The sequence below is a fragment of the Melanotaenia boesemani genome, chromosome 11 (genome assembly GCF_017639745.1).
Source record: "Melanotaenia boesemani isolate fMelBoe1 chromosome 11, fMelBoe1.pri, whole genome shotgun sequence".
Classification (NCBI taxonomy): domain Eukaryota; kingdom Metazoa; phylum Chordata; class Actinopteri; order Atheriniformes; family Melanotaeniidae; genus Melanotaenia; species Melanotaenia boesemani.
The window spans coordinates 23,851,866-23,923,954 of record NC_055692.1 but is presented as its reverse complement, the minus strand read 5'-3'; the positions used below and the strand labels follow the sequence as shown (position 1 = coordinate 23,923,954).

The following is a 72,089-nucleotide window of genomic DNA, read 5'->3' as shown; positions in this document are numbered from 1 at the left end:
AGGAAGCAAGCTAATGTTATCAGTAACTTTTTTCAGTTATCGCAGGTCTTTTTGCTATTAAGCTGTATCTATTTGTTTAAGGTTGCTGGTTTAGCTAACAGCAACAAGATAACTGGTATCATTTGGAAGCATTTGTATTTGCAGAGAGCACACAATCGAATGCTGATGCAGGTCAAAGAAGTAAACACAGTTCTCAGTTAACTTCAAGTTAACCAACTAACTATGGTATAGAGTTCGGGCAACTATGTCATCCCACGGTGCATTGTAGGACACGGCTGCCACACTTGCAGACACGCATTCTGAAACTTAAGATAAAATTAATAAAATAAATGGATGGAGAGAAATGTTAGAGAGCTGTTCGTTCCAGAGAAAGACTGAACAAAGTTATCTAGACAAACTCCAGACAATCCAGACTCATGCTAGCATGGGGAACGGTCCCAAAACTGGATGTGTGTAGCTCAGTAAGGCACCTGCATCCAGTGAGCCGTGATCCTGTACTATATGTAAGCAGGATTTAGAGACAGAATTGTGAATGCCACTTGTCTCAATTGTAGCTTTGGTATCCACACTTTGTTTTATGTTCCACTGTCCTGCAGTCCCAGTTCTCTTCAAAAGATTTATATTGTCCCTGTCAATCAGTTTGAAAAAAATACAATTCTAATATAAGGAAATAATCCCAGTATTTCAATAATCAGTGTTATGTATAATATATGTCTACAGCGCTTTTTTGTTGTTGTTTAATTAAAAAAAAGCTGGAAATTGCACCTTAAGGTAAAAGAGAATGAGGTAAAACTCTGATAGAAGTATGCCCTGCCCAAGACAGGTAGGATTTGATAAAGCTCCAGGTTTTGCTCTTATGTAGTGGAAACAGAGGTTGCCACAACAAGCAAGTTTTTTACCAGTGCCAGACCTTGGGGAAATCTAGAATGGCAGCTAGCAGCACACAGGCTAGAGAGCACTATGTAGCTAGTACACTGAACAATCTGGATCACAGAGAGGAGATAGGTTTTAACGTGTTGCCCAGGTTAGAGCTCATTTATTCTGAATTATATTCTTAATAAACACATGCATTCAGACAATGTCAAAGTTACTCACAACAAAAGAAATAAAAGAACACAGACCAAAGTTAACCACAAAACAAACGGTTTGAATCACAAATCTCAAGTCTTTTTTAACACTACAAAACTAATAATAATGCATTTACATTATGGTTTTAATCAGTTTTAGCAGAAATCCAGAAACACGTAACCACAGACTGACCAATCACAAGGGAGTACTTTTGTGTAACCCTGTTACATGTCAGATCTGGAAGAGGTGCTTGTCAAGCCTCCGCGGAGCTTACAGCGGTGACGCCGTAACTGACCTTACGCATGAGTATAAATCCAGCATGAATCATTTCAATGTAAGCAGTTATCTCTTGGAAGTTTTCCTTCTCTTAGAAAATGTTGAGCTTCAGCTGAAGGCCTCTTCCAGAGTCATGTTTCTAAATATTTAGAGGCCCCCCGGACACTGGTTAGCATTTTATGATGGTTTTAGTGAACTGCTGGCTAATATCTGTGTAGATTTTTATTGTGTAATTACTGTTGGTGATTTTAACATCCATGTAGACAGCCCTCAGGACAAAGGGACAACACACCTTAGTAACAGTCTGGACAACTTTGGGCTGACTCAGCATATAACAGAGCCCATACACATTTACTGATTTACTGATTTTGAAATGTCTGAACTTTCCCAAGGTTACTGTGTGTGTTTTGGGCCTGTCTGATCATTATTGTGTTTTCTTTGAGAGTACAATTCCTGTTTACACAAATGTCTCAATGGAGGTGATCACAAAATGGTGTGTAACTTAAGACATGAGTGGGATGTTTAACCAGGTCTTCTCTTTAACACCTGCCCTGTCAGGGGGTTCAGCCAATGAGCTTGTCACTAGTTTTAAGGCTAAAATGTTAAATATTATGTATGTTTTGCTCCTGTTAAGGTGAAGTTTGTCTCTGGAAAGAAAAAGTCTCCATGGAGAAATTCCACACTGGTGAAAAATAAAAAAGAGAGAGTTGGAAAACCGAGCACAGATGGAGAAAAACAAATCCACAGGTTTATGATAACATGTATAAAGACAAACTTCATTCTTATAGTTTATAACTGAGGAATGCAAGGAAGTTCTATTTATCTGACATTATTAGCAAAAACTGTGATAATGCTTGTGCCTTATTTGCTACTGTCAACACGTTAACAAGCCTTCCTGTGTCAGTAGCACCTGAACTTGTTCAACCAAAGCCTGCAATGAGTTTGCCAAATTCTTTACGGACAAAATCCAGATTATCAGGCAAGCAGTTGATTAATCAACAGCAGGTTCAAGAGACATACTGTGTCCATTGAAAAACAGTTTAAAGTCCATGGAACAGTTTAATCCCATTAAAGAGCCGGGCGACATCTTACATCAGCTAAACGCATCCTCTTGCTGTTTGGACATCCTCACTACAGGTTTTTTTAAAAAGGTCTCAAAGACTCTGGAGCTAGATCCGTTACAGATTGTGAACTTCCAGCATCTTTCAAGAGTTTCTAAAAACAGCTGTAATCAAGCCTCTGCTAAAAAGGGACAATCTAAACTGGACACAAATGAACAACTACAGGCCAATCACAAATCTTCCATTTCTAAGTACGATCATCAAAAAAGCAATTTTTCATCAGCTAAATTATTTTTTAACACAAAACAGCTGCTATGATGTCTTCCAGTCAGGTTTTAGACAGGACCACAGCACTGAGACTGCTCTGACCAAGGTCATTAATGACAAATGTTTGAATACAGACAGTGAAAAAATGTGAGTCTTAGTCTTATTGGAGCTCAGGGTTGCATTTGATACAGTTGACCACAATATATTACTCAAATGACTGGGGAACTGGGTGGGCCTCTCTGGCACTGTGCTACACTGGTTTAAAACATTTTTAGAGAACAAAAAGTACCTTTTGTCAATAGGTAACTTTACATCTGAGCAGACAAGAATTACATGTGGAGTTCCCCAAGGTTCCATCCTGGGGCCTCCTTTGTTTAGCATATGCCATGGGCCATGCTCCCACTGGCACAGGTCATAAAGAAAAACAAAATTAGTTACCATAGCTAAGCAGAAGATAACACAGATATATATTACAATGTCACCAGGAGAACGAGACCCTGTACAGGCTCTTGGTAAATGCATAGAGTAGATTAATGACTGGATGTGCCTGACCTTTCTTCAGTTAAACAAAAACAAAACTGAGGTGATGGTCTTTGGAGCCAAATAGAAACAATTAAAGGTCACCACAGAGCTTCAGTCAATACAACTAAAAACCACCAACCAGACCAGAAATGCTATTCTGTTCTATTCTATTCTATTCTATTCTATTCTATTCTATTCTATTCTATTCTATTCTACAGTCATTTAGCAGACGCTGTTATCCAAACTTACATCTGGAAGTAAGAACAACACAAGTAAGAATTCAAACAAGATGGGACATCATAATTAGGTGGTAGTCAGACTGCTGTGAGTCCAGTTGGACCCAGGTACTGTCATGTAGTGCTAGAGGCAGTGCATATATATATATATATAAATATATATATATATATATATATATATATATATATATATATATATATATATATTGCGTTTTGTTTTTTGTAAGTCCTTTTTTTAAATACAAGGTCACGATTTCATCACACAATATGATTTAGAACTAATTTAGAGCATCTAAATAAGGCTGCATAGCACCATCAGGTTGCAGGTTACCGATCTCTACTCAGAAGCAAAACCCTGTGAAAGATGTATGTTTGATGGTGAATGTGTAAATTTGATTGTTGTCCTGCACTTCATGAATGCAGCTGGGGTAAAAGCCCAAGATGAATTTCCCCTAGCGGGACAATAAAGTTAATCTTGAATCTTGAAGAGAGCTAGGAATAATGGATTTTTTTGTTTTAATTGGGTACATTTTTATTATTCTTTTATGTAAGTAAGTATACAGTGTGCTGCATTTCTTATTTAGAAAAAGAAGCAACTGTTTTTTCTTGTCATAAGTTCCTATTTATGTTATTTCAGAACGTGTGTTTCAATCCCTCTGTCAACTCCTTGCTATTTATTTATTTATTTATTTTACCATTTCCATGTACATTTCCAAATGCATATAAAAAATGTTGATTGGAACACGACTCCAAAAAATAACTCTGAATATAAAGTCATGCATGCCATGAAAGTGTACAAAAGAAAAGACAAATGACATCATTTTTTCTTTAAGAAGAAAAAAAACAACTTAGTGACATCCTCTCAGTGTGTGATTTTTGCTTCGCTTATACCCCTCACTCATCATTTAATGAACCAAGTCCTCCCACTAATTTGGCTTGGGAAGGGCGTGGGGTTCAAGTTTTCTGGAATGTACTCACACACGCAAAACACACACACACACACATACACACAGACAATCTCCATTTAAAGTGGCTTGTGAAGCATCCAGCAAAAGGAAAGGGGAAAAAAGAGGAAGAAAAAAACTGCTGGAAAATATAAAAGCTCTTTCTAAATTAGGAAGGACAGGTCAGAGTATCATCATTAGGTGGAAGTTTGCTCACCATCAATGACAGTAGATGTAGAGCAGCCTCTTTTATGTCATGTTATTGAGGGAAGTCTAATGTTTATGACCCCAAAAGATTCCATCTGCTGTTTAAGCACTGCCAACAGTTAAACTTTGTTATATATTGTTAAGAATAATCAGAGAGTAGCTCAAACAAATTGGACACTTAAAGTAAATTCAGAAAAAGCATGATTAATTTAAACATATTGATGTGTTTGTTATTTTGTATTAAACTCCTGAAACTCATTTAGACCTTGGCCTCTGGTAGTTTTTAGTTTGTTTTATAAGTCTGCATGCTTTGCAGCATCAGTGGAAATTAATATGAAGGTGTGCTGCATTTAAGACATTCAGACTTTCGGTGAAAAATGTGCTGGTAATTTTGATAAAGATTACTCTGAATTTAAAGCAAATAGTCATAGGTTTAAGATAGGAATCCTGTACATGTACATTTAAAAGCATCCATACATCTAAAGGCAAATTGTGATTGTGTAGAGGCATACAAGAAAATAATACCTGCGCGCACACACACACACACACACATACAAAATCAGAATCTCTATCTCTGCAGGTGCTGTCATGGGCCCACTCTTCAGCCTCCCATCTTTCCTCCAGCTCTTCTCTCTTTCCTTTGTTCCCAGACTGCACACCGTCATGTCCAGGTCTTGCCTCTGGGGAGTTCAGCCTGGCAGGAGGCTTGTTTTCAGTAGCTTTACTTTTTTTTTTTTCCTCCCCTCATACTCTTCTCCTCTCTCCTTCCTGGGTTTTTTCGTTTGTACTGGTGCTGGCTAATTACCGGCGCATTCTACCCCTGCCAACAGCGTGCTGCTGTCGAGCTCCTTCTCGACTCCCACCCTCCCCACCACCGTCACCTACACCCCACCTCGTCTGTTTCTCCCTTCTTCCTCACTAGGAGTGAGTGGAGGAAAGAGGTGGAGGGGAGGGCCGGGGTACAGATGTGTATTAATGAAGCAGTGAAGGGCAGGGGGTGACTCAGAGAGAGGGAGATGAGGAGGAGAGGGAAGGAAAGAGGAGCAAAAGGCTATTTGCATGCAGAGACAATGAGTTTCACCTCTGCTACAATCCTCCATTTCTGTCTGTTTCTCTCCCTCCAAATCCTCCCCCCATCATCTTGCATTCTCTCACTTTTTCAGCTCTCCTTCCTTCTCCTCTACCTCCTTGCCTCTCTCCTTTGCTCTCCGGCTTGCTGCCACTGCTGATTTGAATAATTCAGCACAAGCCGGTATTCTCCAGGGCCCCATTGTCTGTGCGTGGCAGGAGAATGAGAAGGAGAGAGATAAAGAAAGAAAGGGAGAAAAGGAGGATTGCAGGGCAGTGAGTGCATGTGTATGTGTAAATGGCATGGGTGGGGGTGGGGGGAGGTCCATCCTGCCTTCTTTCACCTAGCTGTGGTGTAAATCAGTGCTAATGAGGTAGAGGAGGAATACCTCGGCCTCGTAACAGACTAAAGAAGCTTTTGCTATGCAAGCACACTAATGCACACAGGTAAACTTGCATTTAGCATTCTGCATGCACACAACACCTCTATAACCTTCACTGCTCTGCTGTGTTTTGGTTATTGACTTGTTGCTAACCCTCACTCCCTTGTGTGCACGACTCGGCATCTGTTCAATGTCATCATGCAGGAGGAAGAACATTAGCAGAGGGAGGAATAGTGTCCACAAACACAAGTAAAACAATCAGAGGAACTGTTCCATTGCATTCATCATATTGAATCTTGAAGGTGTTCAATACTAAAGTTGTAAAATTAGGAAATATGTAGGGTACACAGTGGCTCTATGATTTATCTTAACAATCTAAAACTTCTCTGCTGGAATATCCTTCTCCTCTCTGGTGATTTTCTGATGTAATATACTTGCCATAACACCAATCCTAGTCATTTAAAACTGAGCATCTGCCACTATCATTTCTCAAGGAAATTCTTGCCTCTTCCTTCATGTGCACAACAAACTAGAGATACATTGTTACATCAGCTAATTAACAGATACTGATTATAATCATACTTACATTATCATGCATAAGTACATTTGTGCACTTATAGGCATATTCCATGTCTATAGTTCTGTGGTAAATGCTTGAAGTGATCAACTTACTACCTGGTCTTAGCCACATTGTATGTGATGCTGCACTAGAGTACTATCCCTCTTCCATAGCCAGCTGTAATTTGTGTGCGACACAGCCCATGGTTGAAACCTCTATACCAGCCATTTTTCATGATTCTTGCATCACAAGGCAGAATGATTGGACTTGCTGTATCTCTTCAATTGCCTGTTTTAGATGCTCTGCTGTGCACTTTTGATAAAGTCAGGAGTTGGTCAACAACATCAAGCAAACATTTAAACTCATAGTGCGTACGCCAATAACTGTCATAATAGATTAAATTACTCAGTTACTTAGTTGGTGGCAAACTTCTTTTTTATTTTATTTATTTATTTTATTTTTTTACAGCTCAGTTGAGGGCTGGACTGGGACAAATGATCAGACTGGAAGTCATACCAGGTCATCCCAACTCAAATACTGGACACATATGTAGCAATTTAGCGTCATTAAACATGAAAGATGTATAATAAAATTAATAATTTTAATCATTTTTTATAAAATTATGAATTATTGGTCCAAATATTGATTATACCTCGAGGAGCACCACCACAAATATAGCTTTATACTAATCTAACGGCTGTGTGGACACCATTAGAGTACTTAATTAATTAATTTAATTAATTAATTAATTCAAGCTAGTGAAATCAATCAGTTATCAATTAATCAGTCTCGGGACGCTAATAAATGCTTTGCTTTGTACTCAAAGGAGGAGTTCACAATAACCAGACCAGTTTAGGATAAATATGAAATATTTATTACTAAACTAATCATGCAGAAATGAAAAGGAAATATTTACAAAGGACTTTGCATGGGAAAATGAATCAAACATTGTAAAATGCAGAATATGGTGTTCAAACCAGAATCTTATTTCAAAATCATGTAATGTGTCAGAATGAATGAAATGTATTCAAGAAATTAAACAAAAGTTAATTAACCTGTGGTGTTAATTCAACTAATGTTTAAGACTGAAAAAAAAAGATCTCTGAATCCTAAAAGAGAAAGAGGGAAAACTGAATGTCATTTGTTTAAAGCTGGAAGTTTAACTAAGATGTAGAACTACTTCACCAAGGCCAAATCTGGAGAGCACACCAACCATTCCTCGAGCAGACGAGCAGAGAATTGATCCGAGCAGGACTCGTCCAGTTCTGTTTGGATCGAGCCGACTTACGACCGTTGTGGTGACTCTCCCAGGCAAATTAGGAAGTTGGCACAAGTGGTTTAGATCCCGAACGAATCCCAAGAAGACCAGAAGATTTGGCATGTGGTGGTCCGAAGGTTTGGATCAGGCAGCTCTGCTGATGTGGACTCTCCCGCGGCTTGGCTGGTGGTGAGGATGGACAGTGAATGGCTTGTGGTTGTATGGCATAAGATAAAAAGTCCAACTTTAGATCGGTCCAAAAAGAGACTCTGTAGAACTGGTTCTGAAGCATTTGTCCACCTGCGTTAACCAGTTATCCAAATTAAAGATCCAAATTTAAGATCAATATTAAAAATTCAAAAGGAAAAAAATTGCATAACTAAAAGTAGAAGTATCAGCTGAAAAAAGAATGAACTTAAACGTATGTTCACATGCAAGTGCACACACTCACACACTGACACAGACACACACACACACAAGTACACACACACACACACAGGATATGTAATCACCAAAGCTCATTGTTCTATATAGACAGACGTTCACATACAAATATAAGTTACTAGTCTCTCTCCTACTCTCATCAGAAGACTCAATACAACAGTCACAGCAGGATCCCTGTATTCATAACGTAATATAATGTTCATTTAAACAAAATGATTGTGTCATTTTGTCAGCTAATAATTTAGATGCCAGTTTACTATAAATATAATATAATATAATATAATATAATATAATATAATATAATATAATATAATATAATATAATATAATATAATATAATATAATATAATATGTTAAAATTAATATTTGCTGCAACAATAAAAACAAGAAGTGGTCAACAGCAATTTTACCTCAGAAAAGTTCTCTCATCAGCCTTAAATCCTTTAATGCAGTATGTATTATATTTGATACATACAATTTCTGAGTCTGAGACCTTTTGCATTCCTTTATGGTAAAAACTTGACTAAAAACTATGTTGCCCACAATCTGATACTTGTCTTCTGCCCCCTGGTGGATACAATATTAATGCAATAATGCACTACCATAAGTTTGACATATCACACAGTAACATAAATATACAAAAATGATTTTTGTTAATTATTCTTTTACATTTTGTTAAGGAGCCAAATAAAGACTTCAAATTTTTAAAAAAAATTTAAATTTCTCCCCATTTTTTCTTAGGTCAGGCTTTAAAGAGTTAACATGATTAAATGCTCATCATTCATTGGTGCAGTTTACTGTTGTTTTTCTGACAGTGGACAGTATATCCCATCATCAATGCAAGATCTTGGTGAAAAGTTAATGCAACACTGGATGGAAATAAGTTTGATGACACTGCAGAAGCTAATCAAAACAATGCCACAGTGAATGTATGCTGTAATCAAATCTAAAGGTGGTCCAACGAAATATTTGATATATAACTGATGTCAGAGCTTGGAGGTGAACTGCTCTCTGGTGGATGTATTGGCTAATAACCATGCAGGCGTAAGGGACACATGAGGAGTGACATTTGAAATGGACATACCCATTTACGCACGTCAGGGGAGCATAACTGGGCCTTAAGACTGTCTGCAATGGATGAATACCCAAAATCCTTGACTTTGCATTTGGTGAGAATGATGCAGACACTTTGCAAGACTCTGTGCAAGCCTAAACAAGCTCTAAAGGCCCATTTATGCGCAATGCAGAAGACGGATACACAGACGGACGGACACTTTCATCCATCTCCTGAGTTGTTTCACATGTAATTTGGTCCATTTTGGGGGGCCTTGGGGATCCATCGCTTGACGCAGCAAACGGAGCAATTCCACCAGAAACCGCAGGGACAGTGTCAAGCAGAATAGCTGACATGTGACCAGCAAAACAAACAAACCAGAGAAGAAGAGGAACAGGAAGAAGTAGATGAAGATGAGGACAACAACTGTAGAGATGGCAGGAGCTTTGGAAGAAAGGTTGTGTGTCAGTGTGTCAGACATGTTGGGCAGTTGGAAGCAGCTTTATAGCGATGAATTACAGCTAACAATTGGTGTCTGAAGCTGACGTCAGAACGCAGACGTGAACTCTGAACTTAGTACTGCTCCTTATGGATGAGCTGACTTAATAACCATGGCAACGTAAAAGACACGTGGAAGTAAGAGGGAGGCGATGTATGACAACCCAGCAGCAACCTCTGGCAGTGAAATGTGAAGCCTATGCAGAAGTGCAAAAAAATTGCAGTTCACTTCATTTTAGGATTAATAGGTCAAGTTTACCTTCATGACAACTGTGAGGGAGGTGAATTTTTTTCTAACTCATCTGTTTGGATGTTACTTAATCTTGAAATTCAGCATAATTAGGGGTGTGTCCTTTTGATTGACAGGTATCCAGTATCCAGCTCACGTTAGATCCGAGTTGGCTCAGTTAGCGCTTAGCTACAGGTAGCTCGGTGTTTGATAGATGTCAATCATCCACCCCCACGTTCACGGTCCCCCCTCTCAGCTTCGCCACGTTGCCCATTTTTTTATTTTCCGGTAGCAACAGCAGGCATGACACTGCCAAGATGGCGATGGTGGGAAACGCCCAAAAAGCTTCACGTTTGCTCTTCAGAAACCTACAAGTGACGTCAGGGAGGCTCCATCCATCCTTTTTATAGTCTATGATGACAACATTTGAAGCAGACCTTCATATTTACGTATGTAAGGGAGCTTGAATGAGCCATAAAACAACAGACATCAAGGTGTACACAGGACCCCAGCACTGATCAAAAACTACCTTGATCTGGACCCAAATGTGATACCTGAGTCTAAGCATGGCAGTTTGTATAACACTGTGAACTAGAGGAGGAACTATATGCATAATCTGGTACAAAGTGTGGGTTTATCTGCTTATTTCAGGCCATAAATTCATTCAAAGTATCTTGGCAAGGGGGAATGTCCAGATCACATGGGCTGACAACAGGGGTGCCTCAGGGCTCGGTGCTTGGCCCTCTTCTCTTTTTCACTATACACCTCCTCACTCGGTGCAGTCATTAGCTCTCATGGTTTCTCCTACCACTGCTATGCAGATGACACTCAGCTTTTCCTTTCCCACCTGACGACACAACCGTCTCAATGCGAATATCAGCATGCCTTGCTGATATCTCCGCATGGATGAAGGATCGCCACCTTCAGCTAAATCTGTCCATGACTGAGCTTATTGTCTTTCCAGCCAATCCTTCTTTACCTCCACAGATAAGTGTGCAGCTTGACTCAATCACACTAGTGCCTACGTCTTCTGCCAGGAATCTTGGTGTCATGGTAGACAACCAGCTGACCTTTAAGAACCATGTTGCCTCGTTTTCCCGGTCTTGCCGATTTTCTCTCTACAACATCAGGAGGATCAGACCCTACCTGACTGAACACACGACCCAGCTCCTGGTCCATCCAGGCTCTGGTCATTTCACGCATTGACTACTGCAACTCCTTACTGGCTGGCCTGCCTGCATGCTCAGTTAAACCTCTGCAGATGATCCAGGACGCAGCAGCATGTCTGGTCTTCAACCAGCCCAAAAGAGCTCATGTCACTCCGCTGCTAATCGCTCTCCACTGGCTTCCAGTTGCAGCACGCATCAAATTCAAAGCTCTGCTTCTGGCTTACAAGACAATAACCCAAACGGCTCCGGTCTACCTTCACTCCTTAATCCAGAGCTACACTCCCTCTCGACAGTTACGCTCTGCCAGCAAAAGACGCCTAGTGCTCCCACCACAACGTGGCGCAAAATCAGTAGCTAGACTCTCCTCCTCTGTTGTTCCCCAGTGGTGGAACGATCTACCAAACTCCGTCCGATCCGCAGAGTCCTTATCCACTTTTAAGAGCAAGCTAAAGACTCAGTTGTTTAAGGAGCATTTCCACACTTAGTTTAACTAAATGAATTAGAAAGATTTGTCCAGCTCTTTGGCTCAACCAAGTACTGAAGAAGCTGTGTGCACTTATGCCCAAGATGATATTGTGTGATGAAATCGTGATCTTGTATTTAAACAAAATGACTTAAAAAAATATACATACATATATATATATATATATATATATATATATATATATTATATATATATATATATATATAATATATATATATATATATATATATATATATGCACTGCCTCTAGCACTACATGACAGCAACCTGGGTCCCAACTGGACTCAAAGCAGTCTGACTATCACTTAATTATGACATCCCATCTTGTTTGAATTCATGCTTGTGTTGTTCTTAATCTGAAATGTAAGTCACTTTGGATAAAAGCGTCTGCTAAATGACTGTAGAATAGAATAGAATAGAATAGAATAGAATAGAATAGAATAGAATAGAATAAATGGACTTTTGCACGTTTTTACCAATAGATCATCAGCTTTTTGAACTCAGGAAGCACTGAGAACAAATGCAAAGTGTAAACATGTCATAACAGATGCTTTCTCATGTGTCATACTCTGTTTGTTTCTTTATTTTTTTTTCAAATAACTTTCTTTCAAACTCTTTTTCTTTATAACTTCTTCACCACACATCTTATTCCCTGCCAACCAGCCAGCTCTCCTTCATATGTTACCATCCACCCAGTGGCTCTCATAAAGGGAGGGGCCAGAAATTGTATAATCTATAAGAACATATCCAAACAACAGACACAACACAGTGACTGGACTAAGATCAGCTGAATGTGACAAAGCTCCAGAGACTTAAGGCTATACTGCAGCATCCCACTGGTGATTTGTTCCCATAAGAAAATATGTCAGTAATAGCTACACCTTCATGAATATGGACCAATGTGAAGGCTTTGTACTGTCTACACAGTGACTTCAGTCAAGTACCTCTCTCTTAGGAGATGACACGCTACCCCGTCAGATGTAGAGTTTTTAGAAAGACATATAATGTCTCGACATCAAAGGAATGACGCAAATGTTGTGAAAGGGCTTTCTTTTGTGAGGCTTGTGAACTTGCTGTCAGACATGGATAAAATGTGCATTTTAAAATGTTTGGGAGTGTAGATATAAAAACAAAGTATTGCACATTATTTCTATCACAGTAAAAGCTCTATATTTGGCTTCTGTGGGTGAAGAACTCAATTAAAAAAAAAAACAACAATGGGCATAGAAGAGGCACAATCACAAGTTTTTGTTTTTTTGTTTTTTTTTTCCGTGCTCACATTTTACAACTGCAGTAATGTAATCTGGGGAGCATTTATTGGGTTATTTATCTGAAACAACAAGCCAACAACTTGTTAGATAGGCTCAATTAAGCAGCAAATCACAAAAACAATGTAATGTGGGTACATTCTCTTCAGTTCCTCTAATCTCAATATACTGATTTTCTGTTCTCCGCCTCCAGCTGGTTAAGAAGTCTTAACCATGGGGTGTTTGTTAGTCTAGGAAAAAGGAGAATTTTACCTCAAATGATCACATTTGAATGAATCAATCCATATGCACACATGGTCATATAATTATCTTTAGGAATGTGTTTGATGAATCAAACTTTGTCCCTGGAATTTTACTCAATGAGAGGAAGACGACTAACTTTTCAGAATTTGTAATGTTTACACTTTCACTGTTGGACCTTTCCAGTGTCCCTGTGGTCCACCGCCAATTGCCAAAAGCCTCAACTTGACAAGGGTGGAATTCCTCGAGACTTGCTGCAAATTAGTAGGATGATTGAGTGAAATAAAACGGAGTTGTTTTAAATGTAAATGATATTACAGCTTGTATGGTCATCATGGTTAAGCTGGTGTCTCACGTTGGCTCTGTCGACAGAATTATGAATTTAGTCACCAAAGTTGCCATCAGTGAAAGAAAGAAAGAAAGAAAGACAGAAAGAAAGAAAGAAAGAAAGAAAGAAAGAAAGAAAGAAAGAAAGAAAGAAAGAAAGAAAGAAAGAAAAAGAAAGAAAGGTATTTAACATCTGTTATGCAGCTGGGAGTATTTGTAAGGAAAGCCAGGAGAAAAAGGAATTAAACACAAGGAGGAGGGAAAGATGGGGTGCTCCGAGAAGTTTGGAAGAAAAGACAAACACGGGATCCAACATGGCTGGACTGGATTAAGATCGCTGGAGTGAAAGAACACCTTTCTGTTTACACAGTCATAATGGCCTATTTGAACTCTGATGTCAAACAGGACTGATTTCTCCGCCATGATTAACTTTGGTCTAGTTGTCAACCAGACCTGCAGGGTGACCTTTACAGTTAAACGACTTTTTATGATAATAGTGAGTTAATTTGCGCCTTGAGTAAAGTTTCAGGGAATAAGTGCTAAATTTACAGCATGTCAGGGTTCATGTAACAGCAATATATAGTTGATGAATTCAAAATCCTCTGCCTGATAACAGCTTCTGAACAGCTGTAAAGTGGCAGTGAAAATAAGACCCCACGTGCCAACACCGCACAGCAAAATGAAAACCCGACCCCAAGCCTGACTGAGCTGCCTCACTCCTACAGACCCTGACAGTAATCAGGAGGAGAAGTGAGTGCTGAGGAAGTGTCAACAGAAACAAACCCACTGCTTCGTTTGGGCCAGATTGAACTGATAGCTCATTGCCAGTGACATAATTTAGATGAATGGTGGGTGCAATCCATCAGAGGAGTATGGCTGGTGAGGGTGTGAGTGTGAGCATGGGAAGAGGAGGGGTGCGACCCTCTCTGTGCTCGTCTGCCAGTATGGGTATCCCATTACCCTACACCTGTTAACAACGCCAATCCTCTTGTATAAACAGTAAAGTGATCCTTTTATCGAAGGCAGAAGGACAGAAAGAAACAGACAGAGAGAAGGAGACAGGAGGAAAATGTAGAGAATGAGAATGGGAAAAGGAAAGATGAAGCAGGGGGAAAAAAGAAATGTTTTCTTGTTTGGTTTTAAAGAGACTAGCACCTCTGGACATGATGGATGAACCCAGGGACTAGAAAGACAACTCATGGACAGATTGGCTTAGATACACACTCCAATCACAACACTGTAGCCTCTAGACTAAAGCAACGGGGACATCTAGTGGAGTAGAGTGCACCTCTTTTCCAACTTTTGATTCCTCTAATGGGAAATAGTGGCAGTGTTTTCCAGAAATCTCAAGTAAATTATTTTAACAGCTTTAACAGCTGCAATGAAAAGAAAAGCACGTCCACAGTTGAGACATGTTATATGAATTAAAATAATCTAAAAATGTGTGCATGACACTTTCTGTGTTGAAGAAAACCTGCTGCTAATTTTGAAATAAAGATTACTTTCATTATATCAAGCAAACAATACAACAACAACACAGCTACTGAGTTAAAGCTATTGTGTCAAGATGCATAAAACTGCTATTTGAGGTGGTGAAAACATGCCAATAATGAAAAGCCCTCTACACTTTGACTAAATGACCCTCCATAGCTTGAGAGAGTATTAATAATAATGAGTAACACACAGAGAAGTGAGCTGACAGGGTTTAAGGTAAATTTTAATTGTTTGCCTGTGAGCTTAGCATAGATGAGCTCTATGCTAAGTTCTTTCAGTCTGAAGGAAACTTGAGAACAAATTGCGGATTTTAGTAGGGTTCCCAGACAACATAATAACAGTCGTAGCATGGTGTGAGGGCAGACAGTCATTGATTTGATTGAGACAATCCGAGCCTTTTTCTTGTTTTCTGCTGATTTGATACGATGAGATTGTATCCAGAGTACTGTTGAGACACAAAACAAAGTGCCTCTTAAGTCTATCCAGTTGAAGCCAAAACTTTTTTGGTTTACCAATGTTGCACCCCATGGAAATCAATAATAAATTTTGGTTTTTCAATCCAGACTAATAATGCTAGGTAAGATTAAAGCAAAATCTCTTTACCTCAAAGAAATTTAAGCTAAAAACATATATATATATATATATATATATATAGATATATATATATATAAAATAAGCTATCAAACAGTTAAAAGTAGCAAAACACTAAGTAGACACTGGACTGGACAATAGGAGAAAACAGATGTTTCCAAAGACCAGGAAAGTGGCTACTTTTCAAGCAAAATATTACTTCATTAGTGCAGTCATTATAAATTTTGACTGAAATGATATAATCAGTGTATAACAGCCTATTAGAGCTGAAAAGAAACCAGCAGGAGCTGTAAAAGTGTTCAGCTATGGGAACTTGAAACCTTTGCAGAAACTCATTCAGGAATGTTTTAGTTAATGACATTGCAGCTAATTCCCTCCATTTTCAGTCCATACTATCACTTATCAGTGAGTTTGTGTAAAAGGCAGTGTGTGGGAGCACAAATGGAGCAAACCAACTAACCGCATTTATCCTTAGGCGAGGTTTTTATGTCCTCCTTTCCTCCCCTCCTTCTCCCTCGCTCTTCGCTCTCATATTGTGTCTCTAATGAGTCACGTCCATCTAGCAATTATTATGAAATTAAAGCTATTTTCCATGGCCGATGTTTGCCCTGGTAATAACCACACTGAGCTAGGCTTCATTCATTTAGCATTTTAGTTCAGCTCAATTCCTGTTACATTAGCAAGAGGAGCGAAATCAGAGTGTCACTCAGATATTCTGCTTAATGGTTTGGCGATGGCCTGGCCTTTTTTTTTCTTTTTTTTTTTCCTCCTTTCCTTCTGCGATCCTCCTAACCCTATCTCTCTGCCAATTACACTGTTTAATCTATATGTAGATAATGGTGTCCAGCACCTCCCTGTTGAAATGTCAGGTGTGAAGAGGTTATTAGCTAACTTTTAATTACTGTCCATCACTCACCAGCAAGCAGGACAGATTGGCCCTCTCTGAATGCTCGCTTATCTAGTGTCTGAATGTTGGCTGATGCAGGCAGAGAAAAGGAAGACATTTAGGAACTACCAGGTCTCTGACTTAATATTACCATTTTCACACTATTAACAGGACTAAGTGTATGGAAGAACGACATGGAGAGGAGGGGGGGGGTGGTATGACCAAATGGATCATGTGTCAAATAGTTTAATGGTGGCAGACCATGTCTTGAATAGCTCAACAGAAGATTGTTTAAACATTCAGAGGCAGAACAAGGTAGCATGAAGCAAGAATCAGATGGAACAAGTAAAGAAACTGGCTGTATCGTTACATGCATTACTAAAATCTGCAACAAGCATTAAAAGAAACTTTGTCACATATAGTGAAGCACTGACCTGCACTTTCTGATTTTCTAAAATAGTAAAACCATGTTTGTATTTCTGCTGACAATCAGACATGTCAGTCACTGGACGTTGCAAGGAACTTACAGCTTGGTTAAAACAGTAATTGCACAGTTCCTAGAGATTAGCTAGATTTTAGAAGTCTGCAAACAATTTCCTTGAACTCCCCCTGCCCTTGTGTTAAAGCTTCTATTGTACATTTAAAGACCCACAACCCCTGACCCAAATTTTACCACTCTCATCTTCCATTTCTGCTCTCCAATACTTTTATTGGGGCCCAGAATAATAGCGCTGGCCACAACCACTGAGCTTAGTGTATTTGCCATGGCAAACTTTACGATATAAAGATATGCAACTAAATTGGATAGACATACCTCATAAATCAAGATATTTCTTTACAATCGCACAGATTACATCTAACAAACAGAACTCAACTTTAAATGCAATGCGTATTTTTTTAAATCCATCTGTGGCAACGAGACAGACCTTTGCATTAATCATCATTAACATTTACACATATAAGCTAAATATAGATGATATATGGGTTAATCTTTATCCTCTTAAGACATGACTATTTGGTGTACAATTAAAAATCCTTCTGGCTATTTGGGATCAGTTTGAACTGAAAAGTATTAAATCTCAGCACTGCCTTTGAACAGGAAGTAGTTTTTCGGAAAAGAAAAACAGCTTTACTGCACGACGACCATGGGTGAATTTTATTAGACCCTTCATTTGCATACGAAGGTGTTAGATTTCAGGAGGTTAAAATTACTTTTGACAAAAGAAAGCTGGAATGAGATGTGTGTCTTAAAATTAGTAAGCTTCAACAATACAATTCCCTGATTCATATGTATTTATTTGAACTACAAAAGCAGAGACACACTCAAATACACACACACACAAACATACGCTGGCAGGAAAACCAATCTCTACCCAGACCTTGAACTGTCTTTGAGCAGATTTACTATTTTAAACTGTGTAGGGCAGAGGACTGTTGATTACAACACCACAGAGAGAAATACTTCCTGGGCTCACTTCGTCTTCTCCTTCTTCCTTACTATATTTTACAGCTCACCAAAAAGGTTCTGTTGGAGGCAGTGAAATGTTATATCAGTCAACATCGTCCCTGTAATCGCAACTCTGGTTACAGAGAGCTGCTTCCAGTTCACACACATAATCACATAGACATATAAAAAGTGTTGTCACATTCTTTATTTTACCCAAACGAGGAGTAAAATGGAAATTTTTTGGGGTGAAATAGTGAGAACTTGTAGAAATTTTTGTTGCCAGCATTCAGTGTTTTTCTTCTTTGTCTCTAAAACACAAATGTCTGTGGTGTCCCCGTAAACCTGGACGCTGGTGTGTTTTCAAAACAAACAACTCTCTAGAAGACATCATTGAGCCGATTAATGGTTTTCATTCCACCACACCTGCCTTTGAACTGGACTTTGTGTGATATTTAAGACTTTAAGTGGAGTCTCGTCATTCTGTTAGGGGTTTTGTGTGTGTTAAGACTCTGGTCTCTAAGCTCTGTGGTGAATTACCACATGACCCATGAAGACCCCGGCCTGTTACTCCTACCTTTGGAAACCCCCAATCATCTGGATCACATCGCCCTTAAGAGGGTTGCAGAGTGGGTCCCTGATTGTCTGACACAAATAGGGGAAGAAGAAGAAGAAGACACTGCCATATCCATAATTGTCCATATTACTTATTTTTAAACAGATAATTAGTTTTTTGTCTTTCTCATAAACAAATACAATAACAATTTGGTCACCTTCACTGTCCATACTAGGGGAGACACTAGTGGATTTAATGTCAACAGACTTGGTTGCCGACCCAAAAAAAAAAAGACAAGAGAAAGTTCCCCTGACCTTGTATCCATTAACGTAGCCATTAATCTTATCACTGGCATTGCTAATGTTTTACTGACAAACTCCTGATTTAAACCTGCTTTAATTAAACCTTATTACCTAATTAAACATATTAATAGCAGTGGATCTGTATATCCTAAATAATTAGTGTAAAATCATAGCAAATACACAGATATCTGTTCACTTATTGGAAATACCAGGTAAAAAACATAATAGCCAGTAGTAGCTTGGACTAATACTGCACAAATAAAAAAAACTCCACATCCTTCAAGATGAGGATCTGCTGCCCCCTGCTGTTACTCTGTGAAAACCTTCTGAGATTCCTGACATGCAGCTTTTGTTTCTGTACTGATTCAGTGGTGACAAACAGGGATCCTCTTATATCAGCAATTACCTGTTTTTAAGTGCATTTAACAAATACAAAGCATGCAAATGATAGAACTTGTTTGTATCTGTGGATTCTTTACATTTTGGAATAAAATGTCCAGACAAACACACATGTTAAGGAAATTATACTGAAATATCTTTAAATCCAAGGCACAGTTTGTTTTTTTCTAAAGACAAATGAAATGGCTTCAAAAGAAATTACAGAAACCCTGTTACTAAAGGGTGGCACTGACTTTACAGGGACCGTATTTCTCATTAGTACCAAAGTTTGGCCTAAAGGTCCCGGTTAAATATGAGCCATGAAATTATAGTAATGGTTACTAGGGTGGTTGGGAATGAACTGATTCTAGTTAAAGCTAGGGCTAAACAGTTAATTAAGGTCAATCTAGTGTTTTTATAAAAATGCCTAAACAAATGTGTGTGTAAGTGTAAGTGTGTTCAGATGCTTTAGCTAACCAATGTCTGTTAACAGATACTGTGACAGTATTTATATTTATTATATTTACCGTGTTAGAGCAAAATGTTATACTTTAACATTAAGAAATAAAGAACTGCTGATGTTTTGAATCCAGAAAATGTGTTCCCGAACAGAATTCTGCTTCAAATTAAGTTGTTGTGGACAGTTTGTTCCCTGCATCCATTATATTTTTCCTGTATGTAGCTCAAAAAAAAAAACAATTCACCAAAATAATGCTTTATTTCTTTCAAAACAGATTATAAAAATGTGCAATGTTTAGACAAGTGATAAATTAAACAAGGCAGTATAAATATGGTCATATCCATTTGCATTTCTTGTATTTGAGAGTGTTTGATTTGAGACATTCAAGGCTCAATGCTGTATATTAAACATACTCTGAAGTTCACCTTGGTTTATGTATGGGTAAGCCTGTATAAATAAAGGTTAAATAATGTTTTTAAATGTAGTGACATGCCTTAATTACTCTGAGGGATATAATCTGCATTGCTATGCACAATAATTGTTGACAAAAACAAAAGCCGACGCTGACTTGTTTGACTAGAAACTTCATTCCCTCGAACACACACACTTCCTTCACAAACACACATTCAAGCAAGTCATTAAGTTTTAGAAACATTCAATAAGTGATGCAGCACCTCAGTTTCTGAGTGCTTTACTGATTCTCACATAGTTAGTTATTGTAGTTAGTTTTTGTTAGTTTATTAGTAGGTTAGTTTGTTAGTTGGCAGAGTGCTTCTGAAAGTTAGTAACTGTTAACTAGGAGTGCTGTTTTAGGAGACAAAACTTGTTTTGTTCCTTGTTGGAGTACCCAGCAATTAATAACACAAACGTGTTCTACTGGAAGATGTTTTGGACAAATGCCTCCATGTGATGCAACCTAATGAACATCACTAGTTCTACAAGGCATGCTTAGTCTTCTTAGAGCTAATCAAACAACAGCGAGATGTTAGTGGGACTAACAGGTGAACCTTTACAGGCTCGCCATGGTTAGTATAAACACCAGAAAGGGTTAGTATTAGAGCTGAGGTTTGCGTGGCTGATGTCACTCTGCACTTCCTGTGGTGACAGCAAGCCAGGCACTCATCTCCAGAGGTTGACCACACAGAGCATGTTCAGAGACAATAAACTCGTTCCTAAAGGATGTGACTTCATTTTTTGAGATTAAGCCGGACTTAGAATTTATGTAAATTGTTATACACACATTATTATTCAGTATGTGGTCAACTCAGTCAGTTTTGTCACCAGCTGTTTTTCCCTCTGTGGTTAATAACTTTCCCAGCCCCTGAAACCCTTCTTCACATGCTCATTCCAACACGTCTTTCGGTTGCTTTCCTCTTGAATAATTCATCTAAACAGGCATTTCTACAAGAAGGATTGCAGGATCATGTAAGAGGAGTGTGTGCCTCAGAGGGTTAGTCAGGGGTTAGAAATGCAAGCCATCAACATTCTTAACACAGGTTAGTAATCCTTCAACTGTTAGCAGACATTAGTAGTTAGATATTAGTCAGATACTGTTAGTACAAACCAGACCTGGGTAAAAGGCTATTTACACATAATTATTAGCATTTGCTGTAATTTTGCTTAAGTGTTAAATGATGGAGTTGCTGGCATTAGGACAGTTTAATTTATGGTAGCAGGCATCATTTAGAAAACTGCACACCCCTAATTTCTAATGACATCCTTGAAATCACAAGTGTAACTTCTGCTTCAATGAGGTTGTAACAAATGCTAAGAATCATCAGTAAATAACGTTTTGTCCCTTATCTGGTACATTCAGTGACTGAAAGAATTGAAGCTCTAGCTGCAGGCCCATTACAGATACATTTTATCCAACGTAATGTGACACGCATGCACACATACGAGTACAAACCCATCACAAATGGAGCACATGCATAGACACACATGCACTCACACAGACACCCTCACACGCAACACATACACAAACACACTACAAAACATGTTGTGAATTGGAGAATAAAAATAGTCGGTATCTCACTGAACATAAGCGGTTTCACAGCAAACAAAAATGTGTAAATTACACATCATTAGAAGGCGAGAAAACCAGTCACTCTCACACACTCTCCAACATAATATTTTTGTCTTTAGACAAGCTCTTCCAGGTCTGGATCTGGCATTGTTACGTGCTAGTTTTCATTGAAAAACAGACTAAAGATAGCGTTGGTGAAACACAACTTCTAGTGAAGTTTGTCTTATACAGGGAGAAGTGGTCAAATTGTTCAAAATAGTAACTTGTAAAAGAGTAGAGAGGTCATCTGAACAAAACAATTGCTCAATGGCAACAGCCCATTTTTAGTATAAAAATGTAACAGGGAGAGGATAAAGGTACAAGACATACAAACAGCTCTGCAGCAAATGACTGAGTACCTTTCAAAAAATATCCTCTTGTTAAATCTGATCACAAGGACAATGGCTACAAAGCATTGGCAGCATTATTATCTCTTTCCTCTCATACACAGAAGCAGCAGAAGCTGTGTCTTGGTGGGGAAACACTGTAAGATGGATTTTCTTCCTTTTGAAACTGCAGGACGGCAGAAATGGCACCATGCGTCAGTCACTGCAAGAGAAACATGCAGTTACAGTGAATGATTGTTTTTGTTACCTTTTCAAAACCAAACAAACATTTTCCTGTTGGTCTTTTTTACTAAATATGCTCTTAAAATATATAACCTTATTTTGCTCTAATATGCAAAATATTTTTTGGGGGGATAATCTGGCATAAAGTTGAATCTGAGAAGCAGATTATGCTAATCAGATTTCATCATGGTCTGCATTGAGGTTGGTTTATCTACCTTCTCAACTTCAATCCTGGAGAGCAGCTTAAAATGAAAAATATGTCAGTGATTTAACAAACAACTAACCAGTTTGCCATTTATCTGCTTCTTCTACCCGCTCAGAAGCTAAACACAAACACATAGACGGATGCTGCATGAGGGCTAGAGAGAAACAGAGTCCATAAAAACTGGCTCTGCAGTTTATATTCATCTAGACTTATATAACTAGTCACAGGGTGGAGTGTAAAGTGAATATGAGGGAAATAAAAGTCACAGTGGTGTAAATCTGATAGACCCTGTACCAGTCACTGAAAGCAGCACAGCAAAAGGCGATGAAGTGATCCCACCAGAGGTACAATGAGGTCCTGTCAAGCCCCAGTCTGCTTTTCCATCAGTGTAACTGGAGAGGAACACATAACACAAAGCAGCAGAAAAGTGGGACACAACTCAACTGTGTTCCCAGCATGTCTAAAGGGATCGGGCTTTTTGCAATTTATCATTTTGCCTTACTTCTTTCTGTTTCAACTGAAACAAGTAAAACTCGTTCACATTACTTCAGAGATAACATATGATATTTTCTAATCAATTTTAAACAATAAATAAATAATTTCCTGATGATTTTAACATAGACAATCCAGCCTGTACACATAACCTGTCCTGCTGTTGGATCATCCCAGGGTCCAGGTTGATGTCCTGTCAGCTGCTCTGGAGATGAATCCAATCCATGCAACACTCACCACATAGTTACCTAGAAACCAAATCCAGATAAATGTACTTCAGTTTGTGTTGATGGAACCTATTTACTTCACATTTTTGTTGTAGTGTCATACTTTGTGTTATAATAGCATAAGAACAGCTTTGGAAAATCAAATCAAATGGTATGGTGAGAACAGATTGTGTTGTGCTTACGCCTGCTTATGACAGACTAGGCAGGTCTTTGTTTACTGTTTATGCAGCAATGCCTACAGCAACATCAGAAATAGCTTTACTGTAAATAACCGTATCTACATAAACCCTCCACGGTTGCTGGATTGGGAAAAGAATTGCAGGCCCTCCTCTGCATTAAGGAAATATGTGGATAAAAAAAATCTAACAGTCAGTCTCAGTCTAATTGAAAGAGTTTTATTATCGCGGTAATAAAAAAAAAAGTTGAATAAATAAGAATATAATTGGAATTCTGATTTTTTTTCTCCTTACCGCAGGTTCCACGCACCTGTACCACAGCATCATATGCGAAAACCTCGCCGCTTCTTCGTCTTTTCCTCCTCCTTCTTCCATCCTAAGGGGCAAGACGCTCGACATGTTTCTACCCATCGACTGATCTCAGTGATTGTGCCTGCGGTGGAAGATTGGTCGCTCCTCGGACAGAGTCCATTAACGCTGAGCGTCCTGTTCATGGCTGCCGAGCGGAGACAAGCAGATGTGGGAGTGCCAACAACAGCTGCGCACTGACGGGGAGTCTAGTTCAGGGAAAGCGAGATAAAGTGGACACGGAAGCCGCGACACAAAAGAAATAACCTGAAGATATTAAAGACAACAGTGGCTTCTTTGATTGTGGAGCTGCGCATACCTCAATTAATCAGCGGTCTCGGTCTCCAGCTGCTGCCACAGGTTTATGGTCCTTTGTATGCGCCCCCTTTATCCACCATCTGTGTTTCCTGGGCAACCGAGAACCGTGTGCAGGCACCACCAGTTAAAGCACTGCAACCACCTCCAATCAAGACGCACCACATATATGTGCCGCAACTTAATGTTATTTGTCTGTCTTAATCATCAACCGATTTTTTTTCCAGCTAAATAACATTTATTTCGTTCTGCTTCTTGTCTTGGCCAAGTAAGACTCACTTCAAGATTATCATATCCAAAGAAATTTCACCATTTCACCATTTGTCTTAACATAGATAGAAGATCTGTAAATAAAATAATGATAAATCTACTCAAAATACAAGCGCAGGAAAAGTGTAAGCTGCCGTTAAAGTCTCTGCAGTAGAGCAGCTGAATGAAATTTAATAAGCTGAGAAAATACAGAATACTGTAACAATAAACCAAAACAGATATGTTGAGGAAAACTGAGAGCAGCTTCACAAAACGTGCAAAAGAGTTTCTGTAAGTTCTGTTTTAGTAAAGAAAGAAAAATAACTGCACGAAAATAAATAAATAAAAAGAGGGAGACAAAAAGAAGAGGAAGGTGTGAATTTTCTGGGGGTTATTACAGTGACTGTACAGCAGACTAGCCCTTCACACTGGCGACAGAGCACAGTAAACGAGCTTCACAAGGCACTAGCTTCCATAAAAAAAACATATCTTATTCTATCTCTAAAATTTTTAAAAGAGACAATATGGCTGTTGTGTGCATTTTGTGATATGGATCAAGCATAAATGAAATGTAACAGTCCAATCTACACCACTTGTGATGTAAGCCACTATTTCTAATTTTATTATTTATGGTCTAATGGTGCTTTATGTGCAGGTGATAGATTGATCTGATGGGTCCAGTGTTAATCTTCTCAACAATCAGGCCACAAACAGCCAATTTTATGCACCTCCATCTGCTGATTTTGACTTATTAATGCAAATGTACAGCATGGGCCAGCAACACATTTGTTGTTATAGCTCAGTTTTGACACTGAAAATTAAAATCTTAATATCTTTCTTCTTACAATGAATTGCTGATGCTAAAAACAACATCCAGCTGGGGGCGACAAGCATTTGCGCTCACACAAAATTGGCCTTCTTCGGCTGCCATACTTCTGACTGTTTCAATATGGTTTGTATGTTTCATTGGCGCAATTCTGCAACGCAAGAAACGAAACAACGGTGAGGTTTCTTGGCATTTATGCATCTGTCGGGTTTGTCAGGCTTGTGCCGAATCACCGAACATCTCTATCTGAGTAATGTCAGAGCGGCTAACGACCCTTGCCAGGTGACGATGAACGGCATAACCTGCATCATCAACGTTACTGAGACCAAAAGCTGCTCTCCTCCTCCGGGGATAGAGTACATCCACATCCCGGTCTCTGACTCCCCGTGGTCTCCTCTCAGGGACCACTTTGACGATGTCGCAGACACAATACAGGTTACAGCTGAGCGCCGCGGCCGCACGTTGGTGCACTGTAACGCCGGTGTGAGCCGCTCCGCCGCCCTGTGCATGGCTTACTTGATGAAGCACCGCGGGGCGACCCTCTTGGAGGCCCACAACTGGGTGAAGAACTGTCGTCCCATTGTGAGGCCGAATAATGGGTTCTGGAAGCAGCTCGTCCAGTATGAGACGCAGCTTCGTGGATGCAACTCTGTCCGCATGGTGTCCTCTTGCATAGGAGAGATACCTGACATTTATGAAGAGGAGACCCGGAATATGGTGCCTCTGTGAAGAGACATTTGTGTGTATTGATAATAAATTGTGCTGACGTCTGCTCGCGTTATCCATAAGCAACTTCATTGTCAAGGAATGACAGGAATGTGTCCCCTCGGAGCTTCAATAGCCTCATAGTGAGCAGTGTGGGAATTTCATAAAGTTTATAATTGTATCTAAAAATCTTCTCCAAGTTAGAAGATGTTCAAAAGTACCCATGTATATTAATTTGTTTATGTGTGCTTTTTTTCCATTAAAAAAAACATTTGCTTATTGTTGTGTATTTTCTCTGTAAAATATATGGTTAGGGGTTCAACATGTGACAATTTTAGGTTTCCACTTGGGCCTAATTTGGCTTTAAACTTAAGCTAATGAAATCACACATCTTTCCCTAAACTGTTTGTGGAGCACAGAATAAAAAATGGTTTAATCTGAATTAAAAACTGCTTTCTAGCATAAAATTATGCCTTAATTTGTGCAATGAAGTAACATTAACAAGGAAAAGTTTTTTTTTTATATATATATATATATATAGAAAGACCTCATGTTAAGGGTGTAGGTTTGGTCTTGACATTGCTAAGGACATAAACACGGCCCAGAGGACCCTGAAAGATGTATATAGATATAGATATATCTATATATTTCCATGTTTGTTTGCAATATGTCATTTAAAACAAAAGAAAATCTAACCAGCTAAAATTGTATAATCTAAAACGTTCTATTTAGTGATCAGCATAAAGATTTTTTATTTTTCTTACTAAATAGAATCACCTTAATAAATTGTTACTGTAATGTTATACTTTGAAGACATTCATCTACTTTCATTTAGCCTACTTGTAATAATTTGAAAAAAAATCCATGCAGTCATTTTGACTCCTTGCAGTTGCATATAATTTGGAATATTGGAGGGAATGTTAATGTTTACATCATTATTATTGTTTTTAATTTAAAAAAAATGTTTCATTGGTGGTCCTATTTTTGACGGGATCAGTATCAAACAAAAATATCTTATAGTTTGTACAATAGAATGTTATGGCCAGGTAAACACTTCCTCAACCATATTATAATGAGGGGTTAAGTTTGAATTACTTATAGGCTAGTAAAGCTTACCTGCTGCCCTGACCGTGTCCCTGCCTATCTGCATTACCTCCTCTGAATTGCCTGGCAAGTTTGACTCTGTCACCTGACAAAATAACACAATGTTTGCTTTAAAAACACAGTTGTGTGACTGTCATTGCCATTAATGACTCAGTAATAAGTTCTTTGTGACTTAAACACTTTTGTTGACTCATTCTAAAATTACTCCTGATGTCTGCCTTCCTTTTCTTTGTTCCTGACATTTGTCGACACAACCGCGAACCCCCGTAAGCTCCGCTCATGCTAGCGCACCTAGCGTTTTTAAAAGAATGAGTGACAGCAGGGACAGCTAATCACGTTAGCAAGAAACAAAAGCGCAGAGCCAATCAGAACTGCGAAATGGGTTCTAAGGCGGAACTTAAACACAGCTGTTTGTATGATGGAAGGTGGCAGGGAGAAGTTGGGACTTCATGATGGCAGCGACATTTCCTACCCAATTCTACGCCCCAATGCGTTCAAGGTGTTAAGACTTGACTCCCAAAAAGCAGGTGATGTTAACACTGATCCGTCCAGTGTTGCATTGCTTCTGCCTCATTATATCCCTACATAATTTGGACTTTAAATCACTACAGCAGCTGTGAATTTATAAGCACTTAAGCAAAATTCAATTCACATGAGAAAAAGTAGAAAGCTCTTTTATTTAAGGATAAGCCTCAACCATTCAGCATGTGCAATGTTTAGTCACTCCCAAAAAATTAAAGCAAATACAACAAAAATGTTTAAAACTCAATCATCAAATATGCCCATTGCATTTGTAGAATTTTTATATATATGTAAAAAGTGCGTGTATATATATATATATATATATATATATATATATATATACACACACACAGTTTTACATAATATAGACTTAGTCTTGCCAAGAAGCAGGAAGGTTCAGTTTATTTTTACAGATCCAGCTCTTTGTCCACCATCTTCAAGAATAAATTTAACAGAAACAGGCACGACACAATAGCCACAAACTGAGACACAGTAATAATTCACAATTTGGCACAGTTCAGTCATCTCTGAACATAAACGCACATCTATTCATGAGAAACATTTCATATGTTAAATCTTGTCTATTAGTGGTCATTTCCATAAAAAGCTATTTCATACTAATAGTGCACTCCTAGCAGTCAAAGCAACGACCTCTCACAGAAATATTTAACATTTAAGATTGGAGTTCCAACACATGAAGTGGTTCAAATTAAAATAATTGAAGCAAAAATGGGACTAACTGTCCAGACATTTTGGGCAACTATACAGAAAAATAACAACGCTAATGACAACACACTGACTTTTTCAGAACACAGTTGTTGATAAATCAATATGCATTTACAGAAATAAATTACACTAACATGGCTTATTTAAGTACACATTGCAATTTCTACTGCTCTTCACAAGACAGCAATCAAAACAGCTTCTTAGCTACAGAAATATCCTGAGTCAGGAGCTTAGGCTGGCCAGATTGCCTTATAAGTGGAAACACGAAGTGCAAAAACTGCATGCTTACTTTTCCTTCATTTCTCTAACTGTCTCAATAAGGCAACAGTGTCATCTGCATAGTCATGCAATAAACATCTAAAGGTACGAAAGACCAAAATGTCCATTTAACACAGGGTGAACTTAATGTAATGTACACCAAAGACATCCAACACGAGTATCCACTGCCCTTCTCAAGCAACAGCATGTTCAGCTTCTCCAGCCAATGACTTTAGAGCTTGCTGCTGAATGAGATCACAGCTGGAAGACAACAAAAACATTTAAGGTCACAAAATATGCCATGAAAAACTTATGATTTTTTATATATATCTGAAACTTGCATGCTGTTCCAGCTTCTGGTAGTCTGAGGATTTAGGCCGGCGTGTGGATCTGGTTTTCTTTCCTTCCAAAACAAAGGCTATTATCTGGAAGAGACAAACAAACCAATAAACATAAATAAATAAGTATAATATATATATATATATATATATATATATATATATATATATATATATATATATATATGATTAGTAATCATTAACAGGCCACTAAGAGGGGGAATGTAAATCTTTGAAAGCTCAGAGAGAAATTTCTCAAATCAATGCAGTGAATATAAAGCTACCACCTGGAGCTAGCAAGCTTCATTTTGCTCTACAAAGAGTAGCTTACTGTGCTGTATACTTGTTACTAAATGGGATTTTGCTCCGGTTTCCTGTTTCTAACCTAACCAACTACACACTAGATGCTCTATCTCACGGTGGCATTGATTGTCTCATTTGGAACAAAACAAATAAGCACATTTTCTAAAATGCTAAATAATCCCTTTAAGATAGTTTTGAGTAGGAAATGTTTTATTTTTTTATACATTTTGTTTGCACTTAACCATTAAGCTGTTTAGTAAATCCAATTATTTCAGTGTACATAATGGAGACAAGTCTGCAACAAAACTAGCCTTGTAAATTTTGAGTTTCGTGAGATTTCTTTTGTCCTTATTTTCATGAGCATATGAACCAAAAATACAAGAATGCTTGTAAAATGTTTAGAAAGGACGCTTTAAGTACCTTGCGCTTGTTGTGGTGAGCGATGTAAAGCACTGCCACCAACACAGCAGTGGAAACAAGGTAAGCAAAGAAATGACCGCTTTCCTCCTCCACGATTTCATTTGAATGTTCTTGGTTTTCAGTCATATCTTCACTGGCATTGCCACCAGGTTCCTTACTGGCATCTACTTCAGACTGTGCAGACTTTCCAGGCTGATTATCTGTAGGATCTTTAGGTGATTCTGTCACATTTTGGGCCTTTGTTGGTGGGTCTGCTGGTTTCTTAGTGGTGTTTACTTCAGACTGTGTAGAATTTCCAGGCTGACTATCTGTGGGATCTTTAGGTGATTCTGTCACATTTTGGGCCTTTGTTGGTGGGTCTGCTGGTTTCTTAGTGGTTTTTACTTCAGACTGTGTAGACTTTCCAGGCTGACTATCTGTGGGATCTTTAGGTGATTCTGTCACATTTTGGGCCTTTGTTGGTGGGTCTGCTGGTTTCTTAGTGGTTTTTACTTCAGACTGTGTAGACTTTCCAGGCTGATTATCTGTAGGATCTTTAGGTGATTCTGTCACATTTTGGGTCTTTGTTGGTGGGTCTGTTGATTTCTGATTGGGTCGCATTTGCACTGTGAATAAGAAAAGTAACAGTTAAGTACAAATAAAGCAAGAGAACATCAATCTAAGGGGGGAAGGTTATCTTAACAAAAAAATAAAAAAATTCAAAACGCCCCAGCAGCACTTGTGCAGACCCTCTGAGGTCAAGCACTCCCTGTTGAAGACTTCTAGTTTAGACTATTAGATCACATGCTCTTGGAACAACACTATAGGCAAGAAACAGTGTTTGCTTCCTGGAAAACAGATTTGAAGTATGCAACCTAGTCTGTTTTACAAGCTTAATAATCGCTCATAACACGCAACTTCCTCTTGAGTTCTTTTTTGATAATATCGCCAGAAAGTAAACATTATACTTACTATAAATGTCTAGAAGCTACAGCGCGTCTCTAACAGGATTTTTAAAAGGTATACCTCTTGAATGCATTAAATGTGTTGCTATGAACAAATATGATGTACACTGTAGCTAAGATTTTCAGCCTAAGGCTGGATTACCAAACAGGCTAAGTTAAGGACCAGCCGACCCAGGCCTCATGTCACTGACAGTTGACATGCCTATAGTTACAGGTGTGTTTTGTTGTGTTTTTAATAGTGTATTTTTCCAATTACGTTGTCTACTGGTAGTGCTCTAGAATTAAACTAATATTAATTCAATGATAAATGGACATTAAACGATTACAGGAAGTGTTGCTCCTAAAATATAACTGTTGGTTACTAGCTAAATGAGCTAACATGAATTACAGAAAACGCTGTGGTTCTTACAACAATGAAAGGCTAATTAAAACGATACAAAGCTGTATTTACCTGTGACCAGGCAGCAGCACAGAAATATGGAAAGTGCCAGAAAAGCTACTTTCATTGTGTCCTCTGGATACGCACACCGACGAAGCCTAAATCTGTCTAAATTAATCGCTCCTTTCAACTCGAGGCGTAATCCGCATTGACAAACAGAAGTCGACAGATCGGAGGGTTTCACAACTCCTGCTCTGCTTCCGTGTACGAACTGCTTCTTCTTCTACTATCGTAAACACAGAAGTGCAGTTTGCTGCCCTCTAAAGGTTAAAAGTTGATATTCCAGCTCAAGAAAAGAACCGCTTCTGCTAAGGTGACCTGACTACATTGTATTTACTTATATATTTGTTTGCTATACATTTACACCAAAGGATATGAAACAATTAGATTTCAAGATCATTAGTTATTCTTATCTAGCCAGAGTACAATATGAAAATCTTTTAATCTTTTTATGTAGTCTTATCAAGGCTCTGGCTTTAATAAGATAATTTCCTGAAGTCTTATTAGAATATCAGTGAAATTCTATCTGCATCCATTCTGCAGCAGCTCCCATTTCTTTTATTAATTTACTCATGTATTTAAGTCGGCCTCTCATAAAATGCAAGAGTTGTGTTTTTTCTGAGTTTTTGAGATGGTAGTGACAAAAGATCTTTTCTCCCTTGCACTATTATCTTTGGTTTGTATATATATGTAAATATAGGTGTGTGTGTGTGTGTGTGTGTGTGTGTGTGTGTGTGTGTGTGTGTGTGTGTGTGTGTGTGTGTGTGTGTGTGTGTGTGTGTGTGTGTGTGTTTGCGTGTGTGTGTGTGTTTTCTATTTTGGTTTGATGTATACTGTGTATACTATGCAGCTATCTGCAACACCAAATTTCCCCAATGAGGGATGAATAAAAGCATATCTAATATAATATAATATAAAATAATATAATATAATATAATATAATATAATATAATATAATATAATATAATATAATATAATATAAATATCTAAATAAGCAAAAGAGAGAAAAAAAGTTCATTTTCCATTTTATGTCCCATTTAAAGAACCGAATCAAGACATTCTAAAATATCATATTTAATACAATAGACATGTTGTATTCATTAAATGACTTATTCAATAAATCTGTAGATGCTCTATACGTAGATGAATGTGCAGTTAAGAGAGTTCGTTTTAAACAACCAGGGGAGTGGCATTCATTAGCTCTACATTAAACACACAAGTCATTGAAATATTTTACATATTTCTCATTCCATCAGTTAAAAAGTGATTTGGCAATGCTGAAACAATTTTGTCACGTTAAGAATACATCTTGCTACAGAGCAAAGACCGTTAAAGCGTTTCTTCTGGAAAGACATACACGTGTCTCAGTTGCATAGCCAGTAAACATTATTTATCAGCAATTAAATCTATGGGTCAAAGAATTTAATTTGTATTAAAATCCACATGAGAATCAACAAAATATTCAAAATATTGGCTCATGATTGCATTTTTTTCCTTATGAGTCAGAGATTATATATTTTGTTGTACAAGAATATTATTTTAAAAAATTGATCATACATAGAATATTTGATAATAAATATAACTCTTGTGTTTTACATGTGCTTTATAAAAATGCTCTATGAAAATCTTTCAAAAGTTTAATTTTTTTTTTTTTTTTTTTTTCTTCCATTAGTTGGTTATGTCAATATATGACCTTATCAGCAGATGGCAGTATTGGCATACACTGCAAGTTATTTTGATTAATTTATTTTTAACAAAAACAGCAATCAATATAATCTTTTCCATTGTGTAATTTCTGCAAGAGTGTACGCAAAAACCTAAATCTAAAAATGTCAGCTATACTGTCCTATAAAAATCCTAATAATCCTAACTAGAATGGAGCAGTATTGATTCTTAAAAATACAATATCAATCTTAATGTCTCTCTCTATAATAACTCTGACAGACATTACAATTTAAGATGTGCAGTAGCTGTAGAGATGAGATAATGATCTAAATGCTAATTGGAGGTGTTTTACATCTCAGCTGGGTGTGGGAGACCTGTGGGTTCTTGTAATGAATATGTTTTAATTGTGGCAGGCTATTTGACATTTGAATATACCAATGATCCCTCTCATTCTTGACACCTATTTGCATTTCCATCTTTAAGGTCAAACGGGTATGAATAAAACATTAAGGAGGTTCTTAAGCTCACAGCCGGCCATACCTGTCCTCACAAAGGCACCAGCTGAGTCTTGCTAAGCTCAGTGAATGTGACAGAAACAATCAATTAATATCACTTTAGGAAACCACAGGTGAAGCTAGCAACAGCATCCTGTTGTTAATGGGAACATAAGGTCACAGAGTCAATGGCTGATATAGGATCAATTCTAATTACAGTCATGCGTTAATCTGGACAAAGTGACATTAAAGCATCTTTATCAATACATACAATAAGGATAAAGTGACTGTTGCCTGTGTGTCTATGCGTGCTCAGATCTAGGAGCATTTTTACCCGTGTGATATGAAATGGTTAACCTGGAATAAATTCAAGATCAAAGGGAAGACCAAAAAAAGAACCTTGGCAAGAGATTGGAGGAATTTAATGAGCAAAAATTAACATGTATTAACTCTGACCCTGCACTTACATGGCAGATGTTGAATGCGGGAACACCCAGATAAACATAAACGTGTTACATTTTGAGCAAAGCGTGTTACCCAAACTAAACACTTCGGCCTGAATTCCATTTAAATTTTTCTTGAAGAAGTAAATTTGGTTGTGCCAGTCATCTTTTAGCTTTCATGGTATTCTCTTCGAAAAGAAGAAAAGATAAATAAGCAGATGCAGGTATGAGGATTGAGTTTTAACAATAAAGGCACAGTCTTGGGAGAAATGAACATTTCACCTGACGTATGGCCTCGAGGAGATGGATTTGCTGGCTGTTTTGACAACTCATTACCTGTAATTCTACTGATGGATTGGTGAAGTGGCTCGGAGTAGGCAGCTGTGGCACCAGGGACTGTGACTTGTGCCTGGAATGATGTAAGACAGGGTGGCAAACAAGCAAAGACTTATTATGGCTAATGACTGCTTAAAACAGAGCAGGGCGGACAGTTTGGTGCCTATGTTTAGGGCCGATACAGAAATACATCCTTAGTCCATCCTTCATGATTTTAATAGACGAATCAGACAGAGCTCATTTGTGTCACTGGCCACTGGTTGTGTCACGAACCTTTAACAGTACTTAAATGATAACTAATATCTACATTTGATTGGAGTCATTCCTACCTACTTGGCAATTTCAAAACCATCCACTGTCGGTGTTTCAAATCAATTAACACTGACTGTAAATGGAATCGTAACTCTTAATTATATACAACTGAACAACTAATGTCCAGTTAGTCAGCTCTATACATCTCCCTGTAGGTAAACTCTCTAGATCAGTAGGTGGATGGTTGTCAGTGCGTTCGTTCAGGCCAGTTCCCCACATAACTGGTCCATCCCTGGCACTACTCGAAATCTCAAAAGCCACCAAAAACTGTAACCTACCTTGTGTATTTTTCACTAATTGAAATGCCTAATGAGGTCCCAAGGGCTCCATCCCATTACCTCTGAGTTAATTAAAGCCTAAGCAGTGTGCCAAACGGTGAATAAAGATGCAGTAAAAGAGCAAAAGGAACAGGGAACCCGAGCAGGGTTCGCTGTGCTGGGATGGGGTTGACCTGCTTTTTATTCATTGTTGTGGAACACTACACTGCAAGAAGGAGCAGATGTTTATAATTTTTTTATTTGCATTTATTTTTAGGCTTGAAATTCTGTTACCCTGCTGGTTCTAAAGCTCATTTTCCAATGTGGTTAACCTAATTTTGCTTTATTAAACATTAAATTCATCGCCACCATCAACAAGGTTTTTATAAAGATGTTCCCCATTTAAAACTGAAGCACAATGCTGGCATATATTAAGAAAAACAAATGAATAAAAATCACAGGTGTGTGCGGTTTTTCTATTTCAGTGACTACATTAAAATACTAATAAACTTACAGAAGGCTGTTCTCAATTTATTATGTGTTGTGGTCATTAACTTTACAATATAAATCCAAGCTGCATTTACCTTGTTAAAAAAATTTCCTCATGAAAAAGATGAGCAGAGGGAAGACAGAGACATTTTCTTTAAGAAACAATTTCAAATGTTTATTTAACATGTCAAAGAAGGGGCAAACACTAGTGAATTGAAAAAGGGGTTGCAATTATTGGCCAAGACTAGGACTTTAACTTCATACTAACATTAATTAGGTTTTGGCTAGAAAGAAAATGTGTTTTTCTTTTTTTTGCTTTTATAAAGAAACGTTATGTACATTGGTTCTTTTATACAAGAAGTTCATTGGATAAATGCATCAAAAAGAACCCAGTTCTGCGGTAAACTTTACAAAAAATACATTTTGTTTTCATTGAGAGATGTAGAAAAGGAGGCAGTCAAATATTGACCAATAATATTTCTTCCTTTTCAATATTTAGAAAAAAAGGCTGTTCTAACATCTATTTGAAAGAAAAGCAATATACAGCACAATAAATGAGAGAAAATTGCCTTTACGGATTCATTCAGTTGGTTTGGTAACCAAGGAGAGGGGTTGCGACTGGAACAGGGAATGATGGGAGTGAAGGGCTGCCTGATGGAAGGGGGAGGAGGGGGAGAGCATAGAGGGGTGCAGAGAAGTGAAGGGGATAGGCCGGGTGAGGATAGGTGTGTTCGACTGGCTACCTGAAGTACCAATAGGGATGGAGATAGTAGGCTGGGAGGAGGAAGAAGAAGAGGAAGAGGAGGAGGAAGAAGAGGAGGAGGATGTGGATCCAGAGACCTTCCCAGGTAGGGAGAAGTGGTGGTGCATGCGTCCCTCCGGTTTGGTGGTGAGCGATAACGGCTGGGCCTGTTCGGAGTGAGTGGCAGCGGGAGCAGCAGGGGAGGCCAAGGCAGCAGACGGAGTGGCCGGTGAGTCCAGCATGCTTCCATGAGACGACGCCGGGCTGTCACACATCTTCTCTGACGGCAGGTACTGCACGCACTGCTTCTTACTTCTTATCGAGAAGTCTGCGGTGTAAACAAAGAAGAAATTAAGAGGCTGAATTATGGATCAGCTGCTACCTCCACATCTGGTTCAAGTCCCACCATGCTGCAGCTGACAGAAGTGAATGAGTGTTTATTTAAAAAGCGCACATGATGTGAAGGTTTTTCATATCAACTTGTAAACATGTAACAAAGAGAGTAAAACAGGATACTATGGGTTATTCAAATGGTATGATATATGATAAAAAAAAAAGAAGAAAACATAACATGACACAAAATGTGCAGTGAGGAGTAAATGAGGAAGCTTCTTTATTTTTGGCAATTTACAGTGGTCATTTGGTTGCACAACCACAAACATACCTGCCACTATTAGCACTGAACCTCATAAGCTGCTTGTCAAAGTATAAAGTAGGGGGAGAGAGTTAGTAAGTGCTCATGAAGGACAGAATTAATTGAAAAAAGGAAAAAAAAGAACAAAGCTGCAGATTCAGGTTACATGTGAACTTTGGTTGACATATAAAGCTTATGTTGTTATAGTTTTTCTTTCTTTTTTTATTGTGAAGCAAAAAAAAAAAAGATCCAGTCAGGAAAAAAAAAAACATCTTACCCTCTGGTTTTGAGTCTGGTTTATTCTCTCTCTTCCTCTTTTTCCGCTTTCCCTGCACGGGCGGATAAAACAGTGTTGTTAAAAACAGTTTTTCTAAGCAGAAGTTAACCACCTCAACAACGTCTTTTCATGAGATCACAAGTGCAGTTACTGCACTTAAGTGATACAGTAATATCTCACCAAACCTAACAGGATATAAACTGTTACTAAGTTCTACTTAATGATGCAAAACCAGATGACTGAACTGTAGCACTCACATAGTTATCTCGTGCTGACCATCCAGGATAGAGCTGCGAGTGGAGTTGCCTCTCTTTTCTAGCTAGCTCGTAGTATTTGGCTTGTTCCTCTCTTGACAGAGAATGCCACTGTGTTTCAAGACAAAAGAGTGTTAAATACACCACACAGATATATATAGTGGCAAACACACATGCATGTTTGTATTAGTGATTCTTACCCGTCTTCCAAGGATCTGATTGATGGCCGCACTCTCTTTCAGAGTGCACTCTGCCACCACTTTGGCTCTCATCTCCTTCATATATAGCATGAAAGCATTCAGAGGCTTCTTGATATGAGGCTTCTTGTCCTCTTCTTTTTTGGCAGGAACAGGCGACTTCCTGCTAATCCGAAAAAACATTGAAAACATGGAAGTAAGGAAAAAATTTTAGCAAACGAGGGAAGATGACGTGCAGGAGCAGAGGCGGGTTTTGACAGCTCTTTTATTTGTCCTTACGCGTGCATCGAGGGGCTGATGTTGTCACCGCTGGGCTCCTGCTTAATGGCTGGTGAGACGATGGCAGGATGGGGAATGCCAGTCTGGTGGAGGCTGTGTGGAGGAGGGGTCACCATGTGTGGGGAGAAACGGCTGGACACCAAGCTGAGAAGGCGAAAGGAGGCGACATTTAAGTGGCCATGGTTTAACAGTAAACCTCTGCGGACCTGACAAGAAAAGGTTCGGCTCATTTGGCAGATTACTGCCCAGTCTTAGCCTTCAGGTGAAATCCACTGTGCCCACCGCCTCTGTCTAGACTAAATTCATACACACAATGTGCACCGTGCTTACTGTTTTGTTCAAATAAAGACTTTTTCAAAAGCCCCTTTATTCACCAACGGCTGATGAAAAGTGGAGTGTGGTGTTACCATGGTGACAGCATGGCCGTGACACCTGAAACCTCTCGTCTTACCACGTTCCAGACCATGGAGAATGTTCTGACAGCCGTCCACACAGAACACCTTTACAAAGTGTCTCCCTCAATTTCCTATTGTTAATACAAAGGAGCATTGTAATGGAGGAATGGAATAATTAAGCTCCATCCCTCTGTATCACACACTTTAAGTCAAACATAAAAAAAAAACAAATAAAACTGAAGTGCTTAAACGTGATAAGCTGTCATGAGACAAAATATAACAGATGTTCTGCCTTAAAGCAAGAACCAACGTAAAATTAAGCTACATATTCAAAGAATCATACTGTGTAAAACATGTGCCATAATATTCCCTTAATGATAAATTTTGACAAAGTATATTAGCAAACATCCTACTAATCCCCCACAATACAAAACTCCATATTACAAAAGTATTAGTTACATTAATCTACATTTAGACTAAATTCATACACACACAGTGTTATAACGCCTTTGTTGTAATTACATTATTTTATTTTACTTAAAGTAAAAAACCTGACATATAACAATTATGCACAAGTTTCCACTCAGCAGGTTTCTTATTAGAAGCAATTTAAAATGAAATTGATAACTGAAGTGATGTGAATTGCTGCGAACAGTAAATTTAACACGTTTAACAGCTAAAAAAAAAAAATTGAAAAGAAAAACTTCCATGACGTGATTTTCTCATTGTTGTGAGTTTATAAAAGTATGGAGTTACACAAGGTATTGATCACAAAGACCCTTCTGAATATTTCATCTCATACTAACACCGGAAGGCTCGTTACAAATCTTTCCAATTTTGACAGAGGGCCAGAGAGTTTAGTCTGATGGGACGTGTGGGTTCAGATGAGCTTTGATTTGTCGTAATCGATTCTCAGCTCTTTCATCTTTGCTGTATGCGTGTGTGTGTGTGTGTTGCAGACTAGCTCAGAACAGAGGCCTGACCACAGAAGTTTAGCTCTGAGGGGGAAGACAGGAGAGGAGTGCTGAATGCCAATAACATGTTCAGTCTATTTAAAAAGCTGAGCCTGTCTCTCGCAGACTTAGACCTCACATCCCTTTGTAGTCCTGACACCAGTGCCTGCTCCATTCAACTGTTAGTATGCAGTTTAATTTAGCTTCAGATCCCAAAATATATATGGCTGAGAGATGCTGAGCAACGTCTCCTAGAATTAGCTTCTAACAATGTAAACAATAAAGACTGCACACCAACCATCTATTTTGTTACAGTCTTCCAAAAAAAATGAAATGTGATTACAGCATGTCATAGAAGCAGCACATATAAGATGTCTCCCTTTGGGAGGGTGGTGATGTTACTGAACATTATCCACTCACCTGGACATGGATGCATTCATTGCCAGTGCTGGATAGGGGTGACGGAATCCCCCTGGAGGGATGGAGTACATGGGCTGGCCTTGCCTGGGAGATGGAGGTAGACAAAGTGAGCAAAAAGCTCCAGTGTGAGGTGGATCAAACACAGCTGACAGCTAACCCACCAGCACTAATCCTCCACTCATCAACTCAAATCCCCTACTTGTGGAACAGAGCCGTTAAAATTGATTATCAGACCCGTAGAAAAACCCATAAATGTTCCTCCCTGTAAAATCCAATGTTTTCATTTACTATTGTTATATGGACTACCTGCATTAAACATAGCTGCATAGCTTGCAAGACAAACAATAGAGATCTTATTTGTGGTTTTTCTTTATGTTTGACTTAAAATTCTTTTTTTAAAGAAGCTGCTGTGCTTTCCTTTTGCTCTCTCTGCAGATATGTGTATTTAGGTAGGCAATCAGCAGAGACAGTTAATTAACATTCACTACTGCATATTATCACTGTGTTATGATGCAAATCTAGAGCAAGTGCACATACTCAAAAGAAATCAAGCAAAATTGAAGATAATGATATGATGTTTCTCACAGGCATTTTTAGGCAAGAAGTACTTAATGCCATACATCTGTACTAACAGCTTAAAATATAAAGAACTCACTGTGGCATGAGCCAGCTCAGAGGGTGTGCAATTGAACCAACAGCACCGGGAGACAGGGGGTAGTATGGGGAGAGTTCTGATGGGTGAGGCGTCCGAGGAATACCTGCAGGCACCACAGAAGAAGACAGTTTTTAAGATGCAACACACATCCACAGAGGTGACATTTTGACAAAGGGTCTATTTAAAACGATAATCTAAAGGCAAGTAGCTCGTAGTTAAAGCATGTGGTGAGTTGTGGCAATTTATTTTAGTAATTTCAATAGCAACCACTTCTCAATATGGAAAAAAACAGTCTGCAGAAACTTGCTGAGTACAATCCAAGCAATTTCTTTCATAAACAGCCAGAGACATGCCTCCTTTAAATAAAACACCTGTGAAGTAAATCTGTCAAACATTTTACCTGTCTTTGGATCGAGGATCTCTGGCGAGAGGTGTGATGGCGGAGTGCCGGGAGAGAAGTGTTCATTGCTGTAGGTGATGAGCGGTGTCAGTGGATGGACGTGGTGGGCATGCTGTACCACCGGGACTTTATTGGACTGAGGAGAAGACATACAGAGCTGAAGGTGAGCAACAAGTGTCTGACATAAACTTTCAAAACAGAGTGGGTATCAAGTGAGGCATCATATTTCAATTTTAGACTAATGCTTTTGCTCTATTTCGGTCGTTTGGATCTTTTCTATACATGCATCACAGCTGTAACAAACAGATGAAATGCGTGGAGTGAACAGGCTGTCCTTGGTGAATGCCCTCCATGGTAAACATCACAGTTTATGCGTGTGACTGGCCCTGTGATGCAATCTGGACCAGCACCAAGTAGCATTTAAAAGCCTTGCAGACACACGCCAAGATCATTACGACCATTTAGTTGAGGAGAGAACTGTTTGTTCAGTCCAACAAGAAAAAAACAACGGTGCCACCGAGTCCAAAAGTTGCCCCAGCAAGCCACAAACAAACACAATCAGGCTAAGGTAAACTGGTTACCCATAAACATGTGGAAACGTCTTCTCCCACTCTGTCTGCCTGCAATCACCACTGTGAGTGGGCTATTAATGTTAAAATTTCTGTCCAATCAAAGATATGTAATGAGCAGACAGTGTATAGATGAAACTTCCCCTTTTTTGTAGTGTCTTTCTAAAAAAAAAGCCCTGCAGAGATCTGACCAACATCATGGCTACTACAGGGATGATGAAGACAATAATAATAACCAGCGTCTCTACTTTCATTAGGCAGCACTCAGTCTAGCAGTCATTTCCCCTGGCTGCCTGGCTGAATAGAGCACTTGTTGGCTCAACTTGTCACATGGGAGGGTCAAGGGGTGGGAGGGGAGAAAGGAGTCTTGTTCCTCCAGGCTAACCTTTCTTCAATATCCTTCCCCACCCCCTTCTCAACTTCTGTCTCTCTCCAACGTGGTTCTGGGGAACAAGGTTTGCATTGAGACTTCTGTACACTCTCTTGCTTCACGCTGCTGAGAATTGTTCCAAATCTTGGCTTTATTTTTTCAAAGGAAGGTCCAGCTTTTTCCTCTTTTTAAATCTTTAGCAAATGAGTGAGGATGGGGTGAGGAAAATATTTACCACTGCTATATTAAGTCCACTTTGCTCAGGACATTTTTGGTTTCTGCAGACTGTGAGCATATAAGGTGAAAGCAAACGACGATGCGCAGCGAACACATTTCACATAACACAGAAAAACCTTTGATAAAAGTCCATGGCAGACTTACTGGGTTAAGATCCCAGGTCCCTCATGTCATGTATATTTGAGTTGTGCTTTGTTGTTGTACTTCATGTACAATATGCCTGAATTTTCCCTATATTGTGAGGGTTGTTTGAGACCTCTAGACCTGGGTGCCAACACATTTTGGGAAGCAGTTCAGTGAGAATTTGAAATGATGCCTATTAATTATTCACATCCTGGAATACATGAATCGTGTGCTCTAAACATAAGTTTGAAGGCACTAGTTTGAACTCAAGGCTGCTTCTGAGCTGAGCGGTCTGAGAAAATGTGGAGAAAAAAGGAATACAGAAACATACAAAACTATCCTGACCCATGTCCTAACGACCAGATGTCTCTGTCAGACATAAAGATGGCTGCTTCATCAAGCAAACTGCTCTATTAAATCAAAGCAATCAGAGTCAGCTTAAGTTAGAAACTAATTCAAATTAATTAAGCTCTCTAGACCCCTGAGAGCATGAAATGTGGTTTTGTAAAATTGAAAAACTAGACTAATGACTCCAAACATTAATGCATCAATACCGGCTTTGACTTTGTTTATGTGTAATGTTCCTTTAGCCTGTGACAGCTTCATATGTCTGGTTTCATGATCCACAAGTAAAGTGTAATCAGAAAACCACAAGGAACATGAGCCATGTTTTATATATAAACATCTACACGATGGAGCGGATATCAGATAGTATCTACACTGACAGATAGAAATCTTGCCCTTTACATAGATGTGCTTGTTGTGTATCGGTATGCAGTGGCGCATAGCTCTCGGCTAGCAAGTAAAAACACTCAGAGCTGGTTTTAGAATAATTTGACAAAGTAACAGGAAGGTTTGAAAAAGAAAAAAAAGGAAAAACTCAGCAGAAAGCTTCTGAGGCGATGCAGAGAAAAGATGTCTGTCTCTTCCAAGGGTTTGAAGCTAAAAAGGCCGAGGTGGCAGTACCTTGCTTGGCTGTCCAACTTGGAACGGCGCTAAGAAAAGCACAGTCCTTGGTCAATGTGGGTGGAGGGGTGGATTTCATTCAAGCAAACATGTTTTTGGATCCTGCACATCTGAATTGAATTACTAGGCAAACAGCCGATGGGGAAGAGAGCTTAGAACAAACTGAATAACCCCACAGCTTTGTGTGTCTTTATGCTCTGCGATTCTGGGTGGGAGGCTCAGAGGCCTTTCAAAACTCCAGGAAAGACAGAGTGAAAAGAATGCCTGGCATGCTGAGAAATCCAAGCCTTGTTTGTCAACGCCAACAGGAAGCGGACATGAGGGGAGACTGACCGTGTCATATGTCTTTAAAATCAACCATTTCAAAACTTTGCCATTCATCACAGACAACGTATGCTTTACATCTGGTCATCGCCTCTGAAAAGGTCAATGGCATTATAATTCTAGGTTACAATAATATGGCGCAGGCCGGCATCAGGTTACTTGTGCAAATATCCCCAGCGGTCATTAAATAAATTAAGGGAGGTAGCAAAATCAACATATTATATACAGTCAAAAACACTGAGAAATCTCTTAGGGATCTAGTGCGGTTATAAATATTTGTAAAAACACAAACATACAGTAATATTATTTTCTGGTAAATCTGTCACTTTTTAACACAATCTTGTCAAATTAAGTCACAAACTCCTTCTGTAATGCTAAAAATGAGTGTGTTCATGTATAGTGTTTGACTGGAATCAAAGCACTGAGTCCTTATCACATTTTTGAAGTGGATCTTGTCTCTGCAGTGGCCCAGCAGGACTGCAGACCTTAGATCAGTATTCAGTTCAGTCCTCCCAAAGCCTTTGATTTCATGATGGATCCCGGGTGTTCACTCTGCCTAATGCAAAATGGGAAAATCTCACCGGGCTCCCAGTCAAAGGTCTGTTAAAAAAATATAGGTCGAAAGCGAGTATATGTAGCTCTGTGAGATTAAAAAACAGCATTTTATTTAATAACTCTGCTTAAAATGTCATCCTGCCCTGAGAGCTGAAGACTGCACCAGACACATGCAGGAAACAAAAGGCATCTCAGGAATGTTGCTCTAGACCTTGCCACTTCAATTCATTTAAACAATTCAGTGACTAAGTGACTTATGACGCGCTGACAGGACCTGGTCCCTTGGTGCCTTGATTACTCTAGATGTTAACACAATACTGAAACAAAGAAGGTGATTCTTGTGCCTCTGTCAAGTGTAGATTAGCCCATATTTGAGCACTGAATGCATCGTGTCAGACATTCTGGTCATTTCTATCTCATTAGAGAGTCACAGCTCCTTCTAATCCAGAATAACAGAATAATTCAGTGTAGTCTGTGATGAGACACAGAATAGGCCTGATGAACAAATTACTGCAAGTGACTGAATGACCTCAGAGAGCGGAGTAGGCAGCCTTGATATCATTATGAGAAGACTGTTAATGACTATGAATGTGTGCATTATGGAAGATGAGAATGAGAGTAGACCTTCTCTTTTCCTCTCTGGTCCAGCTTGGTCACTACTGATGGGCTGACAAGTTCCCCATACTGCATCACCTGGCCCTGAAGCGCCTTTGATGTATTATTCATGAAGAGGCAGACCACTGAGCACATGAGCTGATTTTTGGAGGGTTTGGGATTTCTGTGGGTCTATGTAACACATACACACACACACACACAAAAAATGTGAGTATGCATGGCAGCTTGTTGGTAGAAAAGCTCATTCCCTTCTTCCCAGTCCTCCTAGCCTACCACCACAACTACTATCAAAAGCAATTCCAGCTGAATGCTAAACAAACCTGTCTGTTGAATAATTGAGGATCTCAGGCCAGTGCAGACTCATATTAGCATACAGGCCTTATGGACCCAATCTGCACAGTGACAGGATGGTATTTCCCTGGTCTTTTTGTATCCATGGAGCACTCAGCTTTTTTTTTACTACATCTTTCCTTGTTTAACATTGCTAGACTAAGCTGAAATTTCAATTATCAGCTCACCAACAATAACCACATTAATCTCTGCATGCTCATGTAGTGAGACTATACCGCTCAAAAAATCAATGCATGATGACTCGCTGTTTTAAAATGTATTAATCTCTCATGCTTGACTGAGCAGACCTCTCAACTAATTGACAGCAAATCCCCCACAAGTAACCTGACATTATTAATAGCTGATATAATGTAAGACATGCAAATGCCTACAAGCAGGTCTCAACAGCTAATCCATGCCTTGAGAATCCATCTTCACAAAAATTCAACAATGTCAGATTAAATGCTCGACGGCTAGAGAAGAGGTCAGCCTCGTGAGTCCCTGCTGCGGTCTCCTCCTCGGATCTCTTTTCCTGGCTCCTCTTGGCCCTCGGCAGTAATCCCTAGCCCCCTGTGTGTGCCCATCCGCTCCCCCTGCTCTCATTAGCACAGGGCTGGGGCCTGGGGAGCCTGCAGGCCTGGGGAGTCAGCCTGCTGCTCCCCCCTCCTTCTCCACTTCTCCCTCCTCAGCCGGAGTAATGAGCACATAATCAGCCTGGCTCCCCCTCAGTAGCAGCACACCAGAGGGGCATGTGGGCACTTTGCCCAGAGTCAGGGGGTAAGGGCACAGGGGGTGTTTCTGTGCCCAGTGTGCACTATACCCAGAAATAGAGCTTTCCATCCCACATGAAATGACCCTCTGGTCACCGGTCACCAGATAAAGGATTGTGACTTCCCCATTTCACAGAATGAAAGCAGTTGCACTTTCAGTGAACTTCTCCACCTTTTACACTTCAGTAGAACAAAAGTTTAACATGAAGTCTAAGATAATTTATCATCTTGGACTTTCTACTGGTAATTTAAGATGTTTTATATGAGAAGTTTGACATTGCACTGAAGATTCTTATCAGTACACCTAAAGATGTCAGCAGGATATTGTAAGTTTGTAGGCAGTTGCATGAAAGTATTTAATAGCACTTAAATGACAAAAGAGGAAATGTTACTACCTTAAAGAAAGTGAATATGTAAGTGTGAAAAAATTCAAGTACATCTTTCATTTAGTTTTGGAGAATTTCTTTGCCTAAAAGCAGTTTGATTCCTCACATTCTCAGTCTTGACTCCTTCTGTGTTAGATTTTCTACTTTGGTGTCATTCAAACTGTTGAAGGCCAAACAACACAAAGAGAGCCACATAAAATGTAGCAGCTACTTCTGAAGGACAGAACAGAAACTTTCCAGCACAGAAATGAACCTTAGTCAATGTCAATTAAATTCAGCCGCTGTTTTCATCCTTTTTATTCTCTTTCCCTACATACTAGATTTATATGTCATATTTGATGTTGGCTATATGGCCAAATATATCATCAGCAAACACTGATAAAACTTAACATATAAGAAAAAACGGTCAGTAACAAGTTAGTATCTATTCTAATAAAAATTTCTTTCTATTCAGACAAAAATAAGTGCTGGATTCCCATGAGCAAACCTCAGTTCACACACAATTTTCCATTGACTGCGCTCAAGGAGGACTTTGTCACATGCATTGCTGCTATCGTAGGATCCAGTGAATTAACCGCAAACGCAGCAAATACATATAGTCAGGACAAGTAAGGTCAAGGGGCTGAGTCACAATAACTCTTTTTTTTTACTAAAGCCATGTGACAGTGTGGTTTTGCTTGGCGTTACGATCACTTCCTGAACAAGAGAACAGCCTGATATAATCATGCAGGTGAGATGCTAGATAGGTGTTCCAGGCTCAGTGTTATCTCATGTTTTCAATTCCAAACACACATCCCTCAGCGAAACCACAAACCAAACAGGTCTGCTGAGGCCCCGCATTGTCTAAGTGGAGTGAGACACCATGATGACTAGTTCGCACCTGTGTGGGAAAGTTCAGGAATGGCAAGGAGCATCAAGCTTGAGAGATTTATGGTGGAGGCTGAGTTATTGTGGTAAAGACAGACATACTGCTCAGCAGCTGTCCTGTGGGTGCTGAGGTCTTACAGTGAGAAGCTGTAAAAGGATGGATGGGAAGCAGTAGGCTTACATGCACACTATAACTTCATTATTGTGAGTAACCACATTATGGTTATAGTTTGATTAAAGCATTTTGTATGGCTCACTGTAAATGGATTTCCCCCAATAAGTTTATATGATTTGTTTGATAATTAGTTTAATCTCCTGTCAGGACGTTGACTGGAGGAAAAATCTGGTAAGTGTCATAAATAAGAGGCAGTGAATGGCGGGAGAGTTAGGTGATGTGTGGAGATTTGTGGCCTTTGTTTTCCCCCCATTTTTTCACCCCCTTTTTTTAAACAACCTCTCATTCATTTCTGGCGTAAGCATCGAATCAATGCCACAAAGGATGCCAGACCTGAGTGTAGATGTCCTGTAATTTGTGATGTTTGTGAATGATTAACAACACAACAAAGCATGAATCACACTTTTTTTTGTTGGTTTTATAGTTTTTCTCACTTCTCGTAAAAAAAAACAAAAATGCTTTGCTTTGAGACTTAATCCACTTACTAAATGTCCCGGTGTTGGAGAACGAGAGTCTTTAATTCCTGCAGAAGTGGGGACATCCAACAGAGGCCATTTCATCTGCAGGTACTGTTGGTGAGAGAAAAGACAATAATTTAACAACACACCCAGATGCACATGCAAATGAAGACCGTTACTAAAACAAAAAACAAAAAAAATGAAAAATGCTTTCCAACACAAGCAGGATATGGAATCTCAGATTCTAATGAGTAGAAATCACTCATAGGAGGGAAGGCAGTTCATCCTTCTCTAGAAAAGTTGTATGAATGGTGTCAAACCCACAGAGATCAACAGCAAACACCTGTACGAGGCCCACACTGCTGCTGGAGTCAGACAGCGAGTTCTGGCACAGAGAGGAGTAGGAAGAGCGATGTGAACACAACGCACTGGTGGGGGACTGTGAAATTGCCGTTTGTCAAGGAAAAACAAGAGGCCAGCTGTGGGCGCCCATTGCTGAGAGGGTGGGAAGAGACAGCTGGAAGGAAGCCCCATCTACACATCAGCGAAAGGCTGAGCTGTGGCCTCATAGCTCGCTCCTGACTATCTGCTTCAATTCGTTTGGCCTTTTGACCCAAACACAACCCTTCCTGCTTTCACAATATTTCACACGATGTGGATGTTATCGTGAAGAATTTTACGTCTGCTGCTTTTTCTTGTCACATGTCACAAAAAGTTTTATAACCACACGACCAGTTATTACCGCCTGTCCCTTAGCTGCTGTGCCATTAAATAAGAGCTATGTCCTAAAGATGAGGTCTTTCTGCTTTGCCCCTTGTCACAAACTGAGCAGTTTTTGCATTTCAGTTTTTTTTTCCACCCTCAAGCATTGACGATAGTCTGAATCCTAAGCTCCAAAAGCACAGCGACCATCTGGTTTATGAATCATTTTAAATACCGGATACAGCAGCTTGTCCTGCATGTGGATTTTTCTCCCTGGTAAGAATTTAAATTAATTAAAAGGGTGTTTTATTATAATGTTTGATTTAACATATTTAAGGTATGTTCGTTATCCATTCTGCCTTTTGGATCAATAAGTACATTTTAGTTTAAAAATTCTGTCAGATGTAGCTGCATTCTGCATTGAATATTGTCATTGTTATTTGCACTACATTGCACATATGCATTTCTTTGCACACACAGATTACCATCTTCGTTTTGCAAACAACAGCTAAGTGCGAAAGAACAATGAGTTGCATCTGACACTTAAAAAATGATGGACAACTCCAGCTACAGAATACATGCAAAGCTCTGTCTTCTTTTCAAACGTGTGCAGGATAAATGATGACAAACAAGCAAACTGGAGAAGTCATGCATTCAGGTTCTGATTTTTAAAACGCCATTCGTCACTCCGGGTTTGTAAGGAGGAAGGAAGTTTGGGTGACTGTGGGTTAAAAATGGAAAAGACATTATAGCAGGGGGGGGGAAGGGAGAGGAGGGAAAGAAAAAAAAACATTTTCAGGAATGAGTTTGTCGGAGCAGGCAGAGGGTATTGTTTCCTGACAGCTGGGGTCCAACAGAGCACCAAGGCAGGGGGAAGGGGTCCCTTTTTCACTTGGAAAAGGGGGGGAATTCTTCGAGTTGACATCAGCTCTCTTCATTTTCACTATACTGCTCAAGGCTGAATCGTACGTTCCAACTAATGGGCCCAAGTCCATACAACTGTCAGGAGGCAGTTGCTTTTAAAGGCTGCTAGCTCCCTATTGAAACTTTACTCTGCTGTGTGCATGGTGCCTAATGAATGCTGCTCTCTGGAGAGAAAATCCAAAACAATGTAGTTTTCTCTGTCTAATCTATGTCAATCATGAGTCCTTCCACAAATGAAACAAGCGCTATTGTGAGCGTTTGGTCTTGTCCAACTGTGCCCACCCCAGCTCTCCCATCCAATCCATCCCCTTTTTTTTTGACAGCTTCTGCCAGGACTGAGGAACATGCCCCCAGGTGCTTTTTTTTTTTTTTTTTTTTTCCCTGAGCACCTACTTTTCTTTTAATTGCCACTGTGCCCCATGTAGCAACTGTTCACACACTCTCTGAAACATCCAGCTAGGTAACACCAGCCGCACACTGTCACATTAGCTCCTGTCCAGACTGGAGGAGCACACCACTCACTAGGACATGAGAGGGGGAGAGGGAGGGTGGCTGGGTTTATGAGTTGTTTCAGGAAACAAAAGGCGAAGAATTGTGGGCCGTGCTGCTCAGACAAAACTTTCTCAGTGAAAAAAGAAGCCAGTATAAAGTTAGAACTATAAGAAACAGGTTATTAAAATAGTTACACCGAGGCCAAAGTAATATTAGATGCTTGCAAAAGACTGAAAAAAGAGATCAGCTTAAATCACCTTCACTGCAAGGCATTTAGTAATGCTTTACACATGTCCTTATTTTATTAGAAACAAATACAGACATATGGTTGGGGCTCATAGCAATGCCTGCTTCAGCATGGGACCTGGAAACTCTGGTAAATGCACTCGGACAGAGAACTGAAAGAAATGAGAATCTAAATAGAAGTTTAACTGATCCATTTTCGCAGCTCTCTAATTGTCTTCCAGCTTTCCCTGCTGCATCCAGCACTCAGAATAGACATCAGTAGCATGTGCTACTTTTACAGGACCCAGATGCAACAAAGGTGGCAGAGATGCCACAAACTTTTTCCAAAAAGCTACACTGGAGCCCTTTGGTTTTTTGAACTGAGAGAATACAACATATGCTCTGGGGCATGTGGCCTGCCAGAGCTGGGTTCTAATTGTTACATTGCTCTCACAGAGCAGGAGAAAACACAGCCAAGAGTCTTTGTCATCTCTGAAGTGTGTGGTGCCATACTGCAGGCCAACATCAGAGTACGGAGAAGAGACAGATGTCTGGACATTTGCTGTCAAACTAAGTCACACTAGCTGCCAAAGAGACAGAAAAAATTCCTAACTTTGTTAGCAACTATCTGTCGACTTAAAGGCTGCACTGAGAGGTCATATCAACTATTAATCTGACAAAAAGTTTGGTAAATTTTTTTTATCCAAGTATATATGGTTCTGAAAAAAGCAGATATGTCTAACAAGCAATACTAGCTAGTTATGATTATAGACTATTACATTATATATCTATGTGGATTGAGTCTTTGACAAATAAAGGTTTGAATATGTATAAAAAGTGGCCCTCGGAAGCCTGGCCCTTGTGAAATGGCTTCACCAAAGCTGCAGTGAATGGCGGAGCAGCAGGAATGCCTTCACGGATCGCTCCAGCAGATAATGTCAATCACCTACTGTGTGAAGAACCCCTCCCCATTGTTGTCTTTTACCCCCAACAGAAAACAAATGGGCCACACAGCTTGCTGTTTGGCTGAGGTGTTAATTACCGTCCCCAGCCCATATGAACAGCAACTTCAGACAATAACTCTGTCAGACCCCCTACACAACGGCTCCTCCCTGGTTTACTCTGCTCATCTCATCCTTTCTTGCTGGGCCTTTGACACCTCCACCTGATCTGTGCATGAAACACAATTAAAAGATTACAGGACAAAGACAATGTGATAAGTAGCCCTCGCCTTTTCCTAGAGAGTTTGCATTGAGTCTCACTGTTTGCTAACATTAGAGGCAATTACCCTGACAATTCTTAAGCAAACCTCGGCAGTCATTGTGCTAATTAGTGTGTAATCGATGGGGAAACGACGAGCAGCTCAGCTGGCCGGACCTGGACTGTACAAATGGCCCTCTGCAAATTTCTCTGGGGGCAGATTATGACCTATTATGCAGTCCACAATGAGGTGAGTGTATCAGTCAGGGGGAAGCTATTAATTAAAACCACTTTAGAGGAAGATCCAAAGAGATGCAATCATTTTGGGGGAAGCGCGTAGATAATGTTGTCTTCATCCAAAACAGACTATAGAGATTATCATTCTTTTAATGAAATTAAAGTTTCATCTAACTGCATTGAGATGTGCTATAAATCAAGCACCCATGAAAAAAAATGCAATTACTCATCTTCCTTTGTGAGCCCATCACTTGCATTTCATTTTACATTAATTTAACCCTGCAGAGTCCATGATGCAGCAGTGGAAGCAGCATGCTGCTAATGGCAGACCACATTTGAAGTGTCCATTAGCCCATAGAGGAATGAAGTTAAGTGACTATGACAGGGGCACTCCCTCAGTTTGCCGGGCTCCTATTGTGACCTGGTTGGTCGTCCTGCACTCTTATTCACAGCCAGCAGAAAAACTGGGTCAAAGGTCAGACATCCAGAGTGCTGTGGTTTCTATGGTGACATGGCCTATTAAGGCCAGGCTCATTGGCCTCTTAACATGCTCTTGTACACAAAAGAACTATTAGTGCAAAGAGGGAGAGAGGGCACTGAAGAGGGGAGGCAGCGCAGGGGAGGTCCAAACAACACGGCGTCAACGTTCCTCCAAGATGGTTCCACACGGCGCCTGCAGTTCCATGTTTAGCATTCATAAAACTTCAACATCCTGTTATCCAGGACGGTCAAATGCACTAGCTATCTGTGGTATATACTGAGAAAAAATGCTTGTCTTTATGTTTGTTTTCATAGATATCTAAGATTCAACTCAAAGAGCAACGGTGTCATATGACTACTTCATGTATATTCTGTGCAAGGCCAAACAAGCGATCCAGGTTTATTTGAAAAGTCCTTGAGGTGTATTCACTGCTGTTTCAGTAATAAAATTGCATTAGCAGAATACAAGGCCAAGATAAATCAACCCACACCATCCCCTGAAAAGTTTTTTTTTAACATTCTCCGCTGGTGAGCGAGTTGCTTCAGCAGGAGTTTGCATTTTTGCAACTCAAGCAGTTATTTGTTTCTCAATGACTTTACTTGTCTTGGTTACAGAATTCTTACATCCTGCATCCAGACCATTACCATAGAGCTCATGTAGGATCCTAAATGAAGCTGCAGTTGTTTTCGGTCCATCATCTAGCTGACTCTTAGGTAATGACAATCAAACACTTAAAGGAGAGTGAGGTTACAGTTAGGAATAAGTGAGTAATTTTGTAAGAGTAGAACAGCAGGTCACATAAAACTCACTGCATAATTAGACACAGGAGAAAATAATTATGCATCTGGTAAGAGCAAGGCCATCTCATAAAGACAGAGGAGGGTGCAAAGTTATTCACAGTAATTATGTGAAGTCAGTAATGTGGTTTCCCATACCTGGGAGATCTGCTTTCAATAGTCACAAACTGCTTCCCTTAATGTCAGCGTGATCTGGTGTCAGGACAAGCTACACCTCAAATGTCATAGATATTGTCCTTTTTCATGTCCTGTGGCATTGTTGAACTACTTGAACAGGAACGCAACCTTTTTTTTAACTGTTTGGGGAGTTGCCTCGTTTCATTGAAATTTACAGTTGTAAACATCTGTATAATTAACTCCAGAACACGAGGTGGTTACCAGCGCTCCACTGGATGTTTACAGTAAAGCTCAACTTAGAAATCAAATTCCTATGTCTCTGTGTGTGTGTCAAGTCTACGCCAGTGACACACAAGTGAGACCTGAATTTTTCATTTATGACCAATCACAAATTGACTGGAGACAGCATGAGTTACCAATATAATACAGCCTTTTCTTGCCAAGGCTTTTAGGAGGCAATAAGAAGTCCAACAAGTTGAACAGGGCAAATACCACAGCAAGGTGATCACTCCAAACACACAGCGAAAACATAAAAATAATCTTTGTCTTTTTTTTTTTCCAGAAGCTGGAGACAAATATTGACTTCTGCCCTCAGAGAATAAACTTAAGTATGATGACCAAAAGTTTCTTTTTTTCTGTCAGAGTACAGCGAGTGTTTTTCGTCTCTCATTTTTATTTTTAACTTGGATTTCTTTTTAAAAGCACTGCTGACAAAAGCAAGAGAGGAAATGAAGCATCTCGAAGGGAAAAAGTCAGTTTTGAAAAAGTGAGGTGGGCATAAGTGGGTGTAGTGGAGAAGGCAAGAGAGGGAGAAGAAAAGAGGCTAAATTAAACACATTTGTTTCTGCTCTCACATACCACAAGTCTTATGAAAACAGAGGGCTGATTGTGTTCACTCTGCAAGTCCACCTCCCTCCTCCTCTGCCCTCCCCTCTGTCTCTTCCACACCACCCAACACCACCACCCTGCTCTACTCCCCCAACCCCCTGTCCTGAGCAGTACACACACACACACACACACACACACAGCTGCCTGCAGATGCCTGCTGTGTTTGCTCTCTGAGTGCAAAGGCGCAAATCTCCAGGCCCCGCAGACTTCTGGGCCCTGCCTCATCTCACTTTTTACTACCTGACATCCCTGTCACCCCACTGCTAACCCCACTCGCTCCACTCGCCGTCTCCTCCAGCTCAGTCTGACTCAAAGACACACACACACTCAAATGCCACAGGTATGTTTCAACGCTCAGTCCTGCGGCACAGGACAAGAACTGCTAGAAATGGGACACACATAACACACTCATAGTTTTCCAGACATTTAGAGGTGAGTGATTCTAAAAAAGGAATAAAATATACAGGCTAATTACAAAATATTTTGTTTTCAGCAGGCTAAATATGAAAAAAAATGATAACTGACAACATCAACAGATTAACAACAATAATACAGAAATCTTGATTAAAACAAACAAATTTTTCTAATTCCACAATTTCCTTGTATCCAATTAGAGAATGTTTTTGTGCTTTCAGACCTCCACAATGTGTGACACAGCACAAAGTTACCATGACATTCCCTGGGATTAGTTATGCGTATTGTCAGCAGGCTGCAGGGAGGTCTGGAAGGTTGCCAGCACATTTTTACACCTGAAACTTTCGTAAAAGTCATTTCCTCGCAGTCTCAGGGCTTCATTTTCATCACGCCTCACACAGTGAGTCTAAGTGCTAAATCATGAGCTAGAGATGGGCTTGGCTATAAATTCAGTTTTTGTCCACATGTAGGTCTCCCCTTACATGTCTGAAATTTTACAGAGAATAAATCCTTCAGTCAAAACACGGGTCTTCAGGTCGGGAGGAAAAGCTTACAAAGAAAATGCAAGATAGGATGAAGTTTGGTTATGGAGGCTTATACCAACAGGTCTCTTTAAAAAAAAAAAACTTTTTGATGGAAAAATAATTTTTGTGGGACTGACATTAATTGATCGGGGCTATTGCAGTTAAAAAATACCTTTATGACACAAACCAGACCACAGAGAACTCAATGCTGGACATAAGAACGTACACAGCTGCTGCTATCTTTCAGTCTCAATACAATCTAATGAGAAAGACAAGGTGATTACGATCAGGGGCTGCTGTAAATATCAGATTCCCAGGGACAGAGTTTAGGAGAGGCCCCTTACAATTACACAGTATTAAGGAATGCAGAGCACAAACCACAAGAATATGAAGCTGAAGTCAAAATGCTCCATCAGATTTGAATGTTAAGCTCCCACCACGTGACAGAAAAAAATGAAAAAGGAAAAGAAAAAGGAGGAGAGTTTATCTTGCATGAAGAGCTGTTTCTGCAAGCTCAGGTTCTGTGCTACGATGCAACTTCTCCTCAATCCAAACTGCACACTTCTGCAAACAATTAAATGTTAACCCAAGAACTGTAAGCTGCTCAGAGAGAGAGAGAGAGAAAGAGGATGGGGTGGAGGGGGAGTGTGACTGGAGAAAGACTGGGGTGCTTGTGCACAATTACAGCAGGGATTTATGGCCTGAGAAACAATTTATAAATCACAGCGCCTGAGCTAATGTGCTCCAGATTGTTCTCCATGCAGCTGCAATTTTGGTCTGCGTGAAACGGCATAATAAACCTGGCTGGGGGACATGTTTGGGTGGTGATGGTGGGGCGGAGAGAAAAGTTGAGATTGTGGGTAGGGAGGGGTGGGGGCTGAAACTTTGGAGGTGTTCTGAACAAAGAAACTGAGAGGGCTGTGTGGGATTTTGCTGAGGTGCCATTTTTGAATGTTAATGTCAGCAGAGGAGTTGATAAGAAGGACTTAGAGGACATTTTTAGCCAAATGTGGTCTCAGAATACAGAAATAAGAAAAAATTAAAGGACATTTCCTGATAAGGGTGGAGCGATACACTCAACTGCAAGTACCTACATAATTAGACAAGTTTCCACTGAGAATCAATTAAGATTTTAACCCTGTTTTACAAGCTTATAATGAAACCCTCATAATTACACTCTTGATATGAATCCAGGAGGGTTTTTAGTTATAATAGGAAAAGACAAATGTTGCAAACTGATCCTTTCATTGTGGCTGCAGGCTGGTGTGGAAGAAGGGATCGGATGTGCCGTGCTGAAGGGAAGCCTGGGCTTTTGTGGCCACTCAGCCAACTGGCCCTGAACCTTGACCTCTGACCCTTCACCCGGGAGGGAGGAGGGGGGCAAACAAAGCTCTGAGTGACATCTGAAACTAGACACTCTGTTGGGAGAGAGTGTCTGGATAGGACTCAAGTAACCCCATTAACTCTACGGAAAAGATTTATGGCTATTTATTCTCCCCTTGCAAATTTCGAAAGCTGAAGAGTCGCACAGATCTGTCAAAAATAATCAAGCAATTAGAGGTATGCATCAAGTTTCATGCTGTTTGCTTGCCAATATCTCAGTCTTGCGCGAAGATAGGCAAAAATGCTCCATAATTAACAACTCAGAGAACAGCTGTGATTAGCAGTGGTGCACACATGTGCCAAGAGCTCGTCTGTTGCAAAATAAATTCTGCCTAATAAGAACAACATGAGTCTGTCTTCGGGCGGGTTTAGGAGAGTCACTGGTGCATAATTACCAGCACCTTGCGTGGATTTTATACAATGACTTACGAGAAGGACTGCGGGATTAGTATACTGTAAACAAAAACAGAGAGATGGTGGTTGATGGTAAATGTGCCGTGGTGAATGCAAGTCTCCGTCACCAGAATGCTGAAAGCCACTGTAGTATTTAAATTGGGCAAAGAGGGAGGAAGACTGGGCCAAGCATTCTGTAGCTCAGCTGTGAGGCTCTAAGCCGTTGCCCTAGGGTCTTTGTCCTGCCTTTCAGGGCAAGTCTGAGGTAGTCAAAGACCCTATTCATAACTGGCGCTCCCCCTGCCAACACACCCATACAGCCCCAGTCAAGTCAGCCGAGAGCTATAGAGCCTTCCCATTTCACACGAGAATCAGACCTGCCCCTAAAGCCTGCTTCAGGGATTTCCAATAGCGAGCCCCTCCAACCCATGTACAAATCAAACAAAAGGGCTCCTTGGCCTGCTCTGTGTCATATATGGTTGATTAGATTTTCTTTCTAATGTAGCTACTTTATATGTGAAGAAAATAAGTAATCTGAATTTGTAGTTTCTAACCACATGAGCAGATGCAGGATTTTACCTGCGAAGGTGTGGAGAGGCCACATCTGACACGAGATCCAAAACACACATTTAACACTTTTTTTTCCTTGAAAGATGTGGCACTAAAACAAAACCTGAGTACATCACATGATAAAATCTCAGAACAAAGAAACTTAATCATGCTGATTATCTAAAGGCAGGCACAAGGGAAATCCCACTCTTGCTGAAGACTGTCTTATGTCTGCTAAGCACAAGGCCCTCAATCATAGCCATTACTCATAACTAATCAAGAACATTACCTCATAATTTCAAATTGAGCAGATAAGGTCAGGAAAGAGTGATATCCTGAGGCTGGGGCCAATGTGAAAAAAACCTCAGTTCATCAGAGGTTTCTGCTGCTTCTGCTGTTTATTCTAACAGGATCCACAAGTCTGGCCCAAAATAAGGAGACTACAGATTTTAGATGACTTGTGCCTTTGCTCGCCTTTAATCAAATTTGATGCTCTGCAGAACATTGTGACTTTTAACAAGTACAATTGGTTTATGAGGGTAACAGGGGGAAGGAAAGGGGCACTGAAAGGTGAAGTTATTACTAATATTAGGACAAAGAGCCTGATCTCATGGGAAAACTGGACGTGTGATTTTGAATAAACAATTAAAGATTACATTTAAGCAACAAAATCAACTTAAATACAAAACGTTACCACAGAGGTACATGTGTCCTACTTCTATAAATGAATTAAACATGGAAAATTCCTTGTTGCTGCAGTCAAGATTTATGCACGCAGACATAAGATCTATTACTTTCACTACTCGTTTTCAAGCCCAGAGAACAGAATTTGCAGATGGTGGATGAGTTTCATCAGCCGCATCATCTATTCCAGCTGTAGTCTTTATGTATAGATATCTTGGTGCTTAAGAAATATCCATTCCAGATATGTGGAGCTGCACTCACTTTATTAGTAATGATGTTCTCAAGTTAAAGTTAGCCCAATCAGCTGTAAGCTGTTTAAGGTTTGTGCGCAGTGGGACACACTTGTATGCAGGTGCAACGTCTTGCCATGGTGTGTGTCCGCCAGGAGACAAGACCCTGCTCCACCATTACAGGGACAAACTCAGAGCAAAGCTGATTTATAACTTCAACAAGAAGAACAGCTGCTCTGCTTGCTGTCAGCTAACCTCATCCTGGAAAGATATCCATCCACTTCTTAATTTAGTATGACCACTTCAGCCTCACTGATACTACACACCTACAGTATGACATGGCCTTTAACAGCCCATGTGTCCCGTATGTGACCTGAAGAAGAGCCAGATGTAAATCTCAGAAGTGCTGATGCTACACGTGCATGATCTGATATTCTCCTGCTGTTCACTGATTGGGCTGTGACTGTAAGGGAATGGCAAAGCATTGTGGTCTACGGAGTAGAAGCAGTGCTCTGTGGGAGACAGAATCCTTCTGATAAGTGAGTGCCTCAAGGTCTGGAAGCAGGCCCACCTCAGGATAACAGGCAAAGGAACATCAGCACCCGTATCTGCCCCAGTTTATGCTCCCACCACCACATCTCATCAGCAATCTCTCTTGCTCTCGCTCTCCTGCTGCCTGCAGTGCTTAAACTGAAAACAGCTGGTTGGAATACCAGACTGATGAAACCCTGTTTAGAGTCTTTTTTTTTTCTTCCTGCAGCACAATCACATTTTATTAGCATGGAGCTAAGAGTTTAAGCTACAATTACAGAGGGAAAACCTTTCTTTAGTTCAGTTAAATAGCCGTGGTTATGGGTATGAATGGGCCACATATACTTGTATAGGACAGTCTAATAAAATAGTTTATTCTCACCCAACCGTCGCATAACTGATATACATCAATGTGCCTACAAGTAAGATAGTTTTAATGATCAGTTTATCAGAAAATTTCAGAAAAGTGTAGTCTTTTAGAGGTGAAAGGGGCAGTCAGATGATGAGATAATAAAAGATAAATTTGGCAAGTTCTATGGGAGAACATTTTAAATTCTTATAACTTTAATTATATGTAATATCTCAAAATAAGCAATGTAAAATGCCCACTAAGGTTGTGCCAAATAAATATGCCTTGTTCAAATAACTTTTAACATTTTCAAACCTTGTCAATTAAACATTTAATCAATAAGTTGTAACCCATAAATATTATTATTTTGACTGAAAAGAAAATTCCCAGTTATGAAAGGAAATTACATTTTAAAAAGGGACAAGAAGCCCTGCTTTTGCCTTTAACCGATTAAAGGAACATATAGTGGATTTATTATCTTACCTATTTATTCTTGCAAAAGTTTGAGGAAAAATTGTTTTTTGACTGCAATCAGTTCAGATTGAGTGCGACTATACAGTCCTCACAAATCCAGAGGCCCTACCCTCCCCATCTGCAGCAGAGCTCTGGGTTAATACCACAGAACAGACAGGACTAAGCTGGTATTCACGAAACACATGATACATGACTCCACCTCCCCACTCCTCCATCTCCCAGATCTTTAACTCCCTGCAGAAAAAAAAAAAAAAAAAACAACACCAAAAAACACCTCAACTTTTTCTTTACTTTTTTAATTAACAGCTGTGTAGCATGAGAGAGAACAAGTTTTGGATTTCCTTTGCTTTAGCCTCAGCTATCTTCAGTCTCAGAGTAACTCAAACCTGCAGTGATGATCATCTGCTAAGAATTGCAATTGTTCAACAGCAGGGCCAAGACGTGTGTGGGCATGATCAGCAGTTTCCTCCATACACGGCTACAGATTTTCACTTGACAGAAGCACCTTAATATTTAACCTCGTTACAGGAGAGTTGTGTTGTTGAGTTTGTTGAAACAAGATCAAAATCAAATCTCAAAACCATTCCAAGGATTAAAAAGAGGAGACAATTTAGGTGTGCTAGAGATGTTAACCTTTAGCCGACAAGTCTTTCAACTCAAACACAAGTTTGCCCAAATGTTCACAGGGAGAAGCCGTACACCGAACTGCACAGTAGCTCTGGCCAAACATTGCAAATGAGAAAAACACATAAATTGATTTAAAAAAAAAAAAAAAAAAGCACACATATTCATCTTGGCACATCAAAGGGATTCATTGATGTCACTGAACATGGGGAGTCTGCGGCTGGAGAGGGGAGATGTTGGTTATCCTTTCCTCAAAGGGTGCAGAGATGCTCCTGATGGGCCCCAAGCTCGAGAAGCCAAAGAGAGCTATAAACAGAATTTCTAATGTCAAGCGGGCGAGTGGGTGGGTAAGGTAGTGAACTAGCAGGCTATGGGGTAGCGGGAGGAATTGACGCCAGCTCATGCTTTCCACAGAGACCAGAGAAAGAAGGATACACACCAGGACTGACACCATTTCACACAGCTCTGTACAAGCGTTAGGAAGTGAGCATCCATAATGAAAAGGAAATGCAAATGGAAGATGCTTTTTCTCATGTTTCAAATATATTTTCAAAAATTATACTATATATATATATATATATATATATATATATATATATATATATATAGTTTTACTTCTTTAAGCCTTGGCAAAGAGATCATTATCAAAACTAATCACTCCAGGCAAGAGTTCTCAGCATTTCTGTGGATGCTGGGGATCTGTTTCTAATTGAATAGAGCCACCAGACCGATGTAGATGTGTTTGCCTTTGAAGAAAAAATATTTTAAAAACTATAAACCTAGTCAAAAAAACCTTAGCCATGTTGACACAGTGCTTGGCTGAAAAAATATTTGCGAGCTAAGATTCAGGAATAAAACACTGATGGTTGTCAGAATGTGAGCCCTGTACACTGTTCCCTCTGTTGCAAAATATCCACACAGCCTCACCTGAACACCCCCTCCTCCTCTCTTCAACCCCCAGCACTCACTCACAGACTTAGCACAGACAAACGTTCGGCATGCATGGCTGCCTGTTTGCTCATTCACACACACACGCACACGCACACACAGCAAGGTGAGTGAAATGCCCAGTGAGCCACCTGATGAAAAGACACCTCCACACAAACAGGCTTTGCTTATGCAGGGAGAGGCCCTTTTATTTAGCTGGACAATGTCTGTGTTGACTTTTCTTTGTCCGCACATTTTTAAGCAGCAAAAGCAGCAGAAAGAATGAAAAAAAGAAGTCAGGGAGGCATGCAATCGTAGCCGCTGACATGTTCAGACTTATACAAGCTCCCTATTCATATCTCCAAACAATTTTCTATTCAACAATCATGCTCGGGAGTTTGAGTGTCCAACCGCGTATTTGATGAAGATATGTTTGAGCGGCCAACCTCGCTCTCGCTTACTTGCCACCTCTCACACACAAGAGGCATTTCACTCTTTAGTGACGGCGATGATGATGTACTAGCAGAGTTATCTGAAAGTGCTGAGGAAGCTGACAAGAGGTGGCGTCAAGCAGAGTGTGTGTGTTCAACAATTAAATCTGGCACTAGTCCGTCTCTACAGGAACAATGCAAAGCTGCGAGCTGACAAACAATGAGCTGGATTTGTAGGGCTGACTTTGGAGGGAAAAAAAGAACGCTCTGGCCCTTCATTGCACAGCAGGCAGAAGTCTGGTGGAACATCTCTGCAAACATAAAACCTCCTCCTCGGCTCTCAGTGGATTACAGCGGAATGTCAGCTCTGAGCAGGCTTTAAATCAGTTATGCTTGGCCCTCAGGGGAACTCTGTGCTGATCCCATGTAGGCCTGTCTCTCATTGCTCATGATGGGGTTGCCACATCCAAATTTTTTCCTAACGTTCGGGAGTCAAATCCTTCTTCATGTAGCAAACTGTTGCGCAGAATTATTGCATAATGACACTTCAGCTGCATCTCATGTTTGTTATACAGAATGTGCATTTTAATGCTTAATGGAGGTAAACCAGTACATGGAGGTTAAAAAAAAGAAGGAAATGTAAGAAGATACCAGCATACATCATAATTACAAAAATATTTGCTAAAAGCAATAAAAACTTGCAGCTCTCCACCTGGAAATAAAAACAGTAGATTTTGTAGCCCTGGTTTGGCAGACATAACTTTAATGTGTCTCATGCAGCACACGTACAACCCAGCAGGGCTTTCTCAAGCCATGCTGAAGCATCAATCATGTTTTTGCAAGTAACATAACTGTTTGCATCTCAGGACCAGAAAGGTGACAAAACAAATTCACTCACCCTGTTGCCATTTTTTTTAAATCTAGCTAATCTTTTACGTAGAATGATGATGAATGTAACTGTAGAGCCTATTAGTCAAACTAAGCTGTTCACCTCCATGTGTATGTGTGTAATCAAAGCAGACTGCAATGAACTGCTACAATCCACAGGTGTAAACAACGCCAGTGTCATGAATGCGAGCCTAAAAAGGTACTAACTTGAGCCTCTCATCAATCACATTCACAGCATTCACACTAAGCCGTGAGGGCAGGGCAATATGGAGACCTTAAGACGGCTGCTAAGTATGCCAGCTATTGTCCGCCTGCTTATTTTCTGCCACAGTGATGATTGACACAGCCAGCTCCCTCTGTCCTATTGACCTCATTCTCTTTTTTCAAATATGGAGGATTACACCTCTCTATTTAAAATCCCCTCTAATTATTTGTCACTTTGCTTTAAGTTTAAATTTTCAACTTTGTTTTTACTGGAAAAAAATACGAAAAAGTGCAAGACTTTGATGTGAAAAAAAACTCTGAATTTACACTACAGTGCTAAAATTTCTAACTCACTTCGAGTGACTTAAAAAAAAGGATCAAATATTACAATGAAATTCTTTTAGACACGTTTATATCTTACTAGTATTCTTACTTAACTCTAAAACAACCAACACAGACAAAACACAAGGTACCATGCATCACATAGTGTGAGGAGAGTAGCCATTTAGTTAATGAGGCCCAATGGAGACCTCCAATGAAGCCATCAAGACTGCTCAGAATAACAATGGTCAACTAACGCCTTTCTAATTGAATGGAAGGTATGGGGAGGCGAGGGGAGTGGGCCTGGAACACTGAAAAGGAGACAGAAAGGTGGGGGTGGGTGAGAGAGTGGTGGTGGTGGGGAGTCTTTTCAGTCAGATGCCTGCTAGGCCTTAACGAAAGTACTTGTTTTTTGGGGGGGATGTGACAAGGTTTTTTTTTTGTTTTGTTTTTTGTTTTTGTTTTTTTGGGGGGGGGGGTGTTCAACTCAGAGGAACAGAGCTCTTCAGCAGGGATTATTTCAAGGAAGTTTGCACAGCCCCATTTAAAATGTATTAAATAGGCTCCACATATGCTGTTGGTTAAGTTTCCTAAAATCGTGCATGTTTGATGCAATCTTCTTTGACCTTTGTTTGGGATGGCTCTCATTAGTGATGTGTACATCATTGCTAACTGCCGTATTAGCCAAATGTTGTTAACATGTGATACTTACAGCCACACAACACTCCCAAAGAAAAAAACAAACCCCAAATGCAGCAAATGAGTGGAATAATCAATATTAAATATTATAAGGAGTGTAGAACTTTGCTAACAACTCCTGTGACGCCACCACATTGCAAAGTTTGCATCAACAACACGCTTGAGACCGTCAATCTTATCTAGACATTTAAAGTCTCTGGACATCGTCTGTCACTGGCACTGCAGTGAGCTGCTTTCTGTGTCAAAGAGAGGTATTACATTGTAGTTACTGCAGGATGGAACTTAAGGAACAGCCTTGTAGTGTACAGAAAGTGTCTTAATTGAGTTTAAAACGCATTTAAAGATGGTCTGCACACAGAAGAGACACAAAAGTCTCACAATAGTGGAAAAATGGAAACAGCCAAGTCAGAGTATAAACTCAAAACAATATTGTGAAAATCTAAAGATAATACTATATTATACTCTGAATTGCAAAACGCTATAGGACAATAATGGTGATAGCATATTTGATAAGATCGGCTTCAGCAAAGAGGTCACTATAAAGTAAATATTAAGAGTTTGTGCACTACAGTATTTTCTGGTAAGGACTAATTCTAAAATAAGAACGAATAAGTTTTGAGCTTCACGAGAAGTTTTCATATACAAGCCTTTGCCAGGGTGGGTGGCAGGGAGACATTTATATCCCCCAAAAGAACAAAGAAGTAGTTAGTAGCATACTACTCCTTGAGAGGCCACTTGGAGGGAATATGGCGGTCTGGCAGTGCATAAGGAACTTTTACGCACAGCCAAAGTTTTTTTTTTTTTTTTTTTTTTTTCTAGCGTGAAATTGAATAAAGGATGCAGGGTTGAGAACAACATATGCACCGGGAAACTTACTGTTCTGGGAGACAGCGAACCATTGGATAGGTATGGATTGGTGAGGTCTGGAATCATTAGAAACGGGTAGCCTGGATAGTGAGGGCTCTTAAAAAAGCCACCATCTTGCTGTCTTCTCAGTGCTGCAAGGGAGAGAGAAAAGTAAGGGCTCACCAAGGCATACAAGTGGCATTATTTCCGCACTGAAGTGTAATAAATAAATAAATAATAAAAGAATAAATAAATAAATAAAAACTACGGGCGTTTAATTCTTTACCTTCACTGAAGTAGTCTCTTGTTTTCTCATAACTTTCTGAGTCGGGTCTGGTTTGGGGGCGCCTCTCCGCTTGCTGCATGGGAGGACATGCACACGGAGGGGAAGAAACTATTAAAACTTTCAACACTGTTAAATCACATTTCTGGTCGTGCTGAGCACCGTGGGGAGCATTTAATTTGTGCAGTGTGTTTACCTCTGAGTCCGATGAGCTGCTGTTGTTTTCCGACTCGTTCACTAAGGAGGATTTCACATCATCCAAATCCCTCTCCGCGGACACATTTTCGGATATCTTTTCCTCTTGTTCCCCCTCGTCTTTGAACGAGATCATTTCATCATTGGCCCCCAAATCATCCCCACCGCCTCCGTTGAGCTGAGGCATTTTCGCACACCAGTGGATCGGATCGCAAAGGAGGAAAAACAAACGCAAGAACTGACTTTTTTTTCTTTGCCAGAGCAGTGTAGTCCAAACGTGTCACTTGCAGTAAACTAACTAAAAGAATCAGTCCATGTTTCAAAACTCCTCTTTCATCCTCTGAACGCGACTCCGTGGTCCATGTCGTGTTAATAATCCACAGGTAAAGTTAACAGCAGGAGAAAATGTCGACGAATATTTGGCGTCTGCGGCCGGATGCGCAGCAACTTGGCAAAGTTTCGTCTCCTTCGCAGCTTGTGGACAACTTGTGGTCCTTTTACGTCTCTACTTCTTGTGCTCCTGAGGAATGGCACTTTCTCTCCTCCTCCAGAGCCCGGAGACAACATAAAAACACAGTCCAAGCGACCGAGAAAGCTACTCAAGAGAAAGCAACACGTCCGATTTTATCTCCTAATATCCATGTGTAAGAAAATGGTTCACGCGGAAAAAAAAGGAAAAAGTAAAGGGGGGAAAAGCACGAGTCGGACAGTCTGCAGTTTCCTTACTTCTGACTCGCCTTCCCCAATAACGGACGGTTTGTTTTGTCCCCCAACAAACGCAAAGTTCATAACTAGACGAAGAGAAACGCAACGCAAGGCAGGAGCGTGGAGTAGAAAAGAAAATTAGCTCTTCGGCCTTTCCCTCCACATTGCTGCCGGGGAATGCTCTCCGAAAACTACTTGGTTGTTGAAGTGGAAGAAAAGCGCAGCTCGTCCGTAGAGGAGGAGTTAGCGCTGAAAACCGACACTTCATTCACCACAATGCAGATCTGCTATTCTTAACCCTCAAGCCACTGACGCGCAGCCACCACTCAAACCCTGTAATTAAAAAAGCTACAGACAACCAAAATTATTATTATTATTATTATTATTATTGATTAAATTAACAAAGCAGGAGCAAACACCTAATTCTGAACTGCACCAGTCACGTGTTCCCATCATTGTGTTTTTAAAGTTCAAATAAACATAAGCACAGCAGTTAGTAATGCGCTGTGACCAGTTGATATTTCCAGTATTGTTAAGGAAAGGCATCAGAAACCATACTGCCACCACACTGCCACTGGAGAAGATGACAGGCCAGCTTTTTTTTTTTTTTTTTTTTTTTTGTGAGAAAAGTCATAATTACATACTTCTACGTTAATTGCACGTCTGTGTTGAGGGAATTCAAAGCGCACTAACACCTGGGATAAGCCCGTCCTGTTATGGCACAACTACAGGCAACAGGACAAGTCAGGCCATCTGTGAATGGACATGTCTGGCTCTTTATCTCACTGCCTAGATTGACTGAAGCTCATGGCCCCTTTGTTGATTTGAGTAAAGGAATTATTGGCCTGGTTTTGCAAGCTTGTCTTGGAAGTTAAGGGGAGCAATTGCTGAATTTTTCTGTCTTTCTAACTTGCACACGAATCCTAATTATGACAACGGTACAGAAATGTTCCTTGATTTCTGTACAAAAAAGGACAAATTAAATTAGTTATGTTTATACACCTTTTTAGATTTATTATTGTTTTTCATCTTTCTTATTTCCTGCCCTTTCTTTACCTTTGTCAGTCCAATGCCAATGGACCTCAGACTTGACTTAACTGCTGATGCCATTCGACAGGCTGCCCTTGTTTGAGAAAAGAAGTCATTGATGTTGTTGACTGCATGTCAGCAAGCTGAGGGTTGACTGACAATTCAGCAGTGTCTCCATGGGCCTCATTAGATCCCCAGATTCCTTCTGGGTGTTTGTGTGTGTGTATGTGTGTGTCTGCATCTGTATTTGTATTCAGTTAAAAGCAACATATAGTGCAGTTGCATGCTGCATCTCTTATGAATTACAGTGTGATGATAGTGGGTTTCTTTTGCACAACAATACACAACAATATTTTTGTACTTACATTGACACACAGGTGAATATTTGGCCTCAGGGCAACACATTATTTTTTATTTTTTGTGGTGGTGGTGGTGGTTAGAGAGAGGAATGGGGTGTCCAGATTTAAGATGCAACCAGATTAGCCTGTTGCTGATTCACATTTTGTTACCCTATGCACAAAAAAAAAAAGAAAAAAAAAAAAAACTAAAGAAAAAAACACGATAGAGTAAATCCTTTCTTTTCCCCTTAACTTACCATGTCATAGATAAAATACACTGTTTATGTCCCGGCAGGTGTAATTACAATCATTCAGCACTCAAACACCATAGCCTTATGAATGATTAATAAAAAAATCCAATATTAAAACAAGTCAGCACAGAAAAATAACAACAACATGCAGAGGCACTTGCTCAACAGGAATATCTCCCAAATAACAAACCTCATGCACGCATAAGTTCAGGCAGTCATAAAGCACCACTGGCATGCAGTAAGTAGATTGTTGTTCGCAGTCAGCTGCAGCAGTACAGTGAGAAATCACACTTGTATGAAAATCTAGGAAAAAAAAAAAGAAAAAATCCAGTTTGTCTGCAATGTTTTATTCCTGGGTGAGAAAAAAATCTGCTGATGATAAAGTACATTAACTGGGAGCTGGACGCAAAATATTTATAAATGTAAAGGATATTAAATTTTAGTTTACTCATGTGTTGTGAGTTTGTCTCTCACTCAGATTTATTAATGGAATCAGCTCCAGTTCTGCCTTTTGGATCACCTCCAGATCTAACATTTGGGAAATTTAATTTCTTCACACCTGCAACATATGAAAGAAGATTTGATCTCCTTTATTTTTACTCGTAGGTTTCCTGCTTCCTATCACTGTCATTTGCGATAGAGATTGGATTAAACGTGGAGTTGATGAGGGGGTCAGGAGAGATGCAAACAGCCACAATCTTAGCCTGGGGGCAGATCGACTGGTGGCCAGAAAATTTATTCAGAGGGTGCTGTCCCTGCATCTGCCTTACTTTGAAGTTGCTCTCTCAACTCTGGCATGTCGTACGTGACTGTGTGTTCATTTTTTTCCTCACTAAAGAGAGTGTGAAAAGCAGAGATAGCAGTGGTGTGTGCCAGCACACATGCATGTGTTTCTGTGTGAAGTGTGTTCCTGTCAGCGTACACTTGTATGCTTGTGTGATGCTGCTTTACTGCATGTGTGTACTTTGAAAGACAGTGAGATTGGAGGAGAGGTTGGGAGAGAAAGAGAGACAGATGCTGTGTGCCAATCCATACTTGCTTTGGAGAATTCAAGGTCATCCTTTCATGTTTTGCCAACCATCGGTCAATCAGTTTCCAATCAAAGTGGTGCTTAATTCAGCAGTAATTCCCATCTCCTCACCACATTCTCCCCTCACTGTCTCAGCAGTGTTAAAGCAGTTTCTCTGAATTTTCTCTGATCTGCTGCATTGTGTCCAACATGTTTTACCAGGCCTAACCCACACTGTCAAGTTCTCTAATAATTCTAGTTAAAGTGTGTGGAGGACATGTCAGATCACACAATGTGCTACTGTTGCTTCTATCTATCTCACTTTAGAAGATTTAGGTTTTGCCTGATTGTGTCTGAAGCATACCCAATTCACGTTGTTTTTTTTATCCAAAGAGCCATCCAGAATGTTTCTTTTTTTTTTTCTTCTTTTTTTTTTCCTGAGTTACCCATGCCATGTGCATTAGCGCACCCTTGTATGCTGGTTTACAAGAAAAAAAGTAACGTTTTAATTCCTCGGACTGCGTTTTTCCTCTTCATGTCAGAGCTTTTGTAAGGACCTTGAGTCCAGAGGAGTGTTCTGAGTCCATGGAATGATTTCCACTAGAAATTCATGTGACTTCTCTGAATCCTCCGTTTACAATGAAGACCCAGAATTCTTTGGTTCTCAGACTTCTGAAAGACTCAGCCTGTTTGACATGTGCTCATGTTACTCATTTGTTGTGAGATGTTTATTTTATTTTATAATAAAACATTATTTACGCTTTTTTATATATATATATTACACAGTTTTGCGGATCCGTTTTTCAGATGTGATTCACAAAAAAATGCCAAAAGAATTATGACAATTATTTTCTAGCAGTATTTTCAAGAATTTAAATTAGAAAAGATGAACTCTTGCTTTTCAAGTCACTCATCATCTGTCATCGTGTGTGGAAATTTCCAAAACATGGTATGACCCTGACGCATAAACAAGTGTGTGCCTATCATTTTACATGTGTTACACAGTAATGAACAAATTATAAGTCATATATATATATATATATATATATATATATATATTCTCCTTACCAAAAGGGCAGGATCCATTTCTGAACTTACAAAATTGTTTTGCATCACTGCTGCACCATATTAGCTCACCTTCTCAGTCATCACACTAAGTCTGGATGGGAGTGCCTCATGCAATCATGGATCTCACTAAAATAACCTCATATCCGTTTTAATCCGCAGAAAGGTCCCCTTTCCAGGCTGGTATGGGCGTATATGGCATTTAAGACTGTGCGAGGATATGATTAGATGACAGTTTTTACTGCCTGAAGGGTGTAACTGAAACACTAAACTGTGCAGAGAGAAGAAAATAAAAGAGTGTGTTGCAAAGTTTTATTCCTGCCTTTCTCCTTGAGTCTGGTGTTTTTTTTTTTGTTTGTTTTTTTGTTTGTTTTGTTGTTTTGTTTTTTTTTGTTTTTTGTTTTTGAGGGGTTTTGTATTTGAAGTATCCTTTTCAAGCACAGTCCTGTTTTATAAATGAGAAATGCTGTCCCATCACCACAAAGAAAAATAATCTGGATTTTACTAAAATTAGTAGCACGGTTTATCTCCATAGTAAAAACATGACAACACAGAAGAAATACTGACTGTATATAACACCGAGATGAATAACAAATAAACATGAATTAATCAATAAATGAGCATTGCATTTACAAAGGCATCTCAATACGTTTTGAACATGACACGTAACATCATCAGCCTTAAAGAACACATCAAACATGTCCCCGTCCTCCAGTGGGAATTTACATGGCTCCTAAGAAGTGTTCACTCACACCTCTTGTATGAAATGCATGTTCATGTTTTTCCGTGTTGCAGAGGATGCTTTTAAGGAGCATTATTTCCAAGAACTTCAAAGCCTGCCAAAAGCACTCTCCTTTTGGAGTGTGCAGCAGCTTGAAAATGTACTTATATTTTCCAAATGGACAGGAAGAGGCCCTCACTGGTATCGAGGTGATGCTAATGCAGTGTGGTGCTGTTTTTTGGTTTTTTTGTTTTTCTTTTTTTTGTTCGTATTTTTTATTGTAACCCAGTTTACAGCACAGAAATACAGCCTGTATTAAAAAAGTAATAGTCTTTTACAGACTTTATTTTACATTCACTTTAATTTCCCATCATTTTAAGCACAAGAAGACAAATATACTTTTCATTCTGCTGTGTCCACATGGAAATCTGACTTTTATGGTTAAGGGGAAAAAACAAGCAGAGCCAACAATGCCAACGGGTCCTCGTGGACACTTTTTACTGTGTTCAGCTCGACAAACTAACTACTATAATTGTCTAGAAAACCTGAGTCAGACTCTTTCCAGATGCTGCATCCAGATTTTGTGATATTCCCAGTTTTTATTGATCCAGTTATCACTTGCAAGGTCACAGTCTTTAACTGTCTGTGTTTTCTCAGCTGAGGACAGACTGCACAGCTCCTTAGAGAACTGAAGATTAGTTCCCGTGATGTAAACTCTGCCCAAGTCAGAGGCTGTTGACTTTACTTAATATGTTCGGCAGATTTTTATGAGCATTACGCAAATGAAATGGTTTGTATTATGTGTGAACCATACATTCCACACAGGCATGCATGGCAGCAGACAGCTGGAAGTAACTTGAACCCCTTGGTCACTTATCAGCCTTGGCATCCCTGCCAATTCCCATAGCCATCTTCAAGCCAGAAGAATCCAGCCTTTGTTTTCATCTCTGTGGGCCCTGTGTTAACTCAGCAGCCCCGCGCTGATTGTTGCAGAGATATTAAAGAAAATGGTAGATTTGTCTTTGTCCATATAACCCAGTCTTGTGACATCCAAGCTTTATGTGTGTGTAGGTGTGTGTTTGTGTGTGTGTGTGTGTGTCTGTGTTGAGGGGCCTTTACTTGATGCAGTTGTAGAGAGCAGCTGCACCTGCCCTGTATGTCAACATCAGGGTCTGTAGCAGACACTCAAGAAGAGAGGTGGCTTTCACACCACTGGCCTCACTGCTGCTTACTTTCCAAAGACAACAATGACCATGCTGCAGAGCTGGACGGCAGGGCTTTTAGGCTCTATAGGCTTGGCGCCTGGTCTGTGTGGCCTTGAGATTATCTCCTGACTGAGCCCTCCACATACAAGCTTATTGGACTTCCTCATGTCCCCTTGTTTTTGTGGCTCTAAAGTTTCCAGGATGCTTTTTGACTGTCTGTTTTACACATATCAGGATCCCCCCATGGGGGTTGTTAGGAGGTTACAGGGGGGTAGTGAAGGGGTCAGGGAGAAACTGTCATTCTATTTCCTTTCTCTAGCCTTGGGAAACTGCACCACAAGTTTTTTTTTTGCATATTTTTAGCATCCTTGCTAGTTTTTGTCTGCAAGTATCCACAGGACAAACTAAATCCCAGTCCAGAAGGACTTGTGTGTTTCTCATGGATTGCTTATTATTAGTGTTGTCTTTTTGGGTCCATCGCTTTTTGGTACCTATACAATAATTGTGTCCAGCACACACACTGTCAGAAGTGTACAGGACCTGGAAACCATCATCTTTATGTGTAGGTCTCTAAATCTTTTTTTCACAGCATCACTGCACAACGCTCTGTGATGGTTGACTCATGCTTGAATCAGCTGGTAAAGTCTGTACATGTGTGGGTGTGAGTGCAAGTTCTGTCAGTGGAGGCAGAGCTGCTGTTTTTAAGTGAGAAAAAGTTCATAATCGAAGGTGTAATGTGAAAACCTGGAAAAATGCAGCATCAGAATGGTGATCACTTCAGTGGTGTTTAAAGTATCCTGTAAAAACGGGATCATTTGTGAGGGCTGTTGATTTGTTTTTTAATCTGTTTATGATAAATTAAACAACTAAATTAATTGAATTTTTAAGAAACACCTCTGGAGAAATGGCATGAATATGGTTGAATTATAGAACAAAAAGCAAATCCCAGCTCCTTCGCTTCTTTGTCAAAGTTTGCACCAAGGTCATAGCTGGTATTGAGTGATCACATTCAGGTGAGAGAGTGAACTTTTATAAACCTGCCGGGAGGTCATGTTCATTTACATTCAGACAGCGTTTGCAGAGAATCACCCGAGCAGTCCAGATAATATTGCTCACAGACATGTTTTACCTGCTGCACCACATTTCTTCCTGGTTTATCTGTAAGTACACCGACACCTCTTGTTCTGTAGTGTGAATGAGCTGGCACTCATATGTGGCTGTTAAAATAGCTGTTATATGTTTCTCAAATGGTCTCAGTGCAACTAAACTGCTGTAAATATTGATCTAAGGAGTTTGCTTCATTGTTAAATCATCTAGGCTGCTATCGTTCTTTGTTTTGCAGTAACAGTCTATTTGTATTGTACGCAAGCTATAACATGATACTTTGTTTTCAGTGAGTACAGTGTGCCTTCAAGAATAGACTGTGGTAAGAAAAGGAAATTTCATTCTGAGAGAAAGAGCTACCGTATAATATGAAGAACACCACCTTGAAAATGATGCTTGTAATGAGAAAGCATTTTTAAGCACTTTAAAGTGATCTTAACTGTTTTTTTCCTCCATGAATGGAAAGGCAACTTGCAAAAAAAAAAAAAAGTAACTTCTACTTTTTGTTGGCCACCTCTTAGTAATGCCTGACTCTGCAGCTGCACTGTGCACCGTGGAAAACAAACAGTGCAGTGCAGCTGGGCTCCTCAAGACAGCAAATGGGGAATTTTAATCCCCCCCCTCTCTCTCTCGCTCTCTCCCCTTTTCTTTTCTTTTTTTTTTTTTTTTTTTTTTTTTTTGGCACTGGTCAGATTTATTTGGTCATAAAAAAGGAAAAGTACCCCTCCATCTGAGAGGGATTAGGAAGTAATAGCCTAAATGATGCCAGAACCTCGGTTGCAAAGTTAGAAACATAACAGG

At 39.7% G+C, this 72,089-nt stretch overlaps 3 protein-coding genes and 1 long non-coding RNA gene across 5 annotated transcripts; 2 read left to right on the top strand and 2 right to left on the bottom strand.

Moving 5' to 3' along the window:
- Positions 1-18,675: 18,675 nt before the first annotated feature.
- On the top strand, positions 18,676-19,046 carry LOC121649449. The gene is made up of 2 exons (XR_006012124.1): positions 18,676-18,834; positions 18,968-19,046. It is a non-coding gene; the product is annotated as an uncharacterized LOC121649449 (long non-coding RNA).
- Positions 19,047-23,676: 4,630 nt separating this feature from the next.
- On the top strand, positions 23,677-26,131 carry zgc:153044 (uncharacterized protein LOC751678 homolog). The gene has a single exon (XM_042000293.1). It carries the CDS (start codon positions 25,339-25,341, stop codon positions 25,870-25,872), a length of 534 nt encoding a protein of 177 aa, XP_041856227.1. The 5' UTR covers positions 23,677-25,338; the 3' UTR covers positions 25,873-26,131.
- A 1,479-nt stretch (positions 26,132-27,610) lies between these two features.
- On the bottom strand, positions 27,611-31,107 carry tgoln2 (trans-golgi network protein 2). The gene is made up of 4 exons (XM_041999356.1): positions 30,915-31,107; positions 29,520-30,124; positions 28,800-28,883; positions 27,611-28,719 (listed from the first exon to the last, which is right to left on the bottom strand). Exons 1-4 carry the CDS (start codon positions 30,967-30,969, stop codon positions 28,714-28,716), a joined length of 750 nt encoding a protein of 249 aa, XP_041855290.1. The 5' UTR covers positions 30,970-31,107; the 3' UTR covers positions 27,611-28,713.
- Positions 31,108-35,052: 3,945 nt separating this feature from the next.
- Positions 35,053-64,781, bottom strand: tcf7l1b (transcription factor 7 like 1b). 2 transcript variants are annotated; one of them, XM_041999354.1, is made up of 12 exons: positions 63,863-64,781; positions 63,670-63,742; positions 63,414-63,535; positions 46,877-46,960; positions 40,105-40,240; positions 39,705-39,807; positions 39,050-39,133; positions 37,282-37,425; positions 37,006-37,168; positions 36,809-36,916; positions 36,552-36,603; positions 35,053-35,968 (listed from the first exon to the last, which is right to left on the bottom strand). In XM_041999354.1, exons 1-12 carry the CDS (start codon positions 64,046-64,048, stop codon positions 35,478-35,480), a joined length of 1,746 nt encoding a protein of 581 aa, XP_041855288.1. In that variant the 5' UTR covers positions 64,049-64,781; the 3' UTR covers positions 35,053-35,477. The 2 variants fall into 2 exon arrangements, with proteins under 2 accessions (XP_041855288.1, XP_041855289.1); XM_041999355.1 differs by having other exon boundaries at positions 37,006-37,165.
- Positions 64,782-72,089: the final 7,308 nt, after the last annotated feature.

Coding starts and splice junctions, on each gene's coding strand:
- tcf7l1b (XM_041999354.1), bottom strand. CDS start 64,048: ATGCCTCAGCTCAACGGAGGCGGTGGGGATGATTTGGGGGCCAATGAT. Junction 46,961..63,413: donor GTTCGCTGTCTCCCAGAACA/GTAAGTTTCCCG, acceptor TCTCACCAACAG/TACCTGCAGATGAAATGGCC. Junction 39,808..40,104: donor GATCCTCGATCCAAAGACAG/GTAAAATGTTTG, acceptor TGGTGCCTGCAG/GTATTCCTCGGACGCCTCAC.
- tgoln2 (XM_041999356.1), bottom strand. CDS start 30,969: ATGAAAGTAGCTTTTCTGGCACTTTCCATATTTCTGTGCTGCTGCCTG. Junction 30,125..30,914: donor GTGCTGCTGCCTGGTCACAG/GTAAATACAGCT, acceptor TCTTATTCACAG/TGCAAATGCGACCCAATCAG. Junction 28,884..29,519: donor CTCACCACAACAAGCGCAAG/GTACTTAAAGCG, acceptor TGTCTCTTCCAG/ATAATAGCCTTTGTTTTGGA.
- zgc:153044 (XM_042000293.1), top strand. CDS start 25,339: ATGCATCTGTCGGGTTTGTCAGGCTTGTGCCGAATCACCGAACATCTC.